This window comes from Dermacentor silvarum, chromosome 11, assembly GCF_013339745.2.
Source record: "Dermacentor silvarum isolate Dsil-2018 chromosome 11, BIME_Dsil_1.4, whole genome shotgun sequence".
NCBI lineage: Eukaryota > Metazoa > Arthropoda > Arachnida > Ixodida > Ixodidae > Dermacentor > Dermacentor silvarum.
The window spans coordinates 70,984,539-71,056,627 of NC_051164.1; the positions used below are offsets into that span (position 1 = coordinate 70,984,539).

A 72,089-nucleotide genomic window follows, 5' to 3' on the forward strand; every position below is an offset into this window, starting at 1 on the left:
CCGCGGGTCGAAATCTAGCCCTCGGAAATACGACCGAGATCTGACAGAATCACGATCTTGTGGCTACTCCAATTCCTCTTGGAGCATCTAGCAGGCTCGTCTGCATCAGGCTTTCTTAGGATGCAATCTCTAGAAGGGTGCGCGTCGCTGCAAAAGGAGTTGGAGCGCGGTAGGAACCAGTCGAATGTACTACAAGGGACGACAAGCGCAAGTTCCTGTACAGACGTGCGAAAAAATATTTGTGAAGTTTTGCAGGAATGTCACATCTGATGGCCTAGATTAGGGGCCTACCGAACAAATGGTGCGCATATCTTGCACACCATTTGTACGGAAGGAACAAAAAATTATTTTACAAATGCCTTTACAAATTCGTGTCACTATTTACGGTTCTGTCTCTCCCTACAAGTTTATACAGCATCCTAAACTTTATAGCTCGTGCGTTGGCTTATGAAAATCTACTCCAGGATTCAGATGTTCAAACCATAATGAGTAACTTTGAGATGCTGTACTGTAAAAAAAAATGTGTTTGATACCATGGGTAAGCATTCCTTTACCTGTATGTTCAAGCTCGATAATATAAATGTATATCCTTAACTTAAAACGTGAAAATTTTGTTGTTCCTCGTATGCACGTACACTTCATTTGGCAAAGGAACTCGTGTCTATTATTTTTCGCACTTCTGCAACAAAATTAGCATTTTAAATGCGTAAGCATTGCTAGGCCTACCCAACGCGCAAGCCCGTCTGTCTGTCCGTCTGTCTGTCTGTCTCTCCACCCGTCTGTCAGGCAAGACCAACCGCTATTAAGAAATTAATGTATAAAACAAAATAAATTCTAAAGGAAACACAAATTTGCACGACACCTTCACATTGTCATTGACGGCAGCTGCCTCGCTCCCCCTCGCCAAACGATGCCACCACTGTATGTATCCGAAAAGGTTCATTGGCTGTAAATCTCGTGCGTGTAATTGTGTAATGGCCAAATAGCTATACTTTGGCCCTTATCTACCTTCTTACTGATAATGTCGTCGCCGTACTTAAGATTTTAAATAATACAACCGCTTGAGGCAATTATGCTTTTAGGTATCTATAGCTGTCTTCTGTATCTATAGCTAGGGACAGTTTTAGATACGCTCAACTTCAATCGCGCGACAGATACGCGCGACAGATACGCTCAACTTCAATCGCTTGTTCTGGTTTAGAAGTCCAAGTGTATCGTGTTGTAAGCGGTTTGGTCCTTGTGCTTAGTACGTCGTCGTCTGCGAAAAAAATGCCTAAAGCGCATTCGTCGAAAAAACTCTGTAACGTCCATTCAAAGCCCGAATTAATTTATTTTGTTGTTCGTTGGACAAACATTTAAGTCTTTGCTAAGTACGCCTACATCCTTTGTGCTTAATGATTTTGAAACGTCTACAACATAAGAGTGGTTTCATTTCTGTGTGGAGACTTGAACGGTTTCTGGTGTTTCCCAATTTGAATTCCCCATTGCTAGCGTGACATGAATGCTTCCGCGGGTGTTTTTAGATCGGAGTCCGTTTTTTAAGTCTGTTCTTGCATCATATTTCGAGACTGTTCTCCTTGGTAATGCTCTGAATCTCTCCTCTCGTACGGCGTCAGAGCTATGTTCCGAAGTTAGTGGCTAAGGCCTTTCAGTATTTTGTCAGTTTGCTTGATCAAGCAAACCAGCAAACTACGATTCTGTAGTGGGAGCGTGCCAAGGGCGGGTATCCGCTTCAGTGTCAGCCCTTAAAGGAATATATTCATCTCTTTACATAATCTAATTACCTTGCTTGGCACCTGTGGTGCTCACGCAGGAGAAGCCCATACACAAGCTTCTTCGCGGCGAGGTTTTGTGAGCTTTCAATTGTGTTCGTGACTCCGTCCATGCTCTATAGAAGGTAGATGACACGTTTGAATGACCTTTTTGGACTTTGTTGATAGCCATGAGGATGCTGAAGTTGCCTTTACCGTTGTACATCCTTCTTCAATGTCATCATCACCCCTCATCCAGCCTTTATGTCCCCATTCCCCCCTCCCCCTGTGCAGAGTAGCAGGCTAGAGCATGCTAGCTCAGGCCGACCTCTCTGCCTTCCTTCAAATAAATTAACTCTCTCTATCTCTGCACAGCGTGTATAGGTTTTGAATGAAAGGTTGTAGATACTATGTTTTTGTTTCTCTCTCTCTCTCTCTCTTAGTTATATAACCTGTAGGAATTCGTTGCTTCATGTCATAGAAGGGTTATAAATTTTCAATGATTACCACTTATTCAGCTTGCGGCGGGTAGATCTGCGTGGGAATGTGTATTTCTATTTCGCATATTTTTTCCCGCATTTCTCATTTAATTTCACCTGTTTCTTTTCGAGTCTGCGCGCGTGCAAGCGGTTGTGTCTGTGTGAACACCTGGGTTGTCAATTTCGTGTCGGTTGCGGGCGTCTATATGAACTGCCGTTGATTTGGTTTTTGAAATGCTGTGTGGTCCAATCGTTTTTCATTTTTCGTGGTCTGGGATCCGTGCTTCTCAGGCTACTGTTGCAGTTGTGGTGCTACTGGTGCTTGCGGGTCGGCAGAGTCGTTGGATGTGTTTCTCTCACTCAGTTCCGTCCGCGTACCACCCTTTCTCTATATTAGTTTTTTTTTCTTTCACTGCCGCCTACCCACTTCCTTTGCGATTACCCACTTCGATTGCGCTGAAAGCATCGAGCCCAAATTTATTCCAAGTCCTCCCCTATGGCGTGCCACACAATCATATCGTCGTTTTGGCGTGTAAATCCCACACAATAACACTGGCGACGATATTTAGGCTGTCAGTAAGGTCTCTACAATTGACACAAGAACAAGCAGGAAAGTAGCGATTCCAGCTGAACATAGGCAAGAGCTACGTCAAGATTTATACACCAAAAGTATTCAAAGACATATACGACTCACCCACCTGTGTGATAGCGGTGAATGACTTAGAAGCTTCGCAACTGCCACAAGCTGCTGGTGCCGCTTATTAGGAACAATGACATGAACATGTAGGACCAGCGACAATTATTTCGACTTTTCCTTATTATTCCTGCACTTCAAATTAAAGGGACAGTTAATTTCACATATGGTTTTCTCGGCTTTGTTGCCTATTCAGTTTATGTGGTTCCAACTAACAAAAATTTCAACTTGTGTATTCCCCAGTTTCTTCTAGCTCGCTGTATCTAAAGACTAAAGGTTTTGATGGGTGCGTTTATCGAAATAAAAAATGGCTCATGAATTGCGACATTCAAAACCTACAAAGTGTGTGCGCTAAGCGCAATGAGAGCTTTCCTCTTGCAATTTATTCGTCGGGGGATGGTTTACTCCACTGTCACTGTATGCTGTATTTCATTATCTTTTTGAAGTAGTCGTATATGTCAGTTTTTCTCTCTTGTGATATTTCGTGCTTTGACTATTTGTTGCTTATGTCATTTTATGATCTGCTACTTCGGCCTTGCTCATGCGTGTGAATTGTAATGCATTTCGGTTTTTCTCCACTAGGAAGAATTGGAAGGCACACACTCCTGCGGTGTCAACATTTTATTTACTCCAGTAAAAATAATAACGCGGTGAAAGTCGTTGCCCCTATTTGATCCCTCACTTTTAAACTGAAGCGAAGCCAATGTTTCACTGACTTTGGAGGACTTGTTCTATTTATTTAAAAGGCGCCAAAGACTATTTCACTCGGACTAGCAATGAATGGATGGATACAGGTTTAGTAGTAGCTGTCAGCATGTAGGTTAAATCTCTCTTTGAGCTGCTCCTCATAAACAAGGGCACATTTCAGCACGGTCAAGCGAGGAACTTTAGTTAATAGAATATTTCACTAACCACAGTTCTTATAACAACATTTTTCTTACTTACCTTAAGCATCCCAGTTGAAGGCCGATATTTTCCCTGGCAATCTTTTCTTCGGTAATCTTGTGGCGCGCTTGGCACTTCAGGTATCCACGTTTTAGGTTCTCTTTGCCTCTGCGTCTTGAGAAAAGTGTGAAGCACTAGAAAATTTCCAGCAGTAGTAAGAAGGAAAGCCAGAATCAACCATGAAATATGTTAGCTCATAACATAAAATGCAGGTTTAAACTTAATGAACCACATGTTGACACAGTCACTCATGCGTTCGACACGTGTGCACAAACGTTTCAGTAAAGCGTGGCTGCCACAGATACCTCCCCCACATATGCCCAGCAGCTTTCTCAGGCACACGTAATGGTCTTTTGTTTCGTTTTTTTTTTCCTACGAAAAAAGTGTCGTAAATGCAGTACCTGAAAAAAAATTATCTGTTTATTTGAAATGAGTTATTCTAAAAAATATTTATGAAAGCTAACCTCCATTCAGTCATGAGCTAATTAAATGGTTCCGAATTACTAAAGCTGAAGTTGCGGCAAATATGCTGGCAATGTCGCATGCATAATATGCTGTTGGGACTCGGGGTAGCGTTTGGGCCGGTGATTCTTCAGCCAAAGGGATGAGTACGTCCGGGAGTAAGAGCGAGAGAAAAACGGGTTTCTTCTACATATTTACAGTGGCTCCAGATATGGAAGCCCACTCCAGAGGGGAGAACTTTGTCTCAGCTCACTACATGTCTGAGCACATATCAGAACTCGAGCATGTGGTCCCAGCATTAACCTCGTTGTGGCCTTCTCCCTATAAATACAGAAGCAAACACGACCACAGGGCACAGGAAAGCGCCGTGCTCGCACCGAGAGTCATCGGGTCTAACGAACAAGTCAACGCACCAGCCCTTATCTAATAATTGCACCAAAGCAGCCATCAAATCACTAAACCTTCGCTGAAGCCCACAATTTTGAGATCAGACCAGGATTCACAACTTTCTCGTAACATCCGATACAGATCAGTCATTCCCAGTGGCAAAGCGCCCCATAGCGCTCAAACGCCCAAAATCCGCTTAAATCCACCGGGCTTCGCTTGACCAAATAATTTGGATCCAAAATTTTCTGCAGCCAAATCGAGCTCTCATGAACCTCTGAGTTCACCAAAACCAGATCGATGCTGATTGGCCGTGATTTTAATGTTTGCACGTGTCCAGTGATAGCACGCGTGCTCACGCTGCTGTAAATGGTATCTGATATCAATTAACTCATGTGTCTACATATTACGGCATGCAGTCTTCAAGTTGTTCTCTATGAGGACGCTATACGACAGTTATTTCATACTCAGCCCATTCGGCGCGAAGTGGCCGATCATTTGGCTTTATATGATTTCACGGTGGTTGCTGTACCAGTAACAAGTGTGACTTCCTCAGTCCTTGCAAAGAGGTCCGTGTTTTCTATTTGCCTATCCGATAGCCTCTTGCTGGTCATCATCTGTTAACACGCAGGGAAAAACAGCGGAATCAGCTTTCACGCTTATGCTGTAAGATGCCTTCCATGTGTTCTCTTTATATGTTATAAGCAAAGCTGCAAGTTCATGTTGTAAGCTATGTAGCCATAGCTGACAACATGTACTTCCAGTTGTACTTGCAGCTCAGGGGCTTAGGCTCTTTTCGCTTATGCTCTTATTTATACAAAATAGATAGATAGATAAACTTTATTATGAAGATAGAGTTTTGTCTTGCCCCGAAGGGGCATCGCTAATGGTCGGGGCCCCTAGTCCAGGGCTCGGCTGGCTCTTCCCATCTTCTCTTCTCTCTGGATCAGCTTGAGCTGGTCGTCGAGGGCCGAGCTGGACAGCAGTGCCTCCCATTGCTCCCTCGTGGTGTTCGTGTCGTGGTGTCACACAAGCGAAGCTTGTCTATACGTCTAGCCTGAACGTCCGTTTCGGTTCGTAGAAACTATCATCATCAGCAATGGCTCGAGCGTCGTGGTCTTCTTCCAGAGCTGGCCCGTTTTCGCCCCTTGGCAAAACCGCGCGAATGCGCTCGTGCCATTGCTCCCGCGTTGTCGTCGTCGTCGTCTTCTTCCACAGCTGGCTCCGTTGCCGCTCATCATTCCATCGTAGAATTTCACTTCGCTTATGTCGTCGTAATGGGGAAGCCGCGTTTACGGAAGTATGAGCCATTGCTTAAGGGGGTATCAACCATTCATAGCCTTACGTGACGGACAGATTTAATTTTGAAGCAATTTCATTTTGATGAATCCCAAGCGGCAAAGGCGGGCGGATGCTTCTAACCACGCCGCCAAGCGAAATCGATTCATCGAACGCAAGCGTTTGTGGTTTTCGACAACAACCTGTGCCTGATCAGTGTGATCCGCTCCGACGAACAACGACACAATGCCTAGGAAGTGTTGAATGAACCTTATCCCTACTAGTGAAGCAGACCTTGGTGAAATGAGAGTTTGCGATATGCGTAAGAAATCTTTAATCAAGGAATAATTCTGATCCACAGCGATCACAAGGCTACTGTGCTCACTTGCAAAAAATTGACCAGTGAAGTTTCTGATTTTCAATAAACATGTGTTTCACTGGCAACTTATCTTCATTGATGTCACCAGTATCGACACAATGCAAACCTTGTTAATCAAAAGAGCACATCCCAGTAAACATAAAATTGATGTCAAAAGGGATGGTTAGGTATACAAAGGGACAAGCTTCGCTTATTATCCATCTTCACAGAGTGAAAGGGTCGACGATTTTCGATAATATAGTTACGTATTCAAAAAAGGTAACGAATAAAAATGGGAAAACTATTTTGCAGCTGCCTAGTCATTGGTTGTATGTAGGAGTGTGCGTTTATTCGGAATTTCGAATACGCATCGAATAATCCCAGTGATTAGATTCGCAGTATTTGACTCGAGAGTTCTCTATTCGAAGTTGTAGAATATCCATTTTTCTAATACATCTGGGATAAAACCACGTATTGCAGTCTCGAGTTAGAACGATAGGTGCAAGGGATGTTTCGAATAATTCTGCTACAGTGTAGCTGCGATTGTGGCACAGACGCACTACTTTCTGTGTGAACGCACTGGGCCGATAACTTCCGTTCAATGATTTCTGGTAGTTCAATGAGAATGGATCTCCTTAAGGCAGCCTATATACAAATATTTTATGTGTTGTTCTTTGGCTAGTCTCACAATGCTTGTATTAATTTCTGTAAAACATAGTGTGGCTGTGTAGTATCACATTTCTCTCCTTAAGCGAACATAACACTGCACGTACATCTGGTTCCGTCATGCTCCCTTCTCTGATTACTCTCACTTTGACGGTGCCCCGGATAATCGACACACGTTGTTTTTCGTTTCCAAGGTCTTTCATTGCCCAGATAGGTAATTGTAAACTGTGTTACTTGCATGTGTCAATGTGCACAACCCTCAATTTGTTTTAATACTGATCATTCTTCTCCGAGTAAACCCAGTTTTTGCAGTGTACTTCCGTGTTTTTGTGGGCGGGTCCCGGATACTGTGTAGTGTGGGGATGCTGACGTGATGACGGCATGGCGAGAGTCGGATGACGAAGCTGGAAAGAAGACGATGCGACGACTATGACTATACATCAATGCTATGAGTACATAACTAGGGACCTAAACTGGTAGAAATATTGAATCAATTGGTTAGCGTTAGAGGCCTAACGACAACTGCACGACGGGAGTCTGATAGCGAGACTGGAATGATGACGATGTAACCACTATGAACGTCACGATGACCACGATCACTTAACTAGTAACCCGAGCTTCTAGACAAGGTGGAGCTACTGGGTGGGCGCAAGATGTGTGACGACGATGTCGTGACGGGAGTGGGGTAACGAGGATGGAGTAATGACGATGCAACGACCACGATTACGTCACTACCTCGAGCACATACCTAGTGAATCAAACTACCCTACTGAAAAATCCATTTGCCCCATAACTCCCAAGTCAAATAATCCAATCTGAATCATACAGGCTCCCGTGCAAAAACCAGTTTTTCCCATATGTCATATGATGTCATTGAATATAGATGTTATGGGGAATACGAGGTTTTTTCAGTAGGGTAGTAGGCATCTTGGGCCACTGGGTGTTAGACTTGTCATGACGGCTGGATGACTCGAGTCGGTGGTGAAAATGGAATGACGAAGACGAGACGACAATGATGACATCCCGACCACGAGCGCACCTGGTGGCCCAAGGCAGTAGGCAACTTTGGCTACTAGATTGTCGCAAAAGGCTGGACAGATAGACGCACTCAAAATGCTTGCAGCAAAGAATGCTATTCGCAATAATACGCACCACTTTGTATGTCTCATTTTGATCACTAGCTATGTGCTATGTGCCTCTGGGGCCACCAGGTATGGGCCAAAAAGGGCATGTGCAACTGTGTCGACTGGGTGTATATGGGCAAAGGAGGCCACTAGATATGTGCCTCTGGGTGTGTTCCAGTGAGTGTGTGCCGCTCTTCAACAAACATCTGTGACGTCCACTTGTGTGTGTGTACCACCGGGTGTGGGCCCCAGGCTTATGACAGGCACCAGACATTCATGCTGGCACTACCTGAATCGGCAGTGCCAGGTCACATTATCGTTGCCATGAAGCCACGACTCCACGATGTTTCGGCCGCCACAGCGCCAGCCGCTTCGGCTCCTCCCTCAACGGCAATCACTCGTCGCGGCCTGCCACATCAACCGGCCTCGCTCCACCCATGGTCGTCCGCCCGGTGTTCCCACAGCTCCCATTCTGTCAGTCGCGCAGTCCCCGTGGCACGTCCTACCTACGCAGCTGCAGCAACTCCTGATGCACCGCCATTACATGTAGCATCGACCATACAAGCAGATGCCGATAGACTGCCTTAGTTGTAATGAAGAGCACATAAATGAAATTTAACCATTATACACGTAGCAATTTTGGGCGCAAAAGTTTATGTTATCTGTTACGGGCCACCTTTTTTTAGGAGAGTGCCTTAAATACCAATCATAGTCAAACCCTATGGTAGCATTTGTAAAAATGGGGGCGTTGTACTATCCTGAGTTTCTTCGAAGGCTAAGGAGCAATGCCAGACCTACTGGATATAAATGTTTAATTGGAACGCAGTGCGGAATTCTATATCGTATATGCTAGAGTGGCTTCTAAAGTAAATGTGACGTTACTTGAGTAAAGTTAGGAACTTCGTTTTCCTAAACTTTTTTTACAGGCAAAATGTTGCCATTTCTTTCCACAGGTATGTGAAGTTCATAGCTACTGACTACGACAATTTTAGTATATATAGACATAAAGCTTTCAACTGAGAGGTAGTCTTTTAAAGAACCTGGAAAAAGGTACGTATATATAAACATTCCATACACATATATTGGTTCTGACACCCTCCGGAATCCTAAAGCCTCTGGAAAAAAACTAGTGTAGCGCCATTCGTGTCAGTGTGCAGGCACCTCCTCTTTCGTGCGTTTTGTTGATTGTAGATCATCAAGTTAGTTGAGGTGTGAAGCCCGTGAGCATGACCTTTGGCCAGAAAGAAGGGCTTGCTGCAATTATCCCGCTAGGGAACACCAGGGCGGCGCGGTTCGAAGCGGTGTCGTGGGAGAGGTTCGAGAGAAGGAGAAATGCGAAAAGATAACGTTGAGTACGACAATGGAATATATGTAGAAGCAAAGGGCGTGATTTGTGTCGTGCCTGAAAGTGTAAAATATGCGGTATTCAATCAGTCAATAAACAGAAGTGATCGCTGTGGTGTTTAGATGCCTAACATAAAGCCCCTGAAAACGAAACTTATTTTTCAGGGTCTTTAAACTGAGAAGTTTATGCCGATGGTGCGGTTACGACTTGTTCAATATTTTTGGGGTACACGTGTCACGGAAGTGCTTCATTGAATATTTAAGTCAGCAAAATGCTTGTACTGGCCAAAATCATCCCCGTAAGCAAGTAGGGCCGGACCCGAGGGCGTTTGCATGGAGACGCGCTCAGCGTTGACGCTCCTGAAGGCAGCGCCACTGCGCTGTAAATGGACATCCGGGTAAGCTCGGCGGCGCTGAGAAATTGCACGGTTTCAAACCTGACGTTCCTCCCATTCCCCAGTTAATACTACGACACCCATGAAAGCTTCTGGCGGATGTAGTAAACTCGTAGCCTACATGCCGAGGTTCTCCCTATAGACCATATTTTCAAGCGGTAAAATCAGGAATACCCACGGTCCACTCCACTGAAAGAAACCACATTACCTGCTGGTTACTTAATATATATCGAAGTTGACATATAGTACATGCTTATTTAGCAAGAAGGCTACAACGTGATTGCAAATAAGAGGTGCTTCTTTACAGTCCACTGACGTAAACGAAGAAGCTACAGCGTAGCTTTGCATGAAGCTATAGGGTAGAATAATTTCATCATTGCAGCAATGCAGCAACGTTAACTTCCTTTTTTTTCTTGGCGGGGATGGGTTAAGTACTTTGTATAAAGTTAAAATGATGAATATTGGAAAATATAAATACAAATATGTGCTAGGATGTGGAGCAAGCATGTTATGTACAGAACTGTAAGACATCGCAACGGCGACTTCATTAAAAGCTGTTTGCGGACATAGTTTAGTTTTCACGCTGTACGTACAACAAAAGTGACTTCATGCAGTTCTCATGAGCACGTTCCAGCATGCTGTTTTTGAACGCTATCTCGTACTATGTACCCGTATTTTACAGCGTACGCTGTTATGGGCTCATTCCAATAGCCGTTTCGGTTCGCGATGGTGTCCGCCGCCGCTGCCGCCGCAGTTGGGGACCGTAACCGCTATCGCAGTAAATGCGAAAAAAGTACCCGGTTTCCCGCCGGGATCAAACCCGCGCCCGCTGCGCGGGAGCCGGATACTTTACCACTGAGCCACGCAAGCGCTTGCTATTGGGCAGCGGAAAAATCCCCTATAAACGCAGGCGCAGACGATCCGAGCATCCGCCAGTATGGTGGCAGAGGATTAAAAAAAAACTCGATCCCCAGCCTCCACCAGTATGGTGGTGCCATCTGGTTAAGGTGCCTGCAAACGCAGCGTGCGCAGGCGCAGACGACGAGATGTGCGCCACGTATTCTGGATACGTCTTCGGTACACGTTATGGCGTCTCCTCGCAAGGGAGGAACCGCTGCATAACATAATAATAGAAAGGTTGCGTGTTTCATGGCAGGCCATCTAACAATTTGTTTCCGAAAGTTGCTCATTGCTTGTGACAGCTCTTTACCATTTCCATCCCCTTGTTTATGACTGTATGGGCGCATAATTAAAAGACACCCAGTGTTGGTTTTGCCGAATATGGCATGCAACGAGCACAGAAAGCCGTCTGTCAGCGGATCGGCTTTATCTAACTGCGACAAAAGGCTTAGGAGGAAAACTCGTTGAGCCTACTGAAAGTGAGAAAAGATTTCATGAAATTTCCCTAGTGCCAAGAATGATAAAACTTAATCAAAAATGCACAATGAAGCACATCTCTCACCTCATATCCCTACAAGGACACTGTGTTGACAAGAACTACCAGAATGTTTGCTGTCTCGCTCATCCAGAAAAGCAGAAATCGAAGAATGCTGAATAAAAAGCACCTATTCAGTGTACAATCATTACAGAGAAAACAAAGTGCTCGGCCCAACTCGCACCAAAGGGCACTGCTTGGTACGCAAGTCGTGGATGCTCTGTATGTGCCTATGAAGCCTGCGTAGAGGCCCACGTGGACTACTGTAAATGTCTCATTTGAAAGTATGATGAATTGTGTTGTTTTGGTCGTTGTCTCGTCTTGCCCATTCTTTTAGTTTCATTTTGCCCCGGGGTTAGGGCAAAATGAGACATCCTGTCTTTCATTAAATTAGTTATATTTTCTACTTACGATAATTGGAGCGCCATATTATTTTGCTGACAGATAAGGCAAAGACGTAAGGAACCTGATTGTATTTTTCACTATTATTAATGCAAAAAATAGTCAGCATGAAATTGAAAATTTGTCCTTTGTCCTGCCTTAGCCTCAGTAATGCGGGATCTGGAAGTTCCTCCTTTTATAATTTTATTCTAGTACTTTCATCCTCTTTTCGTCGTACTCATTCACCGCCACACGAGAACAGCACTAGTGCTTTCGTCTTTTTTTCAGCATGATTCTCTCTTTGAATTTTTATGAAGAACAAGAGAGAACTTTCGCATTTCTTGTCAGAAATCGCAATGTATTCAGAGCCGTTTATTGCATTCCCTTCTGAGCGGCTGTTAACTCAGTTCTTCTAGTACGCTTAGTTACGCAGATGTTTTTTTTTTTTCTTTTTGCCATTCATCACAAGAAGGGCCGTAATACGCTGGCTTTCATGAATGAACTATAGAAATTTTCTAGTAGTTTTCGATCATGCTGAAGCAGGTCGTTGCAAACACTGTACTGTAAAAGTCAGCTAAGACAGAGTTCCCTTGTTCTTCTTTGTGTTGTTTTGCTTTTAGACAAAGGAAACATTGGTTCTCGATTTTATGACATTTATAGCATAGGTATCCAGTCGCACGTTACGACGTTAACGTACAATAGGATCTAATTTAGATACTGTTGTACCCAACTGTTCTTTCAGTGACCGCACCTGACGCTACCATGAAACTGACAATCGTCCTGGGAGTACTTTCATTGATGGTAAATAGTCATTCTTCATGGCAATACACAAAGTAGTTAGCATGATTTTTAGTTCAGTAGAATGTGACCATGAACAATTTCTCTTTTCCTTTGCCACTCTAATACAGCGTTACCGTCAGTACCATATGCCGTCAGTATCATATTTAATATAACCTGGGCTTACAAGAGCAGAAATATGCCATTGTTCGACAAAAGGCTGCGTTGACTAAGTTCTTTTCCGCACTCCACCCTATTGCAGCTTAAACTCAACGTCTCAGAGGGTTTCAAAAGATGCTGTAAGACAGTAGCTAAGTTTTACTGCGAGTATAGGGGGACTACAGCGTCGGTAATAAAAGCGGATTGTCACTATTATATTCCTCCTCGTATCGCAATACAGCTTTAAGGCTTAGTTGTATGGCTTCTAAAGCACCGCTGCGCAAAGCTTATTCGAAGATGCCATCAGCTTCAACATGCCACAAGCACTCGTTATTTGGGGATTTTTAGTTGTGGCAGCAGAAATTAACCCTTTTCTCATTGAGGACGAGCTAGACAGGGTCAAATTTTCATCTATCCTGCCGAAGACGAACTGAGTCCGCCCAAGCTAAAACCTGCAAGAACAAGCAAACAGAAGTCGTCCTCACCGCTCATAAGCTAGTGCAGCTTCAATGCACGTGTGTGTGTGTGTGTGTGGTGTGTGTGTGTGTGTGGTGTGTGTGTGTGTGTGTGTGTGTGTGTGTGTGTGTGTGTGTGTGTGTGTGTGTGTGTGTGTGTGTGTGTGTGTGTGTGTGTGTGTGTGTGATGTTGCACGATAGGTGACACTACAGGGTCGCATGTTTTTGTACTGCCCACCAGCATTCCACAATGGCATCATCGTTTTGTCAGTGCTCTGACTTAGGAGTACTCCTGACTTCAACCTCACAGAACAACAGATAACAAAGATCACTTAGCTGGGGCGCTATAACGTAAAGCCATTCCAAACTGTTTTTATTCCATTCATGCAATCAGCCCTCCACGATCGGTCACTATATTTCGCGCTACCCCCCCCCCCCTCCTCCCCTTCATCTTTCTGTCACACGACGTCACAAAACCGCCAGTACTCACCCCGTCAAAGTAACGTGTACCCATTCAAGATGCAATAATATGCCGAACAAAACTGAACGTTTTTTTTTTTTTAGAATAACCTTAGGCTGCCCCGTTCCCAAAGAAATAGAAGACCTTTGCCTAACGATCGCTCTGGCACCGGCTATTCGGAACTGCCAGGTAGAATGAACTTACGCAAAAATAAACATTTTTACATGGCAGTAAAACGTCGTCAAGCCCTTTCGGCACGTATACACACATCGTTGTACCAACTCTTTTACGCTGAAGATCCGTTTAAGCGACATTTCGAACCTTCTGTTGCACGCCTCCACGATTTTCGACTAGCCAACGCAAGCTAAGCAAGGACAAGCGGGCTAATCCCAGACGCCGGCACCAACCTCCTCATCCGGTTATCTACTTTCACTGAGCTAGCGCAGTCCTACCGAAACCCACTCCATTTCTGCGTGCTCCTCGCCTCTTCTCTGCCTGTCAAAACCTGTGCGACATTGGTTGACAACGGGGCACGACATTGGTTCACAACAGGGCAGGTTAGTCGAAAAGCGATTGGCGTACAATTGAAAAGCAAAGCATAAGAAAACCCAGCAATATTAAAGAAAAACAACAGTACAGTAAGCATAGATTCAAATGTGTCGGTGAGATATATATATATAGTACCGAGAGGGAACAAAATAAAAAAGACAGTGCGGAATATGGATTCCTACTTAGCGAGGTATTGACATTCCTAATTCCGATCACTAAATTGTAACGAATTCACAAATGAATCGAACAAGTTCATTGTAATCATGACAATGGGTTCAATAATCAACCACAACTGAGGTCGCTTGCCATTGGCTGGAAATCAACAGAAAATCTACAGAAATGCGCATCCTGATAGCTGCAGTGTAGCATTAAATGATTTAGTAGTTCTAATCATGGCACTTTCATTACAAATTAAGGCAGGTGATCTAATTCACCAGAGAGAGAGTTTGAGTTGCTCCCTGAACTACTTCTTCGTACCACGCCTACAATTTGGTAAAGTACCGCAAAATTACTTGTGATAATAGCTTACACACATCCGACATATGACAGTTCTCAGGGCAGCTTAAAGTGCTAGTTAAATTTTAAAACGGAATGCTTGTTCTGTAAAGATATCAAATGGTTTTTTTTTTTCAAACGGGAAACCTAGGTAACGGAATAAGCGATTTAATTTTCCCGGAGCAGACTGGGCACGAAGGAAGCCTCTAAACTATACTCGCGATTTTACGATATTCTCCGCATCACGTTTACTAAGCCGTGTGTCGCTCCTAGAGTCTCTATAGAGAAAGAAATGTCTATTGAAAGCAGATTTGTCGATGAAAAGGGCTTGATCGTTCACAATGTCAACGAGTTTCGCACGTCACTAGAGCGGTGCTCTTGTTCGTGTGTGTTCAAAGCTGCTCATGCGCGAGCAGTATATGTTCTATGTAAATAGAAAGAGTTAATTTTTAATAAAGGTGACGCCTAACTGATACTATTCGATTGAAATGCAGATGTACCATTGACACGGTTATGCTCCAAGTATAAGCCAGATTATTGTACTCTCGAACGCCAGTTTAGAGCAAGCGCAGTTATTTTCGACCCCAATCGCTAGCGTACGGAGCTGCCAGCGCTGTCACTAGCGCTTTTCTGGTTGATCACTCAAAATGGTGGCCGAAAGCCTGCGTTGCCCTGCATGACTGGCCTACTGGAAATTCCGTTCATCATTTTCATCTTCCTATTTCATTTCCACTGCAGAACGATGGCATCTCTCACATGTCTCCACTTACCTCTATCTTGCGTCAGTCAATTTTATACTGTGCCTACAAATATTCACAAAAATCGAATCAATTCATTGGGTTTACCATCCCAATGCAACACATGGGCTATGAGCCTGATCTCATCGCATCAACTAATTTGCTACTGGCCTCGACCGTGTTTCCTTCCCCGTGGTGCCCACTCTGTTACTCTTACAGGTCAACGATTATCTGCTCTACGCATTCCATAACCTGTCCAACTGGACACTTCCTCCTTATCTCAACTAGAGTATGAGCTACACCGGTTTTTCTCTACTCTCTCATTCGATTTCTTGGACGCTTAGCCTAGTATTTTCTATTGCATATCACTTTTTGCCCAATTATGACTTTGAAAGCGTGAGCTTTCTTAGCTCGCTGCTCAGTTTTGCGTTGTAGGCGCCGTCCTCCGTGGTGGACCTATTCCGGAGGTAGTGCAGTCTACAGTTCCCAAGGGTATGTGGCGCTGGGTATTTGCCGCCGCGTACGCCTTCATGTCACTGGGTACGAGCCATCGTTGTCACACCATCGTTGTCATAGTCATCATTATCATCGCACTGTTGATGCAATTGTTATGCAATCATCGTCATACAGTCGTCGTAATGCATTCGTTTTCATAACGTCATCGTGATGCAACCGTGGTCGCTATATGGTTGTCATTCCAGATTCGTCACCCGATTCTTGTCATATTGTCGTCATACGCCATCGTCGTCGTATAGTCGTTGTCATACATTCGTCATCGTACAGCCAGTCGTCACGCCGTTATCGTCATGCACTCGTCGTCATCTCACTGTCCTCGTGACGTCATTGTCACGCTATCATCGCTACACTATCTTCGTTATTCCAGAATCGTCATCCCATTGTCGCCATGACGTAGTCGTCATAGGGCCTTCGGCTACCTCACTGTATGCTTAGAAATCTGGTGAGTGCTCGAGCCTAGCAGAGGAGCATAGTAGTTTTAACGAGAACGCTATAAAACATCCTTTATACTGAAATCTCATGGACGCAGCGGGAAATTCAGTCCCCCGACCGATTCAGCAAGTTCGATATCAGGAATGAAAATGCCTAACCCATACCATACCTAAAGCTTAAACATTCGTGTTACACACTCGTAACCGCCCTGGGAGTTCTTTTTCAAGAATCACTGTTACCCTCCATGTTTATGACGCATACGTTTGTTAGAATGCAATAAGATACTGCTATTTAAAGCGATGATGGTAAGCTGCTCACAACTTGAACAATTTCTCTTGCATGCGTTCTGAACAATTCTTATTTGTCTCATGATTTCTCTCTCACTGCTCCAGTTCTCCTGTCACTACTTGTCCTAGATAAACGTACTCCCGCATAGATTCCGAAGGCTGGCAAGGGAACAAGAATTCAGGTTCGCCAGTCAGCCTCTAGACTGTGTAAAGAAGTACGTTTATCTAGGTCAATTACTCACAGGAGACCCTGATCACGAGAAATAAATTTACAGAAGAATGAAATTTGGTTGAAGCGCATACGGCAGGCATTGCCAAATCCTGACTGGGAGCTTACCACATGTCGTTGAAAAGAAAAGTGTACAATCATTGCATTCTACCGGTGCTAACATATGGGGCAGAAACTTGGAGGTTAACAAAGCAGCTCGAGAACAAGTTAAGGACCGCACAAAGAGCGATGGAACGAAAAATGTCAGGCCTAACGTTAAGAGACAGGAAGATAGTGGTGTGGATGAGAGAGCAAACGCGGATAGCCGACATTCTAATTGACATGAAGAGAAAAAAATGAAGCTGGGCAGGCCATGTAATGCGTAGGATGAATAACCGGTGGACCATTAGAGTTACAGAATGGGTGCCAAGTGAAGGGAAGCGCAGTCGAGGACTAGGTGGGGTGATGAAATTAGGAAATTTGCAGGCGCAAGTTGGAATCAGCTAGCGCAAGGCAGGGGTAATTGGAGATCGCAGGGAGAGGCCTTAGTCCTGCAGTGGACATAAATATAGGCTGATGATGATGATTTCCTAGTTAAGATATTGAGCATTACCTTAGTCTTACGCACAGTCATCCGTGCCCCTGGACATTCTTTTTTATTCAGGTCTTCAATAATTTACTGCGTCTCATTGTCAGGATTTCGGAACACGAAAGAGGCATTATCGAACCGTAATTTGCAGAGATAGTCACCATTGTTCATCACCCCTACTCCTTCCTAGCATATTGTCTTGAAAAGTCCTTCCAAGCGCGCAATAAAGAGCATTAGGAATATTGTGCGTCCTTCACCAACGCTCTTCTTAATCGGCTTCTTGCGTGTATTTTGTGTGTGTGTGTGTGTGTGTGCGTGTGTGCGTGTGCGTGTGCGTGCGTGCGTGTGCGTGTGTGCGTGCGTGCGTGTGTCAACAATCGGGGTATTTTCCAGGTATTTGTTGATACTTAAGGTATTTCCATGTGCTTCTATACTCAGTCAATGCTAAACAACAGAGCCTCCATGACTACCAGTATCTCTGCCTAATCGAACGTCTTTTCTTGTTTTATGTGAAGGCCATATGTAGGAACCGGTTATATTCCGTATACTTCTCACTCACCTGACGGATGGCACAGATGTTATTCATTGTTGAATACCTTCTTTTAAACTTGTTCTCTCGGTTGATTGAGATGTTTCTCATTCTACTCGTAAACACTTTAGTCTATATTTTGCTGTACCTAAAGCATGCTGATGCCTCTATAATATTTCAATTATTCAGCGTGTTCTTTGTTACGTTTTATTATTTAGTAGAGTTTCGGATTGAGCTGTTTGAGAATGCATCGATGATTCATAACTTTTACGTTCCTGTTGTCAATGGCACTGTTTCTCTACCAAGGCTGGTATTATGTTGGTACTCACCCACGTCTCTTAACATGTCTCACTCCATGTTCCTAGAACGCTTAAAACTGTCTTTTTATGGAAGTCAAATATTTTTATTTCACCAAAAACATTGCTGTCGCGCATTTTCTTGAGTCCGAATTGCAATTTGCGCCTAGTTATGCATGAGTTGAAAGTATTTTGAACTTCGGTGATTTCGTATTTATTACATAATTTCAAGCCCACCTACTTAGCTTCTGTTCACGGCGCGGCAGCTGCGCTGCATCCTCATAACTGTATCATGTCCACGAGCTCGTGATCTGATGCGCACTTTAATATGTGCCTATTTACTTCCTCACTGGTACTGCACCATTAACAAACGAACTCATTATCGTTTCACATGGCTATATACTTTATGAGTGATACTGCCTTCCCTATCTGCATATGGTTAGTATATCCAGAAACAAAGGTTCTGCAGATCCCGCACTGTTTTAATCTACCTTATTGTGAAGCACTTGCCGCACAAAGCATCTAACGAAATGTCTTTTTTTTATTTTTTGGTCCGTGTTTAGATCACTTCCACTGTGGGCTATTGCGTAGGGTTGATCAGAGGTAGACTGACGCATACGGATTTGCCCCTCAATCTTATATAGCACAATTTTGATGCGAACGGTCCCAACTCCTTGTACAGTACGCAGAACACAAGAGCCATCTCGGGCACATGTCAGTGCAACGTGGTGATTTTTGTTGTGACGCACGTAAATTCATCGCCAAACAAGTCAAGAATGATTTCATTCATGTGCGTGGGCACTGAGTAATTCTACGGATCACTCTTTACCATTTCAGATAATTCCAAGAAAAGGTAACGTAGCTTACTTCTCATTTCTTCAGTGCAAGTGTTGCTCTCCGGACACTCTACGTCGTCCAGAGACGCGAAGCGCTCAGGAGGCGAATCAGATACCCAGATATCGACATGCCCGCAAAGATACCCAGAGTGCGAATCAGAATGATTAGCTATAAAAAACCCTGTATACTTGTTAAACACGATCGTGTAAAGCCAACAGACAATTAAGCACAAGAAAGCCTATGGGAAATTAGCTGTGGTTGAAAATGAAATGCAGAAAATAATTCTCAAGTTGTATGCCTATACTATGCATGCGGGGCTGACATTTAGTGTAGTTTTTCGCCCATTTCAAGTTTGATTGCGCTCCGTTCGCGTTTTACTACATTCTAACAATATTCAAAAATGTTCGTCTTTACAAATAGTCAGTGTTGTATTCAATGACCAAAGACAGGGGAGAGGGTGGCGGGAGAAGACGAGGACTGCCATTCCCGAGCGCTTAACCCCAAAATTTAAACCTTCAGACGGCCCAGAGCTGTCGCGTGAAAGCGCATGCTTCGCAAGCTATAATTCGAAGACGAACGCGCCCCGCAACTTGCCTTTTGCACCGGCGCCTCTGTATCGGCGAAGCAAGTCTGACCACCACTGACTAGCACGAAAACGGGCGAAAGAGCCGAAGAAAGCTATCCACTTAAACTAAAACTCGAGCATCCATTCATCCCTTTTTTTTTCAGCCGTTCAATGACTCACTAGCTGGCGATAGGAAAACCGGTAGAGTTGAATAAATATATATATATATATATATATATATATATATATATATATAGGCAGTGTGAAATCTTGTTTGCGTGATGAAATTACGTAGATGTCACTACGTAGATGTTCTTTTGTTGCTGCGATACCCAGTGCATCAAGTTTGCATCAAAATGGTTTGTAGGGACTAAAGAGGGAAGTAAGTTCCGAAACGACCGCGTGCGAGTACGTGGTGACAAGAGACGTGGTGAAAGAAGACGAAGGAGGGAACGCTGACGCGGAAGTGTGGCGACGGAGTTTATCGCGATTGGGCCGCGTGTGCGCACGAGTGGTCCAATGAACTGTGGCCTCGTGCAGCTCCGACGGTGTGGTGTGCTACGATTGGGCCACACGTGCGAAGCGTGTGCACATAAAGATTAGAGAGACAGGCAATACTGCTGGAGAAGCGAGTCGGTCGCCATCAGCCAAGGACATCAGACGCAGCTGACTAATAGTACACATAATGTTAAAGACTGACAATATGCCCAAGGGAGAAACGCGAGTCACTAAGACAAAAATGTTGCGCAGAAACCATCGGCGATGATTGTCAATGTAAGCATACAACCCGAACGAACGATCGAACGTTTTTCTTGCCGAGCGCTCCCCTACAGCATCTAAACCTTCAGACACGTCAAATCTCACGCGCAATGGCACGTGCGTATCAAATAGCTATCAAGTTAGCATTCGATGATGAACGCGCCCTGCAACTCGATGGCGCAAGAGTACGCGCCATCGAAAGTTCGACCACCGACTGCCGACCGCAAGCTGCGAAAACGAGCGTAAGAGGCAAAGACAGCTTTTCAATTTAAAAAAATCACATCATGTCACCCTACGGGCAACCATGGTGGGATGCGAAAGCACCGCGGGGGGTGCGCATCGAGTTTCCGTTTCGTTTCACTTGGCAACACAACAAAATGAAAGTTAGAGTGAGAGTCAGGTTTCGGCGGGTATCGGTAGCCGTTGCTCATCACCGGAACCTTTCCCGACGTTAGAGCCTCCTTGCACGCGGAGCACACCGCGAACTGCAGGAAGTCGCCGGTGTTGTTGCTGAACTGGCGTCGAAGCACGCCGACGGCCGCGTTACGCTGACATTCGTTCTGGACGCTTCCGACCTTGCTCAGGTTGTTGTCGAACCAAAGCCGGTCGCACACGTTGCAGCTGGGCCCGAAGCTCCGATTGAGGAAGTCGAGGGCCACGATTTTGTAGCGATGCCTTTATGACTTATTCTATACTAATCTTATCATCCACCGCTCACGGCCGGCTGATCCCGTTGATAACGCGAGCGGACCGTCGCTCTGACCACTGACAAAGCGCGATAAGCGCGAAAAGGCATTATTACCGGAAAGGCATCGCTACAAAATACCGGCGGTGCTTGAACCGCGCGTCAGCACCGTCGAAGCCCGGGCGTTGTAATGGCCTCGAACGTCTTGCTGCTCTGACCGCAGGCTCGCGCTGCCTCGCGCTGCCTCGTCGCTTCGGGATCGGGAGCTGCCACTCGACGCTGCCGTTGCGCTTCTACTTCCCGAGCCCAGGGTCGGCTTGACAACGCTGACGTTCCACTTCGGCGTGCCGAGCCCGTGTTGCTTCCGTAGAAGTTTCCTGCCGACGTTTACGTTCGGCTTCCCTGGACCGAAGTTCGGGGTCCGCTTGCCGACGCTGACGTTTACATTCGGCTTCCCGAGCCTTCCTCTGCTCCGCAGCGGTGACGCTGCCGCTGCAACTAGCGCCGACGTTGACGTTGTTCATGGCGTTTCGCACATCGTTCCACAGAGAGAGAATGACGGAAGCACAGCGAACGAGCGCTTTATACTGCGCCTAGGGAGCCTACATACAGCGCTTGCATGTAGGCTCCCTAATTGCGCCGCCACACTTGCGCCGCCTACCGGCGTACCCTTAGTGAGAGAGAGAGAGAGAGTGAGAGAGTCATATGCAATGATTTGCTGCGCCGCACCTGTGGCGGAGAAGGGGAGAGGGGAGGAGGAGAGCGCACACCTGCGTAGGAGAGGAGAATGAAGGAGAGTTGCGCATGCGCAGTATGGGTGCGGACGCCGCAGAACGGACACTGCCCCGAGCATAAGATGCTCTCGCATCTAAAACACTACGTTTCATTTGACTGCATGATTTGAAACAAGTACACTGCAGCATCACAGTGATTTATGCACAGTATGAAATAATTCCATGGGGTTATTAATACCCGACTGTGAATCTGTAGTTGCTAGAGGCTTAGGCGTTTCGCTGCTAAGCACGATGTCGCGAGATAAAATCCGGGCCGTGGCAGCCGCATTTAGGTTGACTTTGTTTAGACACTTTTTTTTTTACTTTTCGGTAACGGCTTTATAACAGTAATATCTTACACGATTGTCAGTATTCCTAAATAAATAAAATAGGTAACAGTCGGAGGCTACTTAAATATGCGTACATTTTTTTCAGGATCATGTGGGAAACTAAACCTAACAGACGAAGTCAGGAAATACATTCTTGCCTACGTAGGCGAAGGTATTCAAGCCTTCAACTTGACAGGTGGCCTTCAGGTCCTCAAGGAACGGTAAGCAGCCTCGACGGAAAGAGTGTTTTGTCACCATAAAGCGAGAGTTAGAGGCCGTAGAATGGAACTTGGCCACTCCTTCACCACGTTGCGTATCGTAGACTCCCCGATGACGCAAGCACCGACCTACATTACCTTCTGTGACCAATTTGGTGGGTATTTTTTTAAAATGCAGTCGAAACAGCATAAAATATGGGCATTTCTTCAGAATTGCTTTCCCCACAGAGACACCTACATTAGAATGACTCGAGATATGTACCAAGTGATGATAAAAATTAAACTAATTCCCTTTTTAATCGATAGTCAGACAACGTATTATAATGCAAGACTTGAAAGCCCGTCATCCGAGTGCTTCCTAACTAGTCCTAGAGTTGCAATAGCTGAATTGTCACACCCTATTCTAAAGATTTTTGTATCGCCTTTTCGGAAACATTCTCTACAATGACGACAGAATCAATACGCCACGCATCGATACTAATTTAGGTCGTATGTAGCTCCTTTACGTTCTGATTCTCAGATTTAATAAAACTAAGCAAGTTAGGCAGAAAATGAAGCCACATCTAAAAGTAACTATGCACACATATCTATACAGGCCGTCCCAGCTAACTTGCACAAAATGCTAAGAAATTTACGTGTGGGCTAGGGGAATGCAACCAACCTAGTATTGTTCACTGTGCTCTTTAGCAATTCATACTCCTTTTGTTATGACCTTAAGTTCTTAATCAACAATGAATAATTAACCAGCTTTTAGAACACTGCCCTAAACCCAGAATTTTAAAGGGAGAACATCTAGAGCATATTGAGTTATCCAAATAATTTATTTATCTACAGATAACTCCTGTGGTTGCCTTTTTCTCGGGCTGCAAGGACGAACCGCCACATTTCAAAACACCACGTGACCAAGCGCTTGAGCACAGTGAAATCAGCACCCTAAAATTTCCTACCAACGAATGATCCATGCTGCACGCAGACGGAACGCGCGAATAGGCCGCAAGCGAATATGAGAGCTGATGGTCACACCTATTGTTTCCCAATGCATCGTCATACTCCTTAAATATCTCGCCATTTACGCAATCAGTCAGCAGCAAAAGCGCTGACGAAGCGCGATATCAAGCAAGGTCACCTGAGAGTTAGGCGTGAACATACACGTCACTCATGGGGTGTCTGCTAAGGGTGAAACAGAGTGCTCTTCGACAGCGCAGTTTCCATTTATGTGTGAAATTGGTCGGAGTTTATGAAGTCGCAGCAATCTGCTTTTCACGTGTCTGGAAATGGTTATGAACTCCTCAGGTCACGAGCTTCAAGTGTTACACTAGGGTTATTTGCTGGCTATTTTGGTCAAAAAATTTCATCTGACAAATCTACTAATGACTTTTCTAATTACTAACTCCAGTCAGTTTAAAACGTGTCTCCGTAAAAAAACAATTCTGATAAAATTGCATAATTATCCCATATTCTCTATTTCTAAAGAACTTTCAACATTTTTTTTTCTGAAACATTCTGTACATGTGTATTTGGGGGAAAAGGCTAATGAAAATTCATATCTTGTTTAGCAATTTGTAAGCCTGTTCTTTGTTCTTCGGAACTCGGGAAACAATGACCACAGTATCTCACGTGCAGGTACAAATACGTTTTTTTTTTCTTTTTACACCGAGACAGATCATTCAATTAAATGAAAAATGCTGTAAAGTAATTTCAATTTCGTCATTTATTCAGAGAGAGAGAGTTCTTTATTTAAAAGCAGAGGTGTTTGCCGTCGTACACATATTCACCTACGCGCTACTCAGCAAGGGCAGGGGAGAAGGGAGGTAAAGCCCTTAGTAGGTAAAGTGCAGGAGAAAATTTAAAAACAAAATCCCTTGATATCGTCATTTCGCTTTTGACTCCTGCTTGTCCGAATATATGAGTCGTCTTGACTTCACTGCTAGCTTTCGTTTATGCGATGCAACTGTCCCAATAACAGTTAGAGTTTGGAGACATAGCCAATTTATTGAAGGTAATCAAATAAGAAGTCGAGTGCTTTACACTACATCGATGGTGTGTGCCAGGGACCTAGTACGCGCCTTAGTGTCAGAGGGCTTTGATTGTTTGCAGCCATATTTGTCTTGTGTATGCCTCTTTCATCACTGTGCGCTCTACAGTCGAATAAAACATATCTGGTCGATTCCACGGATCCAAAGTTATCGCAGCAGGGCCTTGTAATTTGACCAAGGTCATAAAGGAGGCTGCTTCTGTACGCCACGTTAAGTCGTACCCGATGAAACCTTTCCAGGGTAGTTGTCTTGGAAGCATTTATTGAAGTTCAGCGTCAATACAGTGCACAAAGTGCCACGGCCCGATATAGGAAGACCAGAGTTTTTCCGCTCTTTAAGAACATAGCGCTTTGCTAATGCCGTTGCCTGAGTTCTTTTTGTGAGAAACATATTTCGTGATTTAATTGTGGCTACGGCCCCAACGAGCTGCCTCATCTGCGTTTTTTATTGCCTGATTTATGGCAGTACAGTGGAATCCATTGAAAGATTATGTGATGACCTGCTTTACATGCTAAGTGGTGTAAATATGTAATGTTGATGGCGAGGTATGTAATGTTGATGGCGAGGTGATAGTTCCAGTTGGTATATCTTATGTGCAGATTTTGCAAAGCTACCTTCAAGCCTGTAAAGGCGGTCCAATGGCATGGAAGATGCGGTATTTGATGGCTATCTCTTGAAGTTCGGCTAACGTCGATGACGTTGTTGACAAGTAATGTTTTTTTTTCCTGTTCAGGCCATAAGCTCTCCGCAAGATTAGCTTTCATATACTGATAAGCCATCAATGAAGATATGTGTCGTATTCGAGTATTCCACCCTGATATGATAGAACCCAATGCCGTTTTTTTAATTGCTGCGCCGGGCATAGCATTCTTGGATTCTATATCAGGAATTAACTGCTGTGTGCGTAGCCACGTCGTCTACGGACGGCAATGCGGTGGCTTGCGTGATATTGCAGCAGCAAGAACAAATCCTGGGGCCAGATTCACAAATCTTTTCTTTCGTAAGCGTTCTTTGCCATTGGCCGGCCGCCTTAGATAATAAAATATCTTGCATCCGGATTGGCTAAATTTTTTTTCTTTTCTTACGAACAATTCCAGCGCAAGAAGTTTTTGTGAATTTGGGACCTGACTTTTTGTTGTTCTTGCGATGCGACTATAAGAAAATGCTTCTTTACTGGAAGTATGTGCCTAAGGTAAATGCGGGCCATTTCTTCAGACGTGTCGGTAAGAACAGTGAAAGTATGTAAAACATATCACGCGCTTTGAGTTTTTTTTTTTATTCTGAAGCATACATATTTTAGGGATGACATTTGTAGTAAAATTGAAGCCATGTGGCATATTTTCACTTGTACGGTCTTTATCTCTATCATTTCTGAAACCAAGGCATGTTCCTGAGTCACTACTGAAACATAAAGGCAAGCCCACTATTCAAGACTAGGAGATGAAAATTTGACACCAGAAAGAGACTTGTATATATCCTTTCGTGTCGTTATAGATGAACTTCAAAAAAATTGGACCACGTAGAAGGCCTAGTTTGAGATGATATGGATATAGAGGAGGGCGTACGCGCAAAATCTGACATTTGAAGTACGTGCAAAACTGTCGCGACTCACAAGAAATGCTGTTTTTGACTTTGAAAATTGCAAAAATAAACGCCGCCATTACGACTACCCGGAAGTGACGCATGACGTAGAACACATGAATTCTGAGCATGACCTCCGAAGCAAGGCGGCGCCCGTGCATGGCTGCCCGCAGGAGGCTGAAAAATTTTCGGAGGTGGCGTGCTGGGACTATACGTCATGTAGCGACAACCGTCAGGTGCACGCGTTGTCTGCTTAGGTGCTACTTAAAGGCTACTAACCAGAAAACCATACAATTACCAGCCCTGCGGCATTGCTAAGATTGCTTCAGTGGTTTATTGTACTCATTTATGAATTTCGTTGCGGTTGACCTTTTAACAGGCAGCCCTGTTTTGCCATCTGAGACACCATCCTAGCTTTAACAATGATAAATTCTATATGCGTTGCTTTTTCAGGCCCACGGTTAAGGCGACCGTAAACGATATTACGTACGATGGTGACTGCAAACAGCCAAAAAACTTGACGTATCCCAAGTGCAAAGATTATTATTTCTGGTACATATACCGAAGCATAGTGACTCCTTTTCTCCTGCCGCTCAATCTTACTGTTCTATATAAGGGTCAAACGAACCAAACTTCCGAAGTTAACCTCAACAACGCTACATTCGTCATGTGGAATCCTGAAAATTTGACAACGCCGCTTGATTATGGCCACAATTATTCCGAAAAGGTATGTATGCTTAGACGCCATACAGGACATGTGAGACATTACTTTATTTATTTATTTATTTATTTATTTATTTATTTATTTATTTATTTATTTATTTATTTATTTATTTATTTATTTATTTATTGGTTTGTTTGTTGGTTTGTTTGAAGCATTCTTTACCTACTTAGGTACTTTTTGTTTGCCTATACATCTAGCTTCTTACAATACAGTGACGCAAGTTATCTACTAGCTTGGGCCACTAAGTGTTTGCTCGGGGTCGTGATGCCATCGTGATCGTTTCTTTTACTCAATGCACCGGCTGTTTCTGCAAAGACCTTGCGCTACTTTTAAAAATCGCCTGTGGCAGATACCGAAATTCCAGTGCTTCAGCTGGTCCACTCGAAAAGACGGACATGCATGAGAAATCGAAATGCCGAATGTACTGGTTACAAAAATTCGCTAATTAGGTTTCCAACTATTTACCCTTACGGTGCATATTGTAACGTACAAATATTATCCGGGGACTTCGCAAGGAGGATAAACTTGGAACGAATTCTCAGGCTGACACCAGTTTCGAGATAATGATTCCCTAAATTTGCGAAGAAATACATCGGTGGTCCAGCTACTTTTGTGCTTCAGAGCATGAAACGGTGTTTTGTTAAAGAAGTAAGTGGTACGACAGTGCATTTTATCGCAAGTTTTATTGCCCATACCTTGAAAATAGTGTCATCCACCAAATTCTTTTTAGATTTGCATTGCAGTCTCAGAGGCTACAATTTTTAAATTCCGCTATGTGCCGTAAGATAATTCGCTAAAAACCGTAATGATTTTTAATTATTCGATTATGGATTTTATTTCTTGCGCAAGTTATGCCCGTCTCTTCGAGTAGACCAGCTGCTCAAGGACCAGAATTTGGACATCCGTCTCAGGCGATTTTTTTTTAATTACTTAATATATTCGCAGAAAGCCCTGGTATAAAGGATATGCAGGAAATGACATGACTGACATGGCATGACATTTAGGCCACTAGGTATGTGCTAGTGTTGCGGATGCCGTCATGGTCGTTTGTTTCAATGGCAATATGCCAGTATATGCACGACAGTGCTTGAATGACATGACATTCATGCCATGACATTCATAACATGAATGTCATGGCATGATTGTAGGGTATGAATGGCGTGGCATGCATGGCATTCACGTGGTACTGATGCTGCCACGGTCGTTTCTTCAGCTGGAGTTGACTTCAGATAAATGAAACTTGCATAAACGGAAATGCCGGATTAACACGACGAGGATACCAACTTTGGTTGGCCGCCCGTAGGAACAATATTAAAAAGCTTCGTTTAAATGGAGCGCTTCTTTTGGTGAACTCGGGCAAACGGAACTGGAACCGAAACTGCGGCAACCTCCTCGGCTTTCATACTTCATGCAAAACAGTATAAGGTTGACGGGAGTTTCAAATAGTGATGCCAAATAGCTAAAAAAATCCAATGTATCAGTCATTTGCGCTGTTGTGGCATCAGCGGCTGGCTCTTCTGTGTTCACGTTGCCTAGTTTCCGCGCTACTTAGTGCATCGTGGTGGCGACAGTCAAACAAGCGAGATCATGTGTGCGAAAGGAGCTGTGATGCTTAAATGATACTGCAATAACGTATTTTTTTTTTCACCGACGCGAAATTAAAATGATCGACGCTCTTGAAATAAAACTTTTTTTTTATTTTAGCGCTCTTCGTATCAATGAAACTTCTGACAAACGGAACTCTACTTTCTCTTCCTTTGAGTTTACTTTCAACGAAGTCTACTGTATTTCAGGATGTGCATGACAGGAAATTACACGAATGAACTGCATTCAGACATTTGTGACATGGCATGAATGCCATTGCACGAATGACACCTGGTAACGGTTTGCGGAACCCCAAACGATGAGAATAGCCTGATAGACTGATACTTGCAAAATGCTTCGCATGACATCGATTCCCACAGTGCGTGCGAATTTTATTTGTTTATTTATTTAATTTATTTTATTTTGCTTGCTTACTTTTCTTACAAAGAATCGCTTACTTATGTTCATACTGCAGGCCATGGTTTTCCCAAGCAAGAGTTGCGCACAAAAATGTAAGCACAATAAAAGTACAAAGAGCTACACATCATTTGACAGTTACTCTTATGCGGAATTACAAAAGAAGACAAAAATTCATAAAACCTATAGCCCCTGTGAAATTGCCCATGAGAACGCAAATTGTAAGAATTTCACATAAGGTGTAAATTCATATATCAAATTTGTCCAGTCCACTTTAAATTATCTAACGAATGCAGTTTACAGAGATGCGATATCTGCTTTTGGCGCAGAATTACGGGCTTGTAACCTTCATGCTTCTATTTTGCTAGCTTACGAATTTCCAGCAATTGTTGGGAACACTTCCATGCTCTCAATCTAAATCCCGCATTAGAATACATTTTGTTTTTCAAGTGCAACAAGGTTCATTCACATCGTCGATCCAGGGGTAGTCTCATAAAAGCATTTCTACTTTTTACATGTGCTCGAATAGTCGGCATGAGTGTGCCTCGAGCTCAAGCTTGCTTTTAAGTCTAATGCATTTTATAAAAAAACCGCTACGCGAACTTGGTCTCAGAGTAGTCTCTTCGGAGCAGCAGAACATTTTAAATGCGTAAGGATTTCTATGCCTACCCAACGAGGAAGCCCGTCCGTCCGACACGCAAGACGATCGCTTTCAACATAGGGCCCGCTTCAGCGAGCGAATTGGCCTTCGTACTGGCTCTCGCTTCAACGCGAACTAAGCGGCGACAGCACAGCGCACACGAGGCTATCAGCACTCTCCGAACTCTGTCCCCATCGCAGATCGCTTTAGTTAGTTCTACGTGAATTTTATTATATGGACACTCCAGGGCACATTTTTGCCGTCGGCATCGCCGTGATGTTCCATATAAAGTCCAACAGCGACAACACTGTCGCCGGGTGCCGTATGCAATTTGTGTGAGTGAAAACGTGCCAGGGGAGCCGACGTTCGCGGCACAGTCTCGCGCGCGCAAGCGAGGAAAGCACGAAGTAAGTGCGCAGTCTTCCGCCTTGCGCTAGGTTCTGGGGGAGGGGGGGGCGTTGTACTCCCGCAGCAACTGCGTATTCCGCGCCGCGCTCCATATCTTGAAAGCGATCTGCGTTGAGGGCAGAGTCTCATTTGTGCGTGCTGCATTCTCACCGCTTAGTTTGCGTTCAAGCAACAGAAAGCACGAAGTTCACTTCGCTCACTGCTGCCGCCGCGCTTCCTCACGCCAGCGTTTTGACAGCTAGTGTCCGCGCTCATCGAGTGTGATGTTTTCATGTTTCTCTGTGTGCGCTGACACCATGCTTAATGTTAATTTAGCTAGTAAACGAACGTTTGCAAGTTTATATGGCCGATACAACTACTATTTCTACTTTGTATGGCTGTCTATTAATTTGCTATCGCAATCGATGCTTCGCCTTCGGGCCGAAGTGCTACATTTTTTTAAGGCAACCTTCACACTTTATTTGCTAATCCTGCGACTCCACCATGATTTATGATTGTAGAGCTGTTGGATCAACACTATCGCACGCGTTCATGATTGGCAAAATGCAGCTAGTGCGGCTTTGTTGCATCTTGCAGCGATGGCCACAGTAAATGCGGATGAATTCCAGTGTACCGGGGACGCATGCCACGCACGGTGCAGTTGCGTTACACCGGCAAAAATTTGTGCCTATACTGTCTAGCGAACCGACACAGTCACCATGACCGGCGGCGCTCGGCGCGCTTTGGCGCGGCTGGCATGGGAAAAGAACATTTCACGCCAAAGCCCTAAGCCCCCTGACCAGAATGCGCGCGTTCGGCGTAACTTGAGTGTGCTGCGTTTGCACTTGCGATAAACAAAAAATTCGGAACCCTTTCCATGTCGAAGAAACGGGGGTAAGCGAAGCTTGTGGCAAGATGACACTGTCGCAAGTGTTCCGCTTCGTTTGCCCTAAACTCAGAGTCGGCGGCTCTTCGTTGACGTGTGGCCTCAACATCACGCTCCCGCAAGCAACTCGGGGCCTACGGCTCTTCGCTGACGTTTCGCCTGGGCTTCGGAAGCCCTCACGCTAGAATCGGACGACAGGCTTCGCTAACCCCCATTTTCTCGACAGGAGAAGGGCTGGTGATTTTGTCTCTTTGGATCCCAAGTGTGACAAAGTTAGTTCAAGGGCGCGGTACAGGTCCCCGAGCCCACAGGGGTAGGTGCCATTCAGCTTGGACCCTTTCTGCACTATCACCAGGATCGGCCCACATTTCAGCGTGACAGCACCACCACCACCGCCGACACTTGTGAGCCTATAAAGCTTCGCTTAAAAAGTGCTCGCTCGCCACGCCCCTCTTATGCATGCGCTGCAGTAATAGCTGTTGCCGCGCTGCGGCCGGCCACATTCGACGTGCCAAACTATACTGGGGGTAAATTTTGGGTGATCTGGCGTCGCCGGCTTGACGTATCCGACTTCGCGGGTCGCTGCCTGGCCCACTGGAAAAGCCAGACCATATCTGCGCCTTAAGGGGTGGGTACTACTAAATTCGCCTGATATATGTTAAACATGTGTAGCACCTGCCAGCGTGCTCTGAGAAGTTTTTTCGATTTCATCACGTTTTGATGCGAAAACGTCAAATGGCTCATTGAGCAAAAAAGCCGACCCCTGTCTTCTGCACAAGCGAAAAACGGCACCTGAATTCCCATTGGGCACGTCACCCTAACTCTCGCTCTGTGAAGCCTGTGTTATCCGCGCGTTCCGTGTCTACGCAAGCTCTCGCCCGTGTTCTAACTGCGCCAGGGCAATCGCTATACAGAAATTAATGTGTAAAAACAGAATGAATTCGAAAGGAAAACGGTTGGCGGTAGTGAGTTTCAAACCTACGACCCCATGCTCGGAAGCCCATTGTCTTACCCACTGGGATAAACAGCAGACCTGTGTGCTCTGCTTTATGACGTCATGCTGCTTTTACTGAAATTCCCATTGCCAAGCCCGGTGAGACAAAAGCGATGACGTCAAAATCACCGCGGCTTACTCGGGAGCGTTCCCATTAGATTTTATGGCAGTCGGGCAAGGTAGCTTGACATCACGAATCGAAGTGTACCGGCCCTGTGCTATCTAGGACGCGCTGGCCAAGCGTCTCAAAGCACTCGCTTTCCCGCGAGCAGTTCTTAACTCGAAGGACCGCTCAGCGGCGTTCCATTAGACATTAATGCTATCACACGCACAACACACAAGAAGTGCTTATAAAATTTTTTATAGGTGTCCTTGAATTTTATTATTGAAGATGTTTGTGCGGATCAAGGCATGATTAAGCTCGCGTATACTGAACAGGCATGCAGTGAAAGTAAATTGTGCGTGGCCTACATGGGGTGCACACAGTTTGGTTTTATTGCATTCGTGGTAACACATACGCGGAAAACACGAGCTCACTTGACCGCAAATATAGATAACGCAATGCCTAAAAGATCCATCATCATCACGCGTGCAGATGCGTGCACGCATCATAAATCAGCATATAAAGGCGTCTGAGCACTGCCTTATTAAATATGAATGCGCAATATTTCTTAGGAAGTCCTGAAGAAATTCGTAATTGATGGGGAAAAAATCTCATGTTCTTGTGGCATGCTGCTGTGTTGGCCCACACGGATATACTGAGCTTCTTGTAAACACAGGCTTACAAGGTCATTTATAGCTTCAAAACAACTGTTGCTGCAGAAAGTCAAGACTAAGGCAATTAGAGGTGTACACCCGTGAGCAAAAGTATACAGACCAGGGGCAGCGCGATAAAGCCAATTTTTTGGCATTTTCCTGTCCTGATCTTTTTTCCGTCCTTGGTTGCGTCTAAACACTACGGAATACGATGAACCAACTAGCCCAGCAACAAGTTCCAATTTGTTCCTCAGCCTGTGAACGCAACTTTAAATTGAGGACTGCAGTCCACACTTGGCACTGCGAACTTTTCAGTATACTCGTCGATGCAAGTTTGTGCTTGTTAATTACGAAGAAATTCAGTTTTTCCGTGACCCTGTGGTCCGTACAATTTTGCTCACGGGTGTACATTTTTCCCGTAAAAAAAATATATATTTTCGTTTCGGTATTGGCTTCAGTAAACCGACAACTAATTTATTATCCCATTTACCTATTTCTTATTCTAACATATTTTAATACACTTCTGTTTTTGTGCATATACGTTCTTCCCCTTTGCAGAAATGTAATTTCAGCTTTGAGGTTCGCCTAAAGGGGAAGTTTGCTTACCGAGTCCTGAAAACAAAGGGGGACAAGCCGAAGGAGGATGCTCTGGGCATTGGACTGGTCGCCGATCTTAATAAAGAGTTGGTGAAGAGTGATGACCTAACTGCAACCTACAACGCGGGCGGAGTATTTCAGCACACTGTGATATGTTAACAGCAAGGAGGAACAACCGAGAAAAAAAGGTGCGACAAATACGGGATAATAATAATGTAAACATAAAGAATAATAATAAAGTCAGTTTGCGCAGTTACGTCGGAACCATAAATAGAAAATGGAAGTAGGCATTCACGTTGTGTAGGTCTTGTGTCTCCTGCTTTCAGTACTGGTACTATGGTTCAGTGCCCTGGAATTCAAAGTTCCACACAGAGTGAGAAAGAGAAAGACATTTAATATTGAAATCTATATATATATAGTAATGAAGATGAAGAGATGCATTGGGGCTCGGGTGCTCGGACACCGGGCGCTAGGGGCGATTTCCTTGCTAAACATTTATATGAATAACTTCCTTTAGTCATTCAAAATTTTTCAAACGTGATCCTTATTAGACTCCGAAAAATTTTTTTCTTCAATCACCCGATTCTCGGCCAATCGCCTATAGTGGGTACGAGCCACTCTCGAAGGCAAGCAAGCAAGCAAACAGCTGGCCCAGGAACGGGTGCTGTCTCTGTGTCTCTCTGTTCCTTTACAATGGCGCAGTCTACAATGCACCTGCCTTAAGGCGTTCCAGCCTTAAGTGTTCCTCGCATGGTTCTTCGGCGTGCCGGGTCCCTCCTTCCCAGGAACTCCGTTCACGCTTCCTCAGCTTTGAGCCCGCCACCCTACCTCCGTCGCAAGTTACCGTTGCACCATCCGGGGATGGCGTCCAAGCCTCCTCGGTGGCTGCAGAACAGGGATGTTCGGGTCACCTCGTCCACGCCATCGCCGAGCTGACACAACAGCTCCAGGTTATTATGACCGCTTTCGCGTCCGTCAGCGGTTGCGTCCTGCCTGGGAACACCGTCCACGCTTCCCTGCAGCCGCCGTTCGTACAAATACCGACGTTTCGCGGCTTTCAAGACGACGTCATCCTTTGGGCTCGCAACATCAATGCCTTGGGTGATCGTCATGCCTGGCCAGACCACACCTGGTGGCTGGTTGCAGCGAAACGAATTTGCGGTGCCGCCAAGGCATGGGACAACTACGCAGGCATCAAATAGGGGTCGTGGCCTGAATGGAGTGCAGCTCTGATGGCTGCTTTCGGCCCGCTTCCTTATGCCTGCGGTGAGGTCAGTCAGCGCAGTTCTTCGCACTAGGCTACCGCGAACTACCGCTTCAATCCTGCAGTAGGTGTGCCCAGCAACGCCTCGACAGGGAGAGCCGCAGGCTGCCCCGCCGTAGGCGCCGGCTCACCGGGTGTCGCCGTCGGCTTCAACCCAGACGGTGGGATGCGCATGGCGACACCACTCCCGTATCGGCATAAGGCACCACACCAGTGTTGCGGAGTTACTACTCCGGAATTGGAATGACTCCAGAATCACTCCACATTTTCGCCAGTGGAATGGGAATGGGAATGGAATTAAGCGTCTTTTGCCCGTAAAAGAATTGGAATATAGAATTACGTCTTTTTCCGAAAATAGAGCGCTTTTTCTTCTACGCGCTGTTTTTTGTCAAAATATAATTTTTTTCTTATGTCAAATGAAATTCTCGACTTTTATAACACGTGGTTCAGGACCCCTTTAAATAAAGCTTGAGCAATAAATGCAGACAGAGGGCACTCTTGCTTCTGTCCTCGGTGAACTTCCGCAAATTAATTGCATTTCCGGCCTTCCCATATCCTTTGAACTCGGTTGTCTCTACACATCTCCCTACAAACCCACGGAATCGTCGTTCATACCGTGGTTAGCGGCATTGTTGTACACATTCCTCTAAAACAGGAACGAAAGCTCGTTCCTCGTTCTTTGCCAATTTTGAAACGAGTTCCCGTTACAAGTTCCTTTAATGCGAAAGGAGCGCGTTCCAGTTACACTTCGAACATTAGAACGTGCCGTCACATTAACGTTACATTCAATTTTTTTTAATTAAAATATAATGTCGGGTGATCCTGGCCTCTCCGCATCCGAAGTGGAAGTCGGAATCGCAAACCGGCGTCAAGTCTATAGAGGCGCTCTTGTCGATGTTCGGGGTTGTCCCATTGTCACTCCATAGACGTTTTGATGGAGTTGTGTAGCAAGGCGTTGATGTCATAACGGCAAAAGGGAAGTTTTATAATCTTCCCGTCAGTGTGCGCTATTTTTAATGGCGAAATATTCGGGTTACACACTCGTAACCACCCTGGGAGTTCCTTTTCAAGAATCACTGTTATCCTCCAAGCTTATGATGCATATGTTTCTTAAAACGCAATGATCATATTCTGTTATTTAAAAGGATGGTGGTGAGGTACTTTTCACGACTTGAACCATTTGTTCTGTATGCGCTCTAAACAATTCTAGTTCATCTCACGATTCCTTTCTCACTGCTCAAGTTCCCCTGCCACTACTTGCTTCTAGATAAACGTACTCCTGCACAGATTCAGAAGGCTGGCTTCATTCACAAGCAGCCATTTGCTAGTTAGGTTACTTAACATTACCTTAGTCTTACCCGCACAGCCATTCCTGCCCTTAGACATTTTTTATTGGGTCTTCAATAATGTATCGTGACTCATTGTCAGGATTTCTGAACATGATAAAGTCATTTTCAAACCCCACTTTGCTGAGATAGTCACCATTGATCTCACGCCTAATCCTTTCTAACATAATATCTTGAAAATTTCTTCCAAGCATGCAGTGAATAGCATTAGGAATATAGTGTCTCCTTCCCTAAAACTCCTCTTAATCGGCTTTTGAAGTCCTTTTTTGGCGTGTATATATATATATATATATATGTGTGTGTGTGTGTGTGTGTGTGTGTGTGTGTGTGTGTGTGTGTGTGTGTGTGTGTGTGTGTGTGTGTGTGTGTGTGTGTGTGCGTGCGTGCGTGCGTGCGTGCGTGAGCGTGTGTGTGTGTGTGTGTGTGTGTGTGTGTGTGTGTGTGTGTGTGTGTGTGTGTGTGTGTGTGTGTGTGTGTGTGTGTGTGTGTGTGTGTGTGTGTGTGTGTGTGTGTGTGTGTGCGCGCGCGCGCGCGCGCGTGCGTGCGTGCGTGCGTGAATAGTTATGGTATTTGTCAGGTATTTGTTGGTACTTAAAATACTTATGCGTGCTTCTGTAATCAGTGAATGCTAAACAACAGAGCATCCATGACTACCAGTACCTCTACCTAATCGAACGTCTTTTTCTGTTATGTGAAGGCCATATGTAGGTGCCGGTTATATTCCGCATACTTCTCACTCACCCGACGGATGACACAGACATGATTCATTGTTGAATATCCCCTTTTAAAGCCAACTTGTTCTCTCTGTTGATTGAGGTGTTGCTCTGATAGTACTCGTAAACACTTTAGTCAATATTTTGCTGTACTTAAAGCAAGCTAAGGCGTCCACATTATTTCAGTTATTCAAGGTGTTCTTTGTTGTGGTACGCGTAGAATATAATTTAGTAGAGTGCCGGATAGAGATGGCTGAGAATGCATCGACGATTCGTACCGTTTACGTTCTTGTCATCCGTTGCACTGTTTCACTACCAAGACTGACATTATGGTTCACATGGCACTTTATGACTCTGTACTGCCTTCCCTATTTGCATATCGTTATTACTTCCAGAAAACAAATATGCAGATCCCACACTGTGCGAATCTACGTTAATGTGAAGCATTTGCCGCACAACACATGTGATGAAATATTTTATCGTTTCTGTTTGTGTTTAGCTCACTTCAACTGTGGGGATATGCGTAGGGGTCATCAGAGGCAGACTGACGCATACGCTCTAGGCACCCAGTCTTATATAGCCCGATTGTAATGCGAACCTTCAGAACACCTTGTGGAGTAGAACACAAGAACGAGCTCGAGTCACGAAACGTCAGTGCAATATAGTGAGTTTTCGTTGTAACCCGCGTATATACATTTTCAAACAAGTTAAGAATACTTGCATTCATGTGCGTGTTCACTGAGTAATTTTACGGGTAACTCTTTACCATTTCAGATAATTCCAAGAAAAGGTAACGTGGCATACTTCTCATTTTTTTAGCGCGCCTGTTGCTCTCCGGACACAATTCTTCATCTATAAGGCGCGAAGCGCTCAGGAGGCGAGGCAGATAATGAGATGCCGACATATACCCGTACATGTACCCTGAGTGCGAATAAGAATTATTCGCTTTAAAAACCTTGTACACTTTTTAATCACGACCATATAATGCCAACAGACAATTAAGCCAAGGCAAGCGTAGGCGGAATGAACTGTGGTTGAAATTGAGAAGTACATAATAATTCGCAATTTTTATGCCTATAGTATGCCTGCACGGCTGAAATATTTTCGCCCATTTCAAATATGATAGCACCTAGTTTACGTTGTTCAATATTCGAACATGTTTAAAAAATATTCGTCTTTATGAACAGTCACTGTCGTACTCAATGACCGAGTCGAATAGGGCACTGTTTTGTTTGTATTTATTATTCGAAAGTTACGAATATCTACACACTCTTACTAAATACACCACAGAGTTTCGAAATGGAATCAGAAAAAAAAACTTTGTAACTCCTCACAATGGCTCTTAATTCCCCGACACACTTGTGACTTTGCTCAAACACCACCTTCGATATAATCAATATCCCTTCTAGGTTTCATTGCACTAGACGTTCTGTTTCTCTGAAGGAATACACGTCGACCTTTTTTCGTGAACATTGTAAAGCGAATGTTCTCCGCCACACCTGATGTCAAAATGGAATCTTGGCTGCAATACATTCTCACATCCAAAGAGCAATAAACTTGCGCAGCAACTATCGACGGTGTCTGTCAATGTAAGCAAATGTCCGAACGCGTCTATATGAAAGGAATAATGAGCTTGAAGGCGTATATTTGTTGCAGTGAGAATATTGTTACGAAGCGCTGCTCGAGACTAAGCTGAGTACAGTACGGAAGACGACGACGCTCTCTGATGTCGCGCGGATTGGTTTTGCCATCTTGTATGTTTTGTATGCCAGTGGCCCTGTAAATAAATTTTCAACCTGTTTCCCCGTAACATTTTGGTGGAGGTCCTGGATAGTATTAACGCTACGTTTCTCGCTTCATTAGGTAATACCCTAGGCAACAAAGAAATTAACCAGAACACCTGTGAGAGTAGCACATATGTGGCTATGCCACTTACCAATTGGTCAAATGTCTATTATGCCCAGAGGCTAAGAGCACTGGCCTAGAAGGTGACTACCATCCTCCTCGGCCGCCACCGGAACCCTCTCTCACAGCCACCACAGGGGGAAATTGTGAGAAGGAGAGGACTGTCCTTTCCGAGCGCCTCACGACCGCATCTAAACCTCTAGGCACCCCAGAGCTCCCGCATGAAAGTACGTGCGTCTCAAAGAGCTGTAAAAGTCGACGTTACGGTGATGTGACTCCGTAGAAGTCTGTTGTTGTTGTGATACCCAGTTTAGCATCAAACAGGTTCGTAGTGGCTCAATAGAATTAAGTTACGACGCGACCACGTGCAGGTGGGTGGTGAAAAGACACGTTGTGAAAGGAGACAAAGAGAACGACAACACCAAAGTGTGACGACGGGAAATTGTATGGAGGCAAGGTCTATCGCGATTTTGCCACGTTAGCACGCGACTAGTCCAGTTAGCTGCGGCCTCATAGTGTTACGAAAGTGTGGTATGCAGTGATTGGGCAACATGTTGCGGTGTGTGCACGAAAATGTGCGACGGAAAAGACAGACTGCAAGAGAAGCGAGACGGCGGCCATCAACCAAGGAAATCGGATGCAGCTGACACCCCTGGAGACCCAAATGGTCCGGCGCATGTGACTAAGGCAGCCAACCGGGCACCGATGAGCATGAGCGGAGTCCGAGGACGCCTGGTGTTCCGAGACTTCAAAGCTTTCGCTGCCGAAATCGAAGGTGGCTGCGCGAGGCACGGTTCCTGGGCATCAGGCCTGGGGCGTGCACAAGTGCCTGGGACAACCACTAGGCGCCCTGACCATTGCAAAATGGTCTATTGCAAAAACTTGTGTCTGCCAGTGATTTACAGTGTGAAACCAGCGTGTTTTAATGCGAAGCGTTCTTTGCCGCATTCTAGGCACTCCGAGACAGACAGGCGTCAGACCTCCAAGTAAAAAACCTGTGGACCAAGATTCGCTATGCTGCGTGGAAACCACGCGCAACTTACCCCCTCTGGAAGTGCAACATCCACACAACGGGCGTGCCGGCGAGAAAAATGTTGCTCAATGTGCTGACCCTTCTGAAAACATGCAGTTTCCCAAGGAGCTGTAGCATAAAGATGGCATTCCGTTTCTGTGTTGTTGGATGATACAGCGGAGGAGGCTCATCTCATGAAAAAGCATGTGGTTGATCCCTCTTATATAGGAATCGGTATAGAACACGAAAGTGAAACGTGTCTTCACAGAAGTAGTGTAATGTTTATTGCACATTGATATATAATGTCTATTGGTGTTTTGTGGCTAAAGCGCCCTTAGGCGTTGATGCACCCACGCTGACGCCTGGTGGCACGTCTCCTTCATCACGACTACCAACGTCGATGACCATGAGCAACCGTCGTGCATATGGAAGCTGCACTACGCTGCACACGCTAGCACAACGCGAAAGACGAAGCACGTAACTGACACACTAATACAACGCGCAAGACAAAGCACGTAACTGAATCGTCACCGAGTCAAATCAGCGCGTACAGCGCGTCGTAATTGCAGCCTCCGCGATCAACTTCAGAAACATTTTCAGAGCTAATTGCGGAGGCCACGCTCCGCTGTGTTGAGTACGGTGAACGCCACCTAGGTGGCGTTGGTAGTGCTTCTTGATGCCAGCGTCCCTTCGAATGCTGGCATCGAGGCGTCGTAGTGCTGAGACCACCGAAGCGTTCACTGTCGGTGCGCGTTAGTGTCATAATGCAGTACTTCTCTTTTCTGCTCGTAGGCGGCGGCACCGCCCCGAGCAAGAGCGCGGGTACACGGAGGAGTGTAAAGCCCAGACCACACGTACGCTTGCGGACGCGCGTAAGCTCACGTCTACGCGCCTTGCGGTTGCCGCGCCTAGCGAGGAATGGCGGTTTGCATCCACAAATACGCGCGACAGCGCTCGCTCACGGGCCTCACTTGTTTACACCTTGCCAGACGCCACTTCGTATTTCGTTGTTGGCAGTGCTTCAAAATGCTTCGATATCTATAAACGTAATTGTTATCTTTTTGGAGCTGTTAGATTAGCACAAAAAGTGAAGAAGAAGCACTTTCTTGCATGGTATAATTCTGCTTAACTGAGAGTTGAATGTACCGCGCCGTCGCTGCGTAGCCAGGCGCGCCGACGCGAGGCAGCCCAGGCGCGCGATAACTGAGAGGAGCTGATCACCGAGATCGCGCCGCGTTTCGACGCGTACGAGCCGTGCCACACCGTCTGCGCATGCGTGGACGCGCGGACGCGAGCTTGCGCGCGTTTGCAAGCGTACGTGTGGTCTGCGCTTTAGATATATAAGGCGCGTCTGTGTAGCTCTCTGCAAATGCGTTTGTGGCGCAATGGGTTAAACGCTCGGCGATCTATCGTCGCGGACCGAGAGGTCGTGGGTTCGATTTCCAAATTTTGCATGTTTGTGGAACTTTTTCTTCTGGTTTCTTTCTTTGTATTATGTTCTATGACGTATTTCCGGGACGGAAGTACGTCAGTGAACTCTTGGTGGACCCCGGCATAAAACACTTTCGTGTTAAAACCACAAAACAAGCTTGTCGGTCCACGGACAAAGCCATATAAAAAGCGTGTTCCACCTAACAAGTCTCCGGTTGAGAATGCGTGGATAAATATATTCTTAGTTCATGTAAAGTCCCTAGATTTTCTGCTCTTCTTTTAAAAAGCAAGAAAAAATATCTAGAGACTTTAAGTTCATCAACCTTTGCGATCTCCCTCCCCTTACGCATTGCGCCTCTAGTCCATGCTGTTAAATCCACCCACCGGCAGAGGCAGCTATTTGGTATCTGCCCTAAGAACAAGTCGGCATAGTCTCTGTAGAGGAGAGCAAGACTTCATCTGATTATGACATCGTGACGGTGGTGGCTTCGTCTGTCAATACTTACTGTGTGTGTGAGCCACACTGGGGGAATGTTGGGTCGGTGTTTTGTGTTGCAGCACAGAAGCAATGGCTGCAGCTCGCTGACACTGCTCCTTGGTGGGGAAGGGCGACTGAAAAATGTTTCCAATAATCCACTCATCTATATTCGTTTCTGCAGCAGTTTTTCCTCCTTCTTAATAAAAAAGCGTTAGTTTCTTACATCTCACCTCACCTATGCTCGGGCCTTCAGCACCTTATGTCTCGTTAGCAATGTTCACACATAAGCCTTGCTATGCAGCGCCTTCTGAAATCTCTCAAATATACGCATAACATACGTCACAGAGCTAATTAATACACCGATAAAAGGCAAAAGAATTATGAGAAAGTAATAACTTGCTTTTGACGTTGCTATTGTGCTGCATCATGGCCTCTTATGGAACTGTGACATTCATGAGTGTGCGTGTATTTTAGAACACAGTTTCTAATCGCCCACAGACATTACCATCCTCAGTAACTCTCTCTGGGCATCAGCGAAAAGATTACAGCGATAGAGAGAAAAGAAGTCCACATGGACAAGCACACAGACAGACAGACAGACAGACAGACAGACAGACAGACAGACAGACAGACAGACAGACAGACAGACAGACAGACAGACAGACAGACAGACAGACAGACAGACAGACAGACAGACAGACGGACAGACGGACAGACGGACAGACGGACGGACGGACGGACGGACGGACGGGCCTGCACCGGGGCGGAAGACCGTGATCTTCAGCCCTGTCACAGGCCCTTTGGACAGCCCGAAGCTGGACTTTTAGGTCGGCTTCTTCCCATGCAGTCTTCTTGCCTGCTGAAAGGCGAAACTGACAGTTTAATACAATTTGCAAATAATAAATACAAAAAGCACGTCCGCGTGCGTACCCACATGTTACTAGCGTAGGCCAAATATTTAAGGCATTTTCCTTCTGTCCTCGTAGCCTTTGTGCTGCCCTCAAATTTGAACGTATATTTCAGGATAGCAGCTTCCAGTATAATGTAATGTAATGTAATGTAATGTAAAGTCAACGAACGGTAAGCAGCCTCGCCGGAAAGAATGTTTTGTCTCCATAAATCGAGAGTTACTGGCCGCAGAATGGAACTTGGTCACTCCTTTACCACGCTGCGTATCGTAATCACCCCGATGACGCAAGCACCGACCTACATTACGTTGTGTGACAAGTCGGATGGGTCATTCAGAAAATATGGTCAAAACTGCATAAAATATGGAAATGCTTTCATAATTGCTTTTGCCGCAGAGGCACCTACATTAAAATGACCCGGGATATGTATTCAAGCAACGATAAAATTTTTACTAATGTCCTTTTACAGCAAAGCTGTTAGCCTCTCGATAGTCGGCATTCTTCGCCTCCCTCCGTGAACAAAAATTATCATCAGCAGCAATGACTCACACCCTACTAAACAAGCAACAATGCAATGGCTAATCCCCCTCGAAATGCAGAGTCTACAATTGCTCAGCAAAGTGAAGGAAGCGAGCAGCGCATACATTCATTGGAATCATGCATACAACGTACGAAACAGCGTACGTTTCAATAAAGAACAAGCTCAAAACAAGCATATATCATCATCAGCAATGATTCGCACCCCCCTAAGCAAGCAAGAAATTCAATGGCTCATACCCCCGTAAGGCAGAGGCTACAAGCGATCAGCAAAGTGGAGTGAACTGTGCATGCATTCAAATTAACCACCCATACAATACACAGAACAGCATACGCGTACATTTAAACAAACAACAAGCTCGAAGCAAGCATTTGCACGATCAATAAAGCATTACATACTCCCATTAGGCAGTTGTAGCGGTGGTTTTGCAACAGCTTCACTGGACATTCACTTTCGCCGGGCCGGAATGGCAAGTAAATTTTTTTAACCGACAATCAGACGACGTATTCTAATGCAAGACTTGAAAGCCCGTCATCCGGGTACTTCGTAACTGGTTCTAGAGTTGCAATAGCTGAATTCTTACATCCTATTCTAAAAGTGTTGGAACGCATCTTCTGAAACATTCTGTAGAACGACGTGCAAGTTGTATGTAGCCCTTTAACTTCACTTTCTGATTCCCAGAGTTAGCAGAACTAAACAATTTTGGCACAAAATCCAGCCGCATCTAAAAGTAACTATGTTCTAGTTAGCCGTTCTAGCTAACTTGCAGAAAACACTAAGAAATTTACGTGCGGGCTAGGGGAAGGCAACCAACCTAGTATTGTCCACTGCCCTCTTAAGCAATTCATATTGTTCTCGCTACTACCTTAGGTCGTTAATGAACAATAAATAATTATCCAACTCTTAGAATACTGCCCTAAACGCAGAATTTTAAAGGGGGAACATTTAGAGCGTAATGAGTTATCCAAATAATTTGTTTAGCTACAGATACAGTCTTGGGGTTTCCTTATTGCCGGGCTGCAAGGAGAAAGCAAGGCATTTCAAAAAGAACCACGTGACCAAGCGCTTGAGCACAGCGACATTAGCACCCTAAAATTTCCTGCTGACGCATGATCGATGCTGCACCCAGACAGAACGCGCGAATAGGCCGCAAGCGAATCTGAGAGGTGATTGCCGCCTCCCAGCATTGGGATTGTTTCCCAATGCATCGCCGTACAGCATCAAAATCTCACCATTTACGCAATCGGTCAGCAGCAAAAACGCTGACGAAGTTCGATATCGTCGCTCGCTGCATGCTCGCCTGAGAGTTAGGCGTCAACAGACACGTCACTCATGGGTGTCTGCTGAGGGTGTAACGGAGTGCTCTTCGACAGCACAGTTTCCATTTTCTGTGTGAAATTGGTTGGAATTTATTACGCAACAGCAATTTGCTTTTGATTTGTCTGGAAATATTTCACAACTCCTCAGGTAACGGGCTTCAACTGCTGCTCTTGGGTCATTTGACTCGCTCTTTTGTTCAAAAAGTTAATATGACGAATCCACATAATAACTTGTCTAATTACTAACACCAGTTACTTTAAAACATGTCTCCATAACATTATTTCCGATAAAATTGTCTTTTATCAGATATTCTCTATTTAGAAACACCTTTCAAGATATTTTTCTGAAAAAGTTTGATGCAATGTGTCAGCATGGTCTTCTTTCTTCGGAACTCAAGAAACAATGACCCCAGTATGGCACGCGTCATTACAAATAAGCTTTCTTTGCACTTAGACAGATCATTCAGTTAAAATGAACACGGTATCAAGTAATTTCAATTACATGATTTCTTCATAGAGAGAGAGAGAGAGAGATCATTATTTAAAAGCAGATATGTTTGCCGACGTAGACATATTCACCTACGTGCTACTCTGCAAGGAAAGGGGAGAAGGGAGGAAATGGTCTTAGCAGGAGAAGGGCAGGATAAAAAAATCAAGGACACTTAGGTATCCCTACGTGGATGAACGTTAAGAGACAGGACGAGAGAGGTGTGGATCAGAGAGGAAACGGGGATATCCGATATTCTAGTGCACGTTAAGAGGGAAAAATGAAGCTGGGCAGGCCATGTAATGCGTAGGATGGATAACCGGTGGACCATGAGAGTTACAGAATGCATACCAAGAGAAGGGAAGCGCAGTCGAGGACGGCAGAAAACAAGGTGGGGTGATGAAGTTAGAAAGTTTGCAGGTGCAAGTTGGAATACGCTAGCGCAAGACAGGGGTAATTGGAGATCGCATGGAGAGGCCTTCGTTCTGCAGTGGACATAAATATAGGCTGATGATGATGATGATTATGATGACGTGGATGAATGCGAAAGCATTGCGACTTCTCCGCGATGACGACTTGTTGTAGGAAACGTAATGCTATTATGTTCACGTTTCCTTGTATCATTTCCCGCATCACGTGCCTCGGCCTCGTTCGCAAACTTGCTTGGACGTGCAAAGGAGCCGGGTGTAGCTACTGAATGAGAAGTCGAAGTCGAAGGTTCGTCAATCGGAGCGCATGACAGAACTCGCCGAAATCACCGCACCAACTGGACGTGTACAAGTGCCATTAGCGACTTCGCAGAGGCAGGGGCAGTATTGGAACACTGGCATGATGAGCGGCATCGGAGCCAGCTGTGGAAGAAGACGATGACGAACGCGCGAGCAGGGGCATGAGCGCGTCTCTGTGATCATGTGACTTTTTGTACCTTTCGTTTGGTCGACGCGTTTTCGCACAAGGACTTCGAAGATCGAATGCAGGATGATACACATAAGGATTTCGATTTAACAAGAAAAATCACTTGATATCTTCACTTACGCTTTGGCTCCTGCTTGTCCGAATATACGAATCGCCTTGATTTCACTGTACTTTCTTTTATGCGATGTAACTATCCGAATAACAGCTAGTGTTTTGAGAGATAGCCAATTGAATGAAGCTAATCAAATAAGAAGACGAGTGCTTTACGCTGCATCGATAGAGTGTGCCAGGGACCTAATATTCGCTTTAGTGTCAGAGGACCTTGACAGACTGTTTCCATATTTGTATTGTGCATATCCTTGTCATCACTGTACGATCTACAGTCTAATATAATATGTCTGATCGATTACACAGATCCGCAGTTGTCGCAGAATGGCCTTGTAGTTTGACTAAGGTGGTAAAGGAGGCTGTTTCTGTACGCCACGTTAAGTGGTAGCCGGTGGTACTTTCCCAGGGAAGCCTTTATTGAAGTACAGGATCAATACAGTGCAGAAACTGCCACTGCCCGATCGAGAAAGACCAGAGTTCTTCCGCTCCATAAGAACATACGGCTTTGCTAATGCCGTCGCCTCATTTCTTTTTTTTTTTTAGGAACATATTTCGTGATTTTTTTTGTGTGTGGTTATGGCCCTAACGAGCTGCCTCATCTGCTTTTATTTAATGCCTCATTTAGCGCAGTACAGTGGTTTCCATTGAAAGGTTATGAGATGACCAGTTTTACATGCTGAGTGGTGTAAATGCGTAATGTTGTTGAAGGCGAGGTAATATTTCGAGTTCGTTTTTCTTATGTGCATATTTTGCAAAGCTGCATTCGAGCCTGCAAAGGTGGTCCAATGGCATGGAGTATAAGGTATTCGATGGCGATCGCATTAGGTTCGGCTGACGTCAATGGTATTGTTCTTTCAATGAGATACGAATAATGTTTTTTCCTATTGAGGCCACAAACACCTCGCAGGATTAGCTTTTAGGTACTCATAAGCCATCAGTGAATATATGTGTCGTACTCGAGTATTCCGCCCTGATATGATATAACCCAATATCGTTTTTAAAATGGCTGCTCGGGGCATCGCATTTTTGGAATATACAGGGTGTTCACTTTTACGTTTTACAGGATTTTTAGAAATCGCCTATGGCAGATAGCATAGTTCTTATCATAGAACTTTGTTATTCGATGACACGGACATTAGTATCAAGATAAATCGAAACACGTATTCAACTAATTCACAAAAATTAACTAATTATCTTCTTATTCAATCACTCTACGAACGCATATTGCAATTTACGAATTGTAGCCGGTGAGCTTGTCAGGCGCTATCACTTGGAATTAATTTCCAGAATGACAGCAGTTTGGAGACTATGCGCTGTCAAACTCGCCGTAAAAATGCACTGTTGTTCCACTTACTTTTTTTACAAAAATGCTGTTTTTCTACCAAAATACACTGAAGCACAAAAGTAACTGAAACGCCCATGTATTTCGTCCCACACTTTGGGAAATATTATCTCGAAACTGGTGGTAATCCGGGAAATTCATTTCAAGTGGATGCATCTTGCAAACTCACCGGCAACAATTCGTAAATTGCAATATGTGTCATAAAGTAATTAACTAAGACGTTCATTAGTCAATTTTTGATAATTCGTTGAATATGTGTTTCGATTTTTTGTGCTACTAATGTCCGCCTCTTCGAATAACCCAGGTCAACGATAAGAATTATGCTACCTGCCACAGGTGATTTTTAAAAATTCCATTAAGGTTAATTTTGCACACCCAGTATATCAGGAATGAACTGCCGTATGCGTAGCGACGTCGTCTGCGGAGGGTAGTGTGGTGGCATTAATTTTTGTGCTTGCGTGATATTGTAGGAGCATGAACAAGTCCTGCATTTTTTTTTTTTTTTTTTTTTGCGATGGAGCTGAGAAAATTCTTCTTACTTGAAGTATGTTCCTAAGGTGAATACGGGTCGTATCTTCAAACCTGCCGCTAATAACAGGGAAAGTATGTAAAACATATCCCGTGCTTTGATTTTCTTTTGGATTCAGAATTTTAGGGCTTACATTTGTAGTATTCCAGAAACGCTGAATTCATGTGGCATATATTCCCTTGTACTGTCTTTTTCTCTGTGGCTTCTGAAACAAAGGCATGTTCTTGAGTGACTACTGAAACATAAAGCCAGGCCCACTATTCAAGACTAGGAGATTAAAATTTGACGCCAGAAAGACGCTCGTGTATCGTTAGAGATTCATGTCATTTCATGACGTTAAAATTCTAAAAACTTCTAAAAATTTTTGGATCGTGTAAAAGACCTAGTTTAAGGTGGTACGTATATTGAGGAGGGCATACGTGCGAAAGCGTCGCGAAAAGCTAGCAAGAATAGCTGTTTCTGATACCGAAAATTTAAAAAGAACGCCGCGATTACCGACTAGCCGGAAGTAACGCACGACCTAGAAGACGCGAATTCTCAGCATGACCTCTGAGACAAGGCAGCGCCCGCGGCTGCTCGAAGCACGTCGAAAAATCTCGGAGGCCGCTTGCTGGAGCTACGTCATAGCGACAACCACCAGGTGCACGTGTCGTCTGCTTAGGTGCTCTTTAAAGGGTGCTAACCAGAAAACCATACAATTACCAGCCCTGTGGCATTGGTAAGATTGCTTCAGTAGTATATACTACTCATGTATAACCAACTAAAGTGAAATTTCGTTGCAGTTAACCTTTTGACAGTCAGCCCTGAGACACCACCCTAGCACTGACAATGACAAATTCTTTATACATTGCTTTTTCAGGCCCATGGTTAAGGTGACCGTAAACGATATTAAGTACGATGGTGAATGCAAACAACCAGATAGCTTGGACTATTCCAAATGCAAAGATTATTATTTTTGGTACATATACCGGAGCATAGTGACTCCTTTCAACCTGCCAGTCAATCTCACCGTTCTATATAAGGGTCGAAAGAACCAAACTTTCGAAGTTAACCTCAACAATGCAACATTCGTCATGTGGAATCCTGAAAATTTGACTACGCCGCTTAACTATGGTGACGATTATTCCGAAAAGGTATGTCTGCTGAGAGGTCATACAAGACATGTGAGACATTACTTTATTTATTTATTTATTTATTTATTTATTTATTTATTTATTTATTTATTTATTTATTTATTTATTTATTTATTTATTTATTTTCTGGTTGTTTGTTTCTTTGTTCGAAGCATTCTTTCACAACTTAGGTACTTTGTGTTTATCTATATATCTAGCCTCTTACGATACAGTGACCCAAGTTACCTACTAGCTTGGGCCACTAGGTGTTTGATCATGGTCGTGATGCCATCGTGCTGGTTTCTTTTACTGAATATACCGGGTGTTTCTGCGAATACTTTAGGCTACTTTTAAAAATCGCCTGTGGCAGATACCGCAATTTGTCAGCTGGTCTACTCGAAAATGCGGACATTACTTGCACAATAAATCCAAATGCCGAATGGACTAATCACAAAAATTAGCTAAAATCAAGGCAAGGGTGAAATTTCACCCTCCACAAAGTACAAAATATGTTAATAGTCACGGCTAGGTGACGTGTGCCACCGCCCGATTTAATGGGTTCAGCCTCATGCATCTATGGACGGGCGTGCGAATATAAATACGCATTGTGGGCAGTTAATGCAGGGAAAGCACATTGTGTGTGGTCTACCTGGGGCGCATACACTCTGTTTTTACTGCATTCATGGTATGCATAAGCGCAAAAACAAAGGAGCTCACTTGACCGCAAATATAGATAACGCAGTACCTAAAAGAGGGTGCGCGTACATGCATCCTAAATAAGCACATAAAGGCGTCTGAGTACTGCCTTTCTTAAATATGAATGTGCATTATTTGTTAGGACGTCCTCCAAAAATTCCTAATTGATGGCAAAAAAATGCCATGTTTTTTTTTTTTTTTGGTACATGCTGCGGTGTTCAACAACACAGATATACTGAGCATCTTGTAAACACACGCTTACAAGTTCATTTTAACTTCAAAACACGTGTTGCTGCAGAAGTCAAGACTGAGGCAAACTGAGCCAATTATGAATATTTTTTCCAGTGAGATGGACATATTTTCGTTTCCGTGTCGGCTTTATTGAACCAACAACTCATTTATTGTCCCATTTGTCTATTTATTTTTATAATTTTAATACATTTCAGTTTTTTTTTTTTTTTTTGTCCTTTGCAGAAATGTAACTTCAGCATTGAGGTTGGCCTAAATGGGAAGTTCGCGTGCCGAATCCAGAACCCAAAGGGAGACAAGCCGAATGAGGATGCTCTGAGCATTGTAATGGTCGCCGATATTAATAAAGAGCTGGTGAAGCGCGATGACCTAACTGTAACGTACAACGCGGGCGGGATATTTCAGCACACTGTTATGTTAACAGCAAGGAGGAACAACCGAGAAAAGAAGGTGTGACACGTACGAGAGAATAATATTACAAAAATAATATATTAATAACAAATGCATTTTGAGCAATCTCGTTGGAGCCAAAAATAGCAAATGGAAGTAAGCAGTCACTTTGTGTAGTTCGTTGTGTCCCTCGCTTTCAGTATGGTAACACGGCTCAGTGGCCAGGAATTCACACGAACTTTACCAGTAATTATAAACACTGTTCTTCAATGGATTTCTCGAGGTAACTTCATTTGCAAAAAAAAAAAAAGATGCTACGACAGCCTTGACTATTGGGAGCCATAGAAATAGGATGGCTAAACCAACCCACGCTTCTATAAATGCACCTCACAATGTGTCTCTCCATGCCACATGGACACATGCTGATTCTCTGACATTCTATTCGAAAATGTCTTAGGTTCTTTTTATTATACACACGTGGTATATGGCAGCACACATTTAAAAAGATACACTTTTCACTGTCAGCATAGCGTTCAATCACTTGCAACTGCAGGTTCTGGTCCTGTGCGAAACACGCGCACGGTGCTGTACCTGATCAACCTGCCGCTTATGTTCCCCTCTGCTACTATTCCATCACTTCAGCGCAACTGCTGTGGCACCACGAGGCTGAGTTAAAGTGCGCGAGCGAGGTCCACAGCAAGGTCGACCCGTTGCTAGGAAGCTACAGAGTTTGTGTCAGTCATGCGCTCGAACCCTTTAGCAGATTGTTTTCGCAAGATTGCAATAGCTGTTCTAACTGTTGTTTGTTGTGTGCGCGGCCGTTTTCTTATAATAGATTTTTTTATTGAAGAGGAGACTTTCGGAGTGATGTTTACGCATCAACAAAGCTGCAATGAATGCCTACATCAGGATAAGGAAATTGTTAGCTATTTAGACAGCGATAGGCATAGTAATAGTTTCGGGAGTGTTAACTGTGTCCTTCAGTGATAATTTGTACCGACCGTTTTATTGAGAGTGCCTCCATTTTGCGATCACATCGCCGTTAATCGTCCGACGCCTTTGTGCGATGTGGGATCGCGCTGGAGAGTACACCGCGAACGTGTTGTTGACGAGTTGCACATATTCGCGCGTTCCTGAGAGGTCTCAACACGTTTTTTTTTTTTTTTTTTTTTTTTTTGCGATTGGAAAAGTTCTGAGCGTGTCGTTGCTAGCCTGTGAGCTTCGATATAGACTCACGATCAAATGTCGACGGGCCCCGAGGCACTGCCACAGCTCTGCCCATAATCTAAATGCTGGGACAGTTAAATTCGAACGTTGTCTGTACTTAACAAACGTGCAACGTGTTATTACTGTACGTCTGGTCTTGAACTCATTCAGAACACTACGGTAACAGCCATCAGAGGTCTCTTGATGTGTCATGCGGTGCCACCAGCGTAGTTCCCAAGCTAAGTAACTGGCGAAGCGCCGAGGAAACAAGTTTTCGTAGCTTTCGTGTTCCTAAACTTTCCTTGGTACAAATTTTTAAGTGTTCTTTACCTGGCACACGGGTACTGAGCTTTGCAAAACAAAGAACTGTAAAATAGCTGGACAAGGACAGCCGTTAATTACCACCGAGTACTCGATAAAAAAAATCACCAGCCCTTACCTTGTCGAGAAAATGGTGTAAGCGAAGCTTGTCGTGTGTGTAACTGACCTTCGTCAGGGTAACGTATAGTTCACGACATGTCACGGTAATAAAACATAAACGTTTATTAGATGTATGCATAGAGGGAAGGAAACGTACAACGCAACGGAAGGAAAAGTTGCACGAAAGGGAAACAAAGGTAGAAGGAAAGGGAACGAAAAGTAGGAAAGGGAAGGGAAAGCAGTAGGTTAACTACACACACGAGAAGCTTTGCCTATCCCCCCCCCCCCCCTATTTTCTCGACTGGGGAAGGGCTGGTGATTTGCTTTCTTTCTCTCGCTCTCTTTCTCGTTTGTTCTTTCTTTATTTCTCTCTTTCTCTCTCTCTCTTTGACCCTCTCTCGCTATCGTTTTCTTTCTCTCTCTCTCTCTCTCTCGTTATTTATCTTTATTGCTTTCTCTCTCTGTATCTTCCTTTCTTTCTCTCTTCCTTTCTCTCTTTCTTTCTCTCTCTCTCTCTCTCTCTCTTTCTCTTTTGTCCTTGGTATGTGCCATTGAGCTTGGACCCTTTCTTCACTATCACCAGGTCGGCCCACTTTTCAGCGTGACACCACCACCACCACTACCACCGCCGAAACTTGTGAGCCTATCAAGCTTTGCTTAAAAAACGGCCTGGTGACAGTTGCCGCGATGAGGCCACGATCAACCGTACGCACGCGAAACGTTGGAAAAATATACGCACCCTTTCTTTGCGAGTTGCGCCTGCGCAAGGGCACCTCGCCGACTCGGGAAAGCTCGAAAACGGACAACTACTCCTTGTAAAAGCAACTTTATTCTGTGAAGTAATACTTGATAACACCCCGCGCGATGCACAGCGTCGGTCAGGTGGCTTGCCGGCAAGATACGGCAGCACGGGAGAGCGAAGTGAATGAGGGGAGGCGGGCAAGGAGTACAGGCGGGAGTACAGGCATGGCTTTGGTTACGAATCGAAAAAGAACCCACATTGCTTTTCTTTGTCGGCACGTTATCTGTTTTCAAAATACGTCGCCGGCCAACTTACACCAGAACGTTGGTTGTCTAGCATGATATTCATAGAACATCTTAGAAAACATTAGAATAGTTAATGCGAGTGAGCGAAAAAAATCGTTGACTTCGTCAATTCGCGATAGTTGACCAAGTCGAATAAGAACCTTTCGCTCACATACTAAGTTGACCACGGGTGCCGAGTTCACCGCTGTGCGCTCACCAGAAACAAAATGTACTGAACACACAGACGACAAAGCCAATTGCGTCATGTCCTTTCTGTTTATGCAGGCAATCCAAAGCCGACGCTTGTATGTAACCGAAGCGGCGAAAAGGAACAGTGTGAATTAACACAGTTCCCGCGGCTGAAGGTGCACTTCACATTCGCTTCCGACAGTTACTTTTGAAGCCAAAGAGAGTACAGTGGTAGCCCATTGATTTTGAGTCGTGTGCCATCACATCAGTTACACAGGAAAGTCGTTAGAATCGCCGTAATTTGCAATAATGGCACAGCTACCGTTCCATGATGCCGTTAGGAGAAACTCCGCACATAACAGTGCGAAGCGGAGGGTGGCGTGGCAGCGAAATTGCGCTCATTCGATGCTACGTTCCTCCTCGCCGTTAAAACAGTCTATACAAACCAAATGACTGTCATAAGTATGTTTCTTTTTTGAAGGAGCGTGTCAGCAAACTTTTATTAGACAATGCCGCATGCTTCTCTAAGGACAGCTTGTATAACCACTACACAACTTCCAAAGGAATACCCGCGCAAGGCTTGAGACGGCTTGCATCATGACGTCATGACTTGAATCATGACCTTAATAATTGTTTTTGCAATAGGCCACCAAAGTATAATAAACAATTTTATTAGGACGTGATGACATGATTACTGATGACGTGATGAAAAGTTTAGAGTATATGAAGACCTAGCTGCCGACACACTTCCCACAACGCCTTGCACAGCTGAACAGAAAATGCGAGCCATTTCAAGTGTCCGTCAGAACGACCTCAATTCAGCGCTTAAGCGAACTTTGTTTTGACTAACGTAAAGGTGACCAACGGCTTTTAAACTTCCTAGCAGATCTCAGTGAATATTAAGCAAGAGCATCCTGTTCACCTTTAGCAGAAATTATATATACATATAGAAGAAAACTCGATGTCTACGAAATACAAAAGTATGAAGGAGATATGGTGGTGAGCTTGCGAACAGGATATTTGGCAAGATCAAATTCCCAGCTGCCATCCATTCGACGCAAAAAAGAAGTGGGTGTATGGCAATACGGTCACTATTATCATACAGACAGAGCACAACGACAATGTTTGCTTTGACAATCAGTCACCAGAAGCGTTTTCGCCGATTGCTACTCGGAGCTACTGTCGCGGCGGGTGCCTACCGCAACCGTGCTTCATTACCAAATTTGTAATTGATCCGCCCAATTGGACAGCATAGCATGAGATGCACTATTACAAGACATTATCGTCGATGACTCTGGTGAGGCGTCTAGGAATATGGTCACTCATGACAGAGATGTGCGCGCCGGTATCAATCGAAGCCGTTACAAGGACGCCATCCACATACACCTGAAGTAAATTTCTAACCGGCAGCAGGGTCAGCAGAGAAATTTCACTCCGGGTCGATGTAGCAGCGTCACCCCTCGGAGCTGCACACGCGTCAATTTTCCGACGAGCGCCGGTACATGGGCGACGGAGAACGATGAAGAGTAGCTGGGCGAGGCAGGGGCCGTCGAGGAGAAGGCGAACGACTCTGCCGTGTAGGAAGCGAGGCCTCGACATGGTGGTAAGGCTCTGTGGGTTCTTCCGGCGGCGGGTGACTACCTGCTGAGCGATAGTATGGTTGGAATGCAGATCGAAATGAGGGTGTCCAGGTGTCGCGGCAGTGACGGGAAATATGGTCAACACGTCGGCAGTTGAAGTAAATAGGTCTGTCATCTGGTGTTCACCCTTCCATTGGGCTACGATAGGGCCGTGAGGGGTACTGGTTCCGCGGAGCCGGGACAGTAGTAAAGGCCTCGGATCGGTTGATGGGGCAAACGGAAGGAACACCAAGGTTCGCCAGCTCTTCGCGACCTACGAACTGGATGAGTGAAACCGTCGGTCGAAAATCGCTCGGGGCAAAGGTCTGGGAGTTAACCGGCGATGCGGCCTCTGTCTTTCGGCAACCGATGCGCCCAATGCTCTCGGGCGTTGTCGGCTGAGGAGTGTAATGGTCATCGCACGATGATGTAGTGGCTGTATTTGGAGGACGGGTATACTGATGGACAATTCGACGGCCTTTAGCTTCTTTGTCTGCATTAACTTATGATGTCGTTGATGCTGGTACAGTTTTTGTGCACGAGAAGGCTAAAGGCAACGTCAGCTATGCCCTTCAGCACTTTTTCACCTTTTCATCTTCCGGCATTCATTCGTCCGCCTTGCGGCAAAGGGCAAGATCGCCCTGAATATACGTCACATATGACTGGGTTGACGTCCGGGCGCGAGTTCCAAGTTCCTTCTTCGCGGCTCGTTGTCGTTCTTCCAAAAAAGAACGCTGAGCTTTTTCTTGCATTGCTCCCAACTCGTTAGCTCCTCTTCGTGTGTCTGAAAACAGACGCTTGCCGTGCCTTTCAAGTAGAAGATCACATTGGCTAACATAAGGGTCTGATGCCACCTGTTATTTTCGCTAACACGCTCGTACAGCCGGAGGCAATCTTTGCCGTCCAGGTTGTCGGTACCCATAAACGTGCCAGGGTCGCGGTGCTGAGCCAAGATTACGGTTGGCATGGTGGGCACCTTTGTGGTCGCCGTTGTTGCAGCCTCTTCGTCAGTCGGCATGGTGGTAATGGCCAGGCTAGGTCCGCTTCGGAGCTGCGTCTTGCATGAGATGTACCGGCCCCGCACCTCCACTAAAATGTGACACAAGGATTAAAGCAACAGACAAATCTATTTACATCTGATATACAAAAGACAGGCAGCACAGGCAAGTCCCTAACGTCGCTGTCTTCCGACAGCAGCTCGTGCCCTCTTTCTTCCACCTTGTGCCCAGCGTTGAAACAATATCCTTGCTGATGAGCTCTTAAATAATTTTGTCAATGTGGGTGTGAATATAGGCTCTGCGAGTAACCTATTTATCACATCAAGCTGCATTTGGGTGTGTAAACGGTGTGTACGCCTTAGCCAAACCTTGTGTGGCTTTGTAATTATGCGCCTCAACATCAGCGTCGTGTATGCCGGATATCGAAAATAAAATTGAATTTGAATTGATGTCAATATCAAGCAATATGGACAAGAAAAGCGAGGCCGATGTGAAAGGCAAGAGACACAGTGCGCCGTTCTTACAGGCGCAGTCCTATTTGTAGCCTTAATAAACCTCACGTTTTGCATTTACAAATACATAAATTGAAGTAACCCATGTAATTTTCTGCAACTGGTGGAATTCTCTTCGAATTACGACAACACATAGAAGGAACATTTCACAAGAGCAAAGACCGCTATTCCTATTCATGGCAGACACGTCATATTTATTATCACACGTCATATTCTTCATCACACTGCAAACGCAAAACGATTTCATTGCACTGTTGGACAAACATTCAATAAATGAAATTGTGACATAAGCTAAGGAGGCTAAATAGTCTGACATTTTGTATTTTCGCACTTGCACCCCATGTGTGAGGTCATAAGGTACGTACTCGTCAAAGATGACGATAGTAACGCAGTTCTTTTTAGGCTTGTTTCCCAAATAAGGTAAATTACTGCAGAGATCACAGCATATGTTTTAAAACATCTCGAATGCGATTGACTGGACATCGAATTTCGTCGCCGTGAAGGCTGCGGCAACTCAGCAGCTATGCGTGGGATTCGCAGGGGTTTACAGGAAATAATCTAGCAAATTAATTCAAAAGTGTTCTTTAAGCCCTGCACTAATCATTCGCTGCGCCTTTCTGGTGTTCGATCATTTGAAAGCGTGAATGCATGCGTGACATTTTTTAGAAACTTGGAAGTTGTGTATGTTTTTTACCAATGATCGCCTGAGCGTTACAAGCTATTAAATGATGTGGGTATTGTTGTTAAATTCCTTAGCCAGACAAAAAGGAACGTTTGTTGTTAAGTATTCGGTGCAGCACCTAAGAGATGGCTACTAGCTGATAATCTCGACACTGGAAGCACTGCAACATAGGAACAAGGAGTGATGCTCTGATGATCTTGTTTTCACTATTTCTCGGGTGAATTGTTGCAAGAAGTCAACCAAACACGAAACGCAGAGGTCAGAAACAGAAGCACGGACGGCAGGAACTATTCTAAAGCACTGCACCCTGCAGCTAAAGTGTTTATCACCTGCAAGAGCACCGGATTGAGGTGGCTGAAAGATCAATCGCTTGATCCACTGCAAAATGGGAGGCAGTAGTACACAGATTCTAGCAAGAAACACAGATCGCATGTAGATGTCAGGATAAAGAGCAGTGAATGCTGACCTGCCATTAACAGAGCAAACTAAAAGGACTTTGTTTGAATGCTTCGATGGTTCTCATGAAATGCTAGACAGCCTCTCAAGAGCTGTGAAGGAAGTAGCGTCGGCTTTCGGCGCCACTGTGTCTGCTTCTTTAATATTTGAGACCGAGGAAACGTTTTGGACATTGACCCAAAATCACAGTGCAGTTTATGAAAAGTTCTCTGGGAAGAAAATTGCCATTGAGACACATGGGCGAAAGCACCTGAAATATTCTGAGAAGCATCGTGAAGAGGCGGATACTCGTACTGCGCGTCTGTTTCATTTGCCTCATGCGAACTGAAAGATTTTAAGCTGACGCTTATAAAAGTACGCTGTCGTTCCACCATAAGCGTCGACAGCTGATCATTTTCATAGAAAAATAACAAGTGTCAACAGTGTAAACATTACCGCTTCATCAATAAATCTTTCCAAGCGAAACGTCGGAGAAAGAATAATAAAAACGTCATGTGCGCGCTGCAGAAGGCGTATGAGCACTAGGGTATACAGAAACGACATAGCCAAACTCAGAAGTTACATTTATTCGCGTGTTGGAATGCTTACACGCCTAACTTACGCTACAGCTAGCGGGGGTCTTGCAGTGTGATTTCGCAATCGCGCTCTCCCTCTATTCGCAGTGAGAGCGTTTGTTCTGCAGAGGATGTTTGGGGCACTAGGGTAAACAAGTGACTCCCCCTACTGGCAGTTTCCGAGGCATCCCTGCGCAGCTCGAGCTCGCCGCATTCGTAGATGGTTAGAGCTCCGGTGATAGCCTCGGTCTCGTGCGCCTGGGCTCTCTACAGAGACGGACGCGTTCTGCCGTGGTCAAAGGGATTGGTTGTATGCACCTGTTCGTGCTGCCAACCGAGTCTCTTTATCCTATCCCTGGACCATACGTGCCGACCGCGAGGGCACCACAGCCAAGCAAGCATGGTATTTCACAAATTTCAGCACGCTTGCACGCTTTATAACTCCTGATGAGCACCAGTGTGATATTGATAAATTGTACGTAATATTACGAGTTCTCTCCAACGCCACCATTCCTGCTCGGATGAACAAACGTACTACCAAACTACGCATTTCAGAACGCCTGCGTGCGAGGCAAAATTTAGCACCCATTACGTCCATGCATGACGCAAAAACGGCGCCAGAGGCGCACCCGACACATGCGCGATCGATCAACGAGGAGGAGGAGGAAAACATTTATTGACAGAAAATGCACGCTTACTGCGCTTAATGTAGCTCAAGTGCAGTTCCAATCCAACGCAAATCCTGCGCTTGTGTAGTTCGAGTCCAGCGCTAACGCAGCTCCACTAACGTGAAACCTGGTGAAGTGCGAAGCAGTGGTGTGCCAGTGCTGGAGCAGCGCAGGAGGGAGGAGCAATCGAACGCTTGTGGGGTGGTCTTGTGGGGTGGTGGTGCCCTCTCTTGCGCTGCGCTGATACCAGCCTGGCGTTTCGGAACCAATTTTAAAGAGTTTCTGCTAATTAATGCACTTAATCCTTGATTATTCCCGTCTTTTAAATTATTCTGAATCGTGATAGTTTATTCTGAACCGGTTTTGATCAATTCTGCACATGTTTTGACCCTGTTTTGAGCACTTGTTCTTGAGCGTGATCACGACAGATCACGCGCGACGGACGCCGATAGCCCAAGCCCCTAAAGTGCTGCGCACTTAAAACAAGCAGGTCCCGTCCTGTTTATGCGGGGAGGCGCCCTCAGTCCAGGGCTCCTGCAGCTCTTGCTGTCTCCCGGGCCCGCTGCGCCAGTTGTTGCTGGTCACGAGGGTCCGAGCTAGTCAGCACGGCCGACTGATCGGGTGTGGGGTTGGGTATTTGGGGGCTACCTGTGTGTCCGGGCACGTCCATGTGGTGTGATATAGAAAAGCGTAGTCGTTACAAAGGGTGGCATTTGTATGAGTATAGTGCAGGGTGTAATCCGTGTAATCTGCTTAAATGGGATATATGTGTTGGTTTGTAATGGTCGCCATGCTACTGTGTCTTCGCGTGACAGGGTCTTGTGTGGGGGTGGGTATTGTCGTCTGTTCAATCTGTGGTGTTGTAATGTGGCGTTCTATTGTAAAGGTGCCGGCTCCATAGATGCGGGGCACCTCTCTATCCCTCTCACGTGGCGCCCGGGTGGCATGAGCTCGGGGTGCAGCATGCGCACGCTGATTTCCACGGAGTGACTCGTGTCCTGGAGTCCAAACTACTTCAACATCGGGGAATTGGGAGGCTTGTTTCAGTGGTCGGTTGGCGATGGAAGATACTCTGCCTCTGGCGTAGCTATGGCAAGCTGCTTGGGAGTCGGTAATAATTGTGATGTGTTCTTTGGTTTGACTAGAGGTGATGGCTAAGGCGATGGCTGTCTCCTCCGCTTCGAAGGCGTTGGCAGTGCGGACCGTCATCGACACCACCTCTTGAAAGTTATAGTCTACAACGCTGAACGTCATGGCTGCTTTTGGGGGGTACTGCGCGGTATCTGTATACAGTGTGGTGGGCAGGTTGCCGTATCTTGTCTTAAAGGTATTTGCGCGAGCTTGGCGACGACCGGCGTGATGTTCCGGGTGCATGCTTCTAGGGACGGTGGCTAGCTTTATCGCGGATGTTTTGGGCCACATATATTGCTTGTTCGTGGCCTCGGCCCTGTGTGAGGTAGCCTAGGTGTGCTAGGAGCTTTTTACATGTTGGTGTGAGGGCTAGGCGTTCTCGTTGGCTTGTGAGGTGGGCGTCTATGATTTCTCTTACTGTGTTAGGGACTCTGTGGGTAAAACGCCTCGGTCCCGCGGTCCACGGCAGCAGCTCCAGTCTCGGCCGGCCGCGTCCAAGGGCGCCCAGCCGCAGCTCGTGCGTTCCTCGCACCACTGCTCGCGCGTCCGTCCCATTCTTTGTTCATGGTTGGCTCTTATGCCACTATCCACGTCAGCATTCCCACAGCTCCTAGGGCTTCGAGCTTGAGTGTGTCTGTTCCCGGAGGTAGTCCGAGTGCTTGCTTGTATGGTTTCCACAGCAGTATGTCTAGTTGATCTTTATCTTTCGGAGTGAGGGGCAGGTACGGGGCCGCGTAGGCAATGCGGCGGATTATCAGGGCCTGGACGAGCTCGATCACGTCTGCTTCTTACAGTCCGTATTGTTTGGTGGTGATGTGCGACTGACCACTCGCATGACTTGGAAGGTGGTCTGCTTGAGACGTTTAATGGGGTATACGCCTCCGCCATTCTGTTGTATGTGAACGCCGAGGGTTCGGACGCGATTTACTGTGGGTATTTCTTTGACGTTGAAGGTGAGTGGGACATGAGGTATTTCATTGAGTTTTCTTCGGCATTCCTGTCGAAAAACTAATGGTTGCGACTTCTCGGGGGAGCATCGGAGACCACTGGCTTTTGCATCGAGCAATGACTTCTTTTTCCTACACAACGATACAAAATTAAGGCGCGTAGGTAGTGCGTCTACAGAGGATAAGTGATAGTATCGTAACATGTTTTTGTCACATGCGGTTTCAGCAAGTGACTCCCTCTGACAGAACTGAAAGATGTTCACGTCAAAACGCGTGGTGTGCAACGAACTGGGAGAGCGTGTGATGTCACGCAGGCACCCTTTACAAACGAACGTTCCGTATTGCCGCTCCATTTACTATTGCACTGTACCGTGCCTTTGAAACTTCACCAATCACATGACAGCCAACACGGCGCGCGGTAAGAAGCACCAGTCTGCTCACCAAAAGCGCTCACTCTCGCAGAATCACCCTGGCACGTATCGCTTCCTTTTTTTTCCCTAGTCTTCCGCCTTTTCAACCGCCATCCAAGGCACTGCGCCAAGTTCAAGGGACCTAAGGGCTCCAAATGCTAGAAAATAACAGCGCTAAACGTACAAGGACTTAGGCAAAGAAGAACACGACACTGGATCTGACTGACAATTGGACTCGCAGTGTCGTGTTCTTCTTTGACTAAGTCCTTGTACGTTTAGCGCTGTTATTTTCCTAAACATGAATTACCACCAACTCGCCCAGGTTTCCCAACTAGTCTAGCTGCTGGAATGAAGCTTCAACTTAGGCTGCCTCGTGCTTACTTCTAGCTTCAGGGCCGATTGTTTGTTGCTGGTACCTTGCTGCCTGGGCTATGCTTTGTAACACAACTCTTCAGCATTGCTGCAAGCGCTGGCGGCCAGGGGATCTGCCACGACACTGCTCACATTGACTTTTGGATGAAGGCTCGTCATACAGACTAATTTTATAAAACGTTGTGCACTGCAATGACTGTGTTCTGTACAAATTCAAGGAGTATTTCCTGTTATATTAGCATATACCTAGTGATCATCGCCATGGCACTGTAGCCAAGACCGCTTACACAAGACAGGAGCGTTATGGTTACCTTACAACATTGCTGGCTATACCTGTGGAAATGCTGTCGATACACTATGCGGGTATATAAAGAACAACCAACGTCACCATCCTCATGTCATCGGCCACAAACTGGATTTTTTCATACTTTTCACAGAAGAAACTTCGCTCATGGTCAGAATGGATGATCCCTTTAACAAATGGCCTATATAGGCGTTTCAATTCGTGTATGAAAAAGCGTCTATTACCATTAATTATTACCATAAACCGTGTCAACGCGCTCCCGACAGTGAAGCCCTCGAAGCGATCATGGTGGGGGTGGTTACGTGGTACCGCATTACGTCTCGGGAGGCAAACAACAATGGGTGAAGGCTCAGTTAACACCGTATTTTATGGATGATTACTGTGAGCTTCAACAGACTTAATAACGTTTATTTCCTTCCTTCTTTCTTCACTTCCTTTCTCGCACACTCGCGCACTCGCGCACTTGCACACTCGCAATACTCGCGCACTTTCATTCAGTGCTTGGACTCCAGGATATGTGTCCTTTAATTAGCCAACGTAGCCAATGTTGCATTCTACAGGCACAAAGCTATTCGTACTAAGGCAGTGGCTCAATCGGTCACAGGCGGAGTACGTGCACAGGCGCAGGTGGCCAGATGAGGTGCTGCAATATAACTGCCGGCCAGACCAATAGCAAGAACTTTCTCCCGTTTTATTCTTCGACAGCACCAGCCAGCATCATGCCCTAAGCGAAAATTTATGGACATAAAGGGCGCTACGATCATCATCGCACTTAATATGTTGTTCTATTAGTTGTGAGTTCCACGTGTGTGCTGTACAAGTCAGCGCGTGCGGTTAACTGACATTCACAGGGCTGTATTTGTGTGGACAATGCAGCGCTACAAAGTAAGTGTCAACCATTAGTAGTATAGTTCAAGAGAATTTCTGAAGTTGCTTTAATAAATTAGTAAATAAATCAAGGCGTTGACGTTAGTTCCATTAACGTTATAACGATATTTTTTTTTACTTTTATATTCAAATAAGGTTGTTTCTGAATGTCAGGATACCTTGATATTTAGAATTATCGACCAAGAGAACTTTTGAACCTGCCTTAAATAATTTATTAAACATATAAAGGCGTTGACGTCAGTTACATTAACGTTATAACTGAGTTTTCTACCCTTTTATATTCGAATAGGAGTATTCCTGAATGTCAGGATACCTTGATATTATTACTTCTTTATGGTGTGCCTCTAGTAGAACGTCATTCGCAGAACAAAAAAAAATGCTACCTTATAGTAGAGGTATATTTGGCATATAAAGTACGTAAACGTACCTACGCAGGCAGGGTTTCTCGCGACCACTAAATGAAGAACAATTTTTCGAGAGCTTGAAAAATATTAAAATAAATGTGTACCTATATCGCGTGCAGGAGACAAGACAATTGACAGCCACTGCGGCCGATTGACCAGCGAACGTTACTTATCACTGCTGACAGATGTCAACAATAACAATCACGCCGGCTATCTTTTGTCTCTGAATTTTCTTTTATCACGGAGCATCAAAAGTTTGTATGCCGACTAAAATACGAGCAAGGGCGATATACTGCCTGCATATTCTAGCGTTCTGACCCGTCAGCAGCTAAAAAACAGTGAAAAAGCGTTATTTCAAAAATGGCAATGAAATCTACAAAACTATTGTCAGAGAGGTTACTGAGGGAAATCTACTCATCGAATGGTCGGGTAACGAACTTTTTTGCCTTCGCGTTCCCCTTTGGTGTCAAAAATGCTACCACGTCAGCAGAGACCAATTTGAACACACGTGCACTACCCGTTATAAAAACCTTAAGCCCCCGCCATAAGGTTCCAAACAATCATCGAGGAACCCAGCAAAGTTGGTGCGTATATTGTGCTTGCCTGATAATTTAGTCCATTTGATGACATGTTCTGTCTTTTTATTTCCTATTCCATTGAATTTCTTAGAAAAAAGTTCCTTGCTTGATGACACGAACATCATTATGCATGAAACCTACTAATCCGTGATAGCAGTCATGCAGAACAATTTTGAGTAACATTTATGGCTCAATATGTGCAGCCTTCAGATCGCTCCGAAGCGCTCGATTCGCATCGCGTCGCGGCGATATTGCTCTTATTTTGATTAATTTTCCACCCAATGTAACCTTTCCGTTTTAGGACAAATAGCACCCTGTCGTCTATAGTTACTACTAACGGGTCCTGATTTGTGTCCCAAAGCTACGATTTTTCAGCAAGATCCACATTTGAGCAGAGCATTGCACTGTATACACGGGTGTCTCCGCGCCTTTTACGCTCAAACAAGTGCCGCGCCACAGCAGGGAATCGAACTCCGGACCTTGTGTTCGGCAGAAGAATGCCGTAAACACACAACTATACCACGGCGAACTACCGACATTTCGCTGCATCTCACCGCTTTCGACTGGACCACCCGAAATTAAGTGCTCAAGGCGAGATCGAGGCTCCTGGCTCCTTCGAGGTTTGTAGCAGCTGAGAGTTGTCCCACACAAAGGAACGAACAGAGGTAGACGTAGCTGCACAGTCAACTGATTTCTTCAACTGCACTGTCAGCTGAAAGAAATCAGTTGACAGTGTCGCTAGGTCCACGGCTGTTAGTTCCTTTCTGTGGCTGTGTTCCCCAATTTCCTGCTGCTACAAACCTTGAAGAATGAACCAATTAGCTCAGTTAAACATCATCCTGACCCCTGTTCCGAAGAACCGGCGCTCGCTTCCGACTGGCCTTGAGACGTTGCTGGAGCACATTGATTCTTGGGGCCTCAACCTGCAGGCATTCCGTGTCATTCCCTGCTCTACTTTCTAGGACCCTTGCCACGATGCAGCTTCGCCATCTCGCACGCACCATAACCGTTAACGGAATGGAATACTCCAAATATTACGCGACTGCACTACGCGTACTAAATTCCATTAATTGCCTCTCGAGCCATTAATGGGCCACCCCGATGCGAGGCATCTCTTCCGTGTCGGCTGTGGTAAGGAGTCGCCTTTCACGGAAACTTATTCCACACTGATTGGTCGGGCGGATAGTGGTGCGTATGATGTCTGGTGCTGTGGAGAAAGAATTGCCCACCTAATGTGCCTCTGCTCCCGATTTGATTTACAAAACTAATTGCTATCTACGACACTGTGACAATTTTATTTATTTATTTGTTTATTGGCTTATTGATTCATTGATTTCATCTTATATATCCTTTTCCCCTCCCCCCAGCGCAGGGTAGCCTAAAGGACTTATCACATTTTCAACGTGTCGCTATCTTGCGTTAAATGAAGGCCCGGCCTGTTAAACCCTAGAAAGAATACGGGCGAGCCGTCCGAGTTCCCTAAATAATTTTATTACTTTTTCGGTTTAGGTACCTAGGAGATTGATTTCTCATGACGTCGCGAAACACTGCCTCGCTTCATTCGTGCGACTGCTGGACCTGCCGCATGCTAGCTCAGCCAGAAGCGCAAATCTCTTGCTTATAAATGCTCTCATGGTCGTTTCGTTAACTTCATATGTACCAAAATTGGCATACTATGACAAGAGTGTATGACGAGCATAAATGATGTGTCATGACATGAATGTTAGTACACGTGCCTCATGTAGCTCATGAAACAGCCGCCTACGTCTCAGTGCTCTCATGGCGCACCAGATGGTAATGTCGTCGGCGCAGACGGTGTGCTTGACGTCCTCGACACGTGCCAACCTCTCGAAAAGACCAATCGTACAGATGTTAAATAGTGTGGGGGAGATTACGGCGTCCTGAGGAGTGCCCCGTCCTGCGAGAGGCACATCTTCGGAGCGGAAGTCTCCAATGCGAAGCTTGGCCTTCCTGTCCGTTAGAAAAGAGCCGACGTTGCAGTGGAATCTGGACCCGAGACCCAGGTCCCGAAATGGTCTTGGCGATGAAGGCGTGGAGCACGTTGTCGAAAGCCTTCTCGAGGTCCAGACCGAGCAGAGCCTTGACGTCTCTGGAACGGCCGTCCACGATCTGGTGCTTGATTAGTTCATTGCTACCTGCGTCGAGTCCGGTGCGGAGGCCGATCATGTTGTACGTGTAAACGTCGTTGTCTTCGAGGTACCCGTTGAGCCTGTTGAGGACGACGCGCTCCATGACCTTGCCGATGCATGATGTTAGAGAAATCGGCCTGAGGTTCTCGATGTTCGGAGCCTTACCGGGCTTGGGAAGCACCGTGCAGGCCGTCTTCCATTCTGCAGGGAACCACGCCGCTTTTCCAGGACTCGTTGATGTTGTCGGTCAGAAAGACGATCGACGGGTCGTCGAGGTTTGTCAACGTTCTGTTGGTGACTCCGTCCGGACCCGGCGCAGACTTGCGGTTGAGCGCGAAGATGGCCTGTCTAACCTCGGCAACGGAGAAGTCTTCGTCCGCGTCGAGGCGACGAAGGCCTCGGTTTTCCGGAAGTTGGGTCGCCGGATGACTGTGGCGCCGGACAGGCAAGTACTTCTGAATGAGTTTGGAGACGAGTACATTGACCGTGTGAGACCTGGTGGCTTCGTGAAGGGCCCGGGCCAACGTATGCTTCTGATCTGTCCGTCAATGAATTCGCAGATCTTGTCTCACTGCTGCTGGCATAGCGCTTTGCAGTGATCATCGATGACCTTGTTGAGCTCCGAGATCTTCTTTCGTAGTCTGCGATTGAGCCGTTGACCTTTCCATCGACGGAGCAGGGCGTTTTTGACCTCGATCAGATGGGCGAGTCTGCTGTCCATTCGCTCGACGTCGAGATCAGTTTCCACTTTCTTGGTGGCCTCGGAAGCGTCGTTGCGGATGCATTCGCACCATTCTTCGAGGCTGGTGGGTGCCATGGCTCTCCCGGGTTCTTCGCGAATCTTACGAAAATGGTCCCAATCGACGAACGTGAATTCCCTGACCCTACCCCGAGCCACCTTGAGGTGGGTCTCGAGAATGTAGTGGTCTCTGCCAAACTCAATGGCGGTGCTCTCCCAGCCGACATCCTTCGACGTTCTTCACGAAGACGAGGTCGGGTGTCCGTCCCCGGGTGACGGAGTTGCCGATGCGCGTGGGAAAAGCTTTGTCGGTGACCAGAGTGAGGTCCATCTCGTGGGCGTCATGCCACAGGTTGCGCCCCTTGGTAGTGTCGTAGACGTAACCATAGAGGCCGTACGGGCCGTTGAAGTCGCCGACGACGCCCACGTGTCGAAGACCGGCCAGGTCGGTCACCGCACGAAAACGGTTGTTGAAGTCCTCTTAGCAGCTTCGCAGTAAAATGACGCTAATACCGATTGTATTTGTACGTCTGGAAAGTTCAGGAACTTGTCAACAAAAATAAACAAGTGTTTTCAATTATGCGGGCCACCATAACAATGGTCGCTATAAACCACACGTAGCCAGATCAAGGTACGGGTTGTGTTCTTTGAAACAGAGAGGATTGTTGCTACTACAATGTGAACTAGCCAAATCATAAGGCTAGTAAATAATAGCATAAATGTTTATATAGGCTGCCTCAAGCGAGCCATATTTTCTGAATGACTGAAGATTATTGAGCATAGGTTATAATCCCCGTGCGCACGCTGTTGCGACGCCGGTTATTCGAACCTCGACCGGCGTTACTACTGGGTAGCGTGGCGTTGTCGGAAGGCTGCAGGCGTCCGGTAGACCATGGCGACCAGGCAGGGGCGCGAGGATTTCTAGCGCGAAACTTGCACTGTTTATTTCAGAGTTGGTGAAGGATATAAAAGTGAGAGCATAAGAATCAAAAATACATTGCGGGGCCACTTAAATCAGCCCGCTAAAATTGTAGGCGGGATTTTGCTCACGTCAACGTCATGTGACATATACTGAGTCCGGTCGGTGATTGGGGGCTGCTCCCTCTCTCCTAGGCAGCGTTGCCTGTGCTTGCCTCCGCTGGCGGCCACCCGGGGATCCCGTTTTGTTCGCGGAAAGGATTCTCCCTTTGAATCGCACAATTCGCGGAAGGCGGCCCTCCCTCCTCTCACGCACACACACAAACGGGCCCTTAATCACTGCGGGGCGCCCGCCAGACCGACAACCACTCGAGACACCCATAGCAAATTAGGGATCCATCATCCGTTTCGATTAGGCATGGTCTTTCGGTCATCCTTTTGCACGGGATGTTACACGCCAATCGTAACAGCATCTCCGGCGGGGAAGATAGATCCCGACGCGTAGGGCCCAGCAGCCACTGGGCGAGGGATCGGCGTTTCAGCAGCAGAATTTTCCTCCGTCGTGACGAACCCTTGGTTCGTAGCTTGTAGATTCCCTGGAGTCTTTCATCAGTCCTCGTGGCGCTCTTGTATGCTTTTTCTACCTGGCGCGGTCCGGTGAAACTGGACTTGCAAACCGGTCTCGCAACTTTTCGTCTCCTGTTTGGGCAAGCAATCACTCCAGAACAGTGCCGGACCCACAACCACAAAGCAAGCGAGTACAAGGTCACCCTCCCCCGAGACACACCAGGCTTTACCAAAAGAAAGAAAAACCGCTACTGCTTCCCATCCCTTTCGCGCTTCTCCTCCCCCTAAACACTAAAAACAACCATTTCCTGAAAGCTTTAAGAAGTGATTACCAAAATCAGCTAACAATCAACTACAACTACGCGATACTAAAGAAACGTATGAAAAAAATACGAACGTAAAAATGACACAGAAACCAGAGTGGGCATGAGGCTAGCGATACACTAGGGGCAACGACTCAGACCATCTGCATTCCCATTGAGTTTACCTTTCTTGTAGCGAATACCAACATTGTACTGCCGAAGTACTAAGTTCCAGCGCAAGAGACGGCCGTTTTGGGGGGACATTGATTGCAGCCACGTAAGAGGACAGTGGTCCGGCCGTCTGGATGGTGAACCTTGAACCCACCATGTAACAGGCTAGCTTCTGCACCACCGATACAACGCAGGCACATTCCTTTTCAGAAGCACTGTATGCTTCCTCGCGAGCAGTGAGCTTCCTACTGGCAAAGAGTGCAGAGTGCTCCTCGTCATTATCTCCCTTTTGACAAAGCACAACACCCATTCCACGATTACGCGCGTCGCACTGAACAATGAACGGCTTAGAATAATCCGGCATGCCTAACACTGGTTGACTCGTCAGAGCCCTCTTCAGTGTACAGAAAGCCCTTTACTTGGCTCCGTCCCCCTGTATGGTTTGCGGCTCTGTTTTTCTCAGCGCATGTGTCAGAGCACTTGCGACATCGGAGTAACGCGCAATATATCTTTGGTAATATCCTGCTAACCCGAGAAATGACCGAATGTCCCATTTAGCGCGAGGTTGTGGAAAACTTTTGATCGCAGCTAGTTTGACCTCGGAAGGCCGGCGGCGGCCTTGACCAATCACATGACCCAGATAGGTTACTTCGGCACGCCCGAATCGGCACTTTGTCGCTTTGGCAGTTAAGTTAGCTTCGCGCAGCCGGGCCAGTACGGCTCGCAGATGCGTCAGATGTTCTGTCGATGATGCCGAAAAGATCGCGATATCATCGAGATACGGCAGCGCAAAAGTCTCCACACCACGCAACACCCGGTTCATAAGGCTTGGAGAAACAATAGGGAGCGTTTTTCAATTCAAAGCTCAGGACCTTTGGTCGAAACGTTCCCATTGGAGAAATAAATGCAGCATGCCTACTCGCCTAGTCTGTCAACGGTACCTGCCAATAACCCCTGACTAATCTAGTGTCACTTTCTCAATCACTTTCTGAAGCCTTTCTTCGATATGAGGCATAGGATAGGCTTGATCCTTCGTGATCAGGTTAAGCCTCCGGTAATCAATACAAGGGCGCGGTTCTTTTCCGTAGACCTCAACTAAGAGGTGAAGTATAATCACTCTCTCCCGGTTCTATTACGCCTAGCTCCAACATCTTTGTTATTTCCGCAGCCATGACCTCACGCTGGCGTGGTGAAACGGGATACGCCTTCGAACGCACAGGCTCTGATGAGGTTAATTCAATATCATAGACAACTGTGGTCGTCAGTCCCGGCTTGTCCGAAAACCTATCTCTATACTTATACATGAGTTCCCGCGGCTCCGTCTTCTGATGGAGGTCAATCTCGGCTTGCTGTACGAGGTTATCTATGGTTTCTCCTACGCCTGCTTCCGTTGCTGGTGCCAACTCTGGTAAGTCAAGCGGCATTTCCTCTGGCACGTTAAGGGACATGTTTACGACGGCCTCCCTCTGCCGATAGGGCTTGAGTAAATTGCTATGGTATACCTGATGTGTTCTTCTCTTACCCGGAACTGTTACTATGTAGTTCATGTCAGACAATTTCGAAACAATGTCAGCCGATCCTTCCCACCGTAGTTGCTGCTTGTTCTTCGGTGAGGGACGTATTATCATTACCTGATCTCCTAACTCGAAGCGTAGCGCCCAAGCCAGTTATGTCGTAGTAAAGCTTGGCATTACATTGGACTCTGCGCATTTCTCGCCCTGCCATCTTTTGCGTCCTGTGCAGCCGATCTAACAAATCTAGCACGTATTCAACTACAGAAGGATCGTCAGCCCGGCCCTTCCAGGCTTCCCGAATGATCCGGAGTGGTGATCGCAGGGAACGACCATAGAATAGCTCCGCCGGTGAAAACCCTGTCGACTCATGCGGGGCGGTTCGAAGGGCGAACATAGCTGCTGGTAAGCAGAGTTCCCAATCTGTTTTGCGCTCATAACACATGGCTCGCAACAGACGCTTCATGACCGAGTGAACCTTTTCTACAGCGTTGGACTGGAGATGGTATACCGAACTATGGATAAGTTTGATACCGCATTTTTCCAAATTTCGAGGTTAGGGCGCTCGTGAAAACGGTTCCTTGGTCCGACTGAATTTCAGCTGGGAAACCGACTTGCGCAAAGATGGACAAAAGCGCGATCACGATCTCGACTCGAGCGTAGCTCTTTGAAGGGCACTGCTCAGGGAAGCTTGGTTGCTGGGCACAGTAACGTAAGAATGTGGCGGTAGCCGGACTGAGTTGCGGGCAAAGGTCCTACTGTATCTATTACAAGTCTGCGAAACGGACTCCGTAATTATGGGAACAAGTTTCATGAGGGCTTTAGCCTTGTCCCCGGGCTTTCCAATGCGTTGACACGTGTCGCAGCTTTTTACGAATGCTTCTATTTCCCGAAAGCACCCGGGCCAGTAGAATTCCTGCAACAAGCGGTCCTTGGTTTTTCGAATGCCTAGGTGTCCGGACCAAAGGTCCCCGTGGACCAAGTGCAGCAGATCCTGGCAGTAACGCTGTGGCACTACTAGTTGATCAAACTGGACTCCTTTTCTATCGCAATACCTTCGATAGAGAACGCCTGCCCTCTTATGGAACATTATGTTTTTCTTAGCGGTCCCCTCCTCACCGTTGTGCTTAAGGTTCCGAAGAGTGGGGTCCCTTTCTTGCTCGGTAACCAAAGTGTAAGTTCTTACGTTTAGCAACTTTCTGCTGCATTCCGTTTCCCGAGATACTACAGGTTCCCCGTTCACTCTCAAAACTGCCGCCTCTCCCTGACTCAGTGCGGTGGCCTGTTCTTTAGCCGACGGGCCTTCAACGACCTCGCTTTCACTGGTAACCTCATTATCGCACTCTGAGGGTTCCTTGTGTAAGGCTGTGTCCTCCTGGGCTGGGCTTGCGCATGCTACCTTTGCCGCGAGTTGTCGTGCCTTTGGTCTGGTTAGATCGTGCACTATTCCTTTGCCGAAAACGACTCCCCTGCTCCGCAACAATTCGTCGGATTTGCTTGAAAACAAATATGGATATTGCGGTGGAAGGTGCGCTGACACGGCGGCTTCTGTGTCAAGTGTCCTGAAAGGACCCTCAACGCGGACTCAGGCTATGGGAGACAAAGACTGTTAGCCTCTGCTGCTTGCTTTATCCAACCGCATTCTCCTGTAAACTAACTTTGTAATACTTATGAGGGATGAACGACGTCCATCGTGGCGGCCGAGTCCCGGAGTACGCGACAAGGCTTGTCATTCACTACGGGGTCCCAAATGTATGGTTCTAACAATCTCATATTATCATCGGTATTGCTCACTGACAAAAAGAAAACTTTTGGATTTCTGGAACCGAAGGCACTATGTCCCGTCTTTTGGCAGTTAAAGCACACAACTGGCTTTCTAGCTTCGAAAGCCTTCTTTTGTTGCTCAGCCTTGCCAAGTGCTGGTGGCTCCTCCTTTCCTTCTCTGTTCTTCTCGTCATTACTGGTCACTGACTCCGCTTTCTCCTTTCCTTTATACGGTCTCGACCTTGACCGACGCTCCTGCTTGTAGGATGTCTATCTATTCTCCTTCCTGAACGTCTCTTCGCTTTCGGGCCCCTGGCGAGATGCGTATTCCTCAGCAAGCTCTGCCGCCCTTGCGACTGTCTCTACGCCTGGCCTATCCTGCACCCAATACCTTTTGTTCGGCGGAACAGAGTCGGCTGAAGAATTGTTCCAGCCCAAAACAATCTACCACTTTGGCGTCGTCACCAAATGCTCCGGATCCTTTTAGCCACTCTTTCATGTTGGCCATCAACGAGTACGCGAAATCGACATAGGAATCGTTTCTGGCCTTTCCGGCCTCCCTGAACTTTGTTCGGAATGCTTCCGCCGATAACCTGTACTTTTTCAGAAGACTAGACTTTACTTTGTCACAGTCTTCTGATTCTTCTTTTTCCATGCGAGCTATCATGTCTGCAACCTCACATGGCAGCAACGTCAGCAGACGCTGCGACCACGTGTCTTTCAGAAGTCCAGCCTTCTCACATGTACGCTCAAAGTTCACCAAGAAGAGTCCTACATCCTCCCGACTCGGTATGACTGCATCATGTCCTTCATTTTTTCTTGCGTTCTCTCGAGATGGGAGTCGCTCCTCTGGTATTCTGAGCCCTCAAAATCTCAAGCTCAAGGCGCCTCATCTCGAGCGCTTCACG

General features: G+C 45.8%; 2 protein-coding genes across 5 annotated transcripts in view; both read left to right on the plus strand.

Moving 5' to 3' along the window:
• The first annotated feature begins 9,112 nt into the window (after positions 1-9,112).
• On the plus strand, positions 9,113-33,209 carry LOC125941629 (uncharacterized). Its single transcript, XM_049659353.1, has 6 exons — positions 9,113-9,191; positions 12,439-12,497; positions 19,023-19,038; positions 22,240-22,354; positions 26,422-26,695; positions 32,915-33,209. Exons 2-6 carry the CDS (start codon positions 12,459-12,461, stop codon positions 33,110-33,112), a joined length of 642 nt encoding a protein of 213 aa, XP_049515310.1. The 5' UTR covers positions 9,113-9,191; positions 12,439-12,458; the 3' UTR covers positions 33,113-33,209.
• Positions 33,210-62,949: 29,740 nt separating this feature from the next.
• Positions 62,950-72,089, plus strand: part of LOC125941628 (uncharacterized) — a 141,206-nt gene continuing 132,066 nt past the window's right edge. For all 4 annotated transcript variants that reach the window (XR_007464498.1, XM_049659352.1, XM_049659350.1 and 1 more), the window contains exon 1: positions 62,950-63,065. The gene's annotated coding sequence lies outside the window, so the exon portion shown is untranslated. The remainder of the gene's footprint in view (positions 63,066-72,089) is intronic.

Coding starts and splice junctions, on each gene's coding strand:
- LOC125941629 (XM_049659353.1), top strand. CDS start 12,459: ATGAAACTGACAATCGTCCTGGGAGTACTTTCATTGATG. Junction 22,355..26,421: donor CTTCAGGTCCTCAAGGAACG/GTAAGCAGCCTC, acceptor TTGCTTTTTCAG/GCCCACGGTTAAGGCGACCG. Junction 26,696..32,914: donor GCCACAATTATTCCGAAAAG/GTATGTATGCTT, acceptor TCCCCTTTGCAG/AAATGTAATTTCAGCTTTGA.